This window comes from Miscanthus floridulus, chromosome 2 (assembly GCF_019320115.1).
Source record: "Miscanthus floridulus cultivar M001 chromosome 2, ASM1932011v1, whole genome shotgun sequence".
NCBI classification, from domain to species: Eukaryota; Viridiplantae; Streptophyta; class Magnoliopsida; order Poales; family Poaceae; genus Miscanthus; species Miscanthus floridulus.
Window position 1 is genome coordinate 71485338 of NC_089581.1, and position 72089 is coordinate 71557426.

General features: G+C 48.5%; 2 protein-coding genes across 2 annotated transcripts; both read right to left on the bottom strand.

Annotated features, from left to right (window-relative positions):
- Positions 1-39217: 39217 nt before the first annotated feature.
- LOC136536700 (uncharacterized) lies at positions 39218-40688 on the bottom strand. The gene is made up of 3 exons (XM_066528905.1): positions 40491-40688; positions 39606-39768; positions 39218-39309 (listed from the first exon to the last, which is right to left on the bottom strand). The coding sequence occupies exons 1-3, from the start codon at positions 40686-40688 to the stop codon at positions 39218-39220; spliced, it is 453 nt and encodes a 150-aa protein (XP_066385002.1).
- Positions 40689-54348: 13660 nt separating this feature from the next.
- Positions 54349-59341, bottom strand: LOC136539102 (ATP-dependent 6-phosphofructokinase 5, chloroplastic-like). The gene is made up of 14 exons (XM_066531040.1): positions 58937-59341; positions 58045-58365; positions 57833-57914; positions 57325-57398; positions 57134-57245; positions 56925-57020; positions 56742-56843; positions 56573-56647; positions 56131-56271; positions 55917-56033; positions 55438-55542; positions 55179-55259; positions 54931-55059; positions 54349-54835 (listed from the first exon to the last, which is right to left on the bottom strand). Exons 2-14 carry the CDS (start codon positions 58335-58337, stop codon positions 54668-54670), a joined length of 1575 nt encoding a protein of 524 aa, XP_066387137.1. The 5' UTR covers positions 58338-58365; positions 58937-59341; the 3' UTR covers positions 54349-54667.
- Positions 59342-72089: the final 12748 nt, after the last annotated feature.

The window sequence follows — 72089 nt, forward strand, 5'->3', positions numbered from 1 at the left end:
TCTTGAATAGTTATGTTTTTGTTTATCTGAACCTTCACTCGAGGACAAGCGAAGAACAAGTGTGGGAGAACTTGTTGATGGTCATTAAACTCCAAATCTAACAATCAACTATTGCATAATTTGACATGAAATGAATCACAAACCATAGTTATAGGGTTTGATTCTAACAAGTTCCATGAGTTTTGGTGCTCTCACTTGTTTTGCAGGATATTTAATTTTTCATCAAATAAAACTATCTCAAATGATGAATTGAAGTGCACCTTTGCAAAGAGCTTGTCGAGATGATCAAAACAGATATATAACTTGCTATTTTTGGAGCTCAAAATAAAAAGATATGAAATTTGCAAATTAAAGGAGTGCTAACGTCATCGCAGACGCCAGCACCCACCATGCAGGCGGGCTCACATCAACAGCGCCATGTAGGCGCTGCCCACAAACGCATAGGGCACAGTGGTGGCAACATGGGCCCCACACGGTAGGAGCTATCGGCACAATAGGGGGACAGCCGTTGGACTGGCGGGCCCCACCCGTAGGCGCTACCGGATGGCAGGGAGGCAGGCGACCGCACCAGCCTACTAGGCCACGACGCTTGGCAAGCTGCGGGGGCGCGTGTGAGTTCGGATGCTGATAGGCGAGCGCGGGAGTGGGCGGCCGCTCGGTCGAGCAGGGGCACATGCCGGTGGAGCGGTTCACTCGTCCAGGGCATGGTTGGACCGCCCAGACCTACCGGTTCAGCTGGCCGAGAGCCCGTTTTTCTCACCAGAAACACAGACAGCGCCTGGTTTCTTCAGTTTAGCTCTGGTACATGTCCCTAGTGGCCAGTTCTTCTTTGGTTTTCTTCACAGGTCGATTGGGCGGTTCCTTAGCGACAAAGTAAAGTCATCCACCGTCCATACAAGGTTGGTTTTATCCGACAGTTGCTAATAAATGGAGACGCGGATCGATGATGTGGCATTTCCTTGCCCCCTACTCCACCTCGGCCTATATAAGGATGCCCAGACACCCTCCAGGAGACACACATCTACATACCCTATGCTCCATAGCTTCATAATTTCATACCCCTTGTAGTAGTGTCCCTCTAGATGATTTCCATCTAGTTGTAAAATACAAATTAAGGAGATAGAAGAGGAGAGAGCTAAGGAGGAGCCAGATCTGTTGGATCTTCCTCGATTTTGTACTAATATAGATTTGATTCATCCTTGAGTAATCTTTAGGTTCTTCAAATACTATTCCTAAGTTCTCTATTTACTTAATTTTAGTATTTACTTTAAGTTATTTATTTGATTCCTATTTGCATCAAGTGCTCTAGTCTTTGCAAAACTAGAGTAGTAATCAATAGATTAGGTGTGGTGCTTAGTCTTGCGATTACCTGGAATTGCACCCATCCCTACGGATAGTTGTGGTAGCCCTAGGTGGTGATAGCCCTGATGGCCGATGTAGTCCACCACATTCGGGTTGGTGTTTGCAAGACCGTAGTCTGAACTTCCTTGCCTTTTTCTCATCTCAGTCTGAGGCTAGTGTTTTGATGTCCCGAACTAAGTAAACTTATAGTAACCTTGATTCCTAGATCAACTAGAGAAACCTTAGGAAATTCCTCTCTCCCCACAAAAACACTTATCTTTCTTTATTCTTGGACGACCTTGATCCTTGATTTGAACACTTTGCGTTCTCCATGGAAATCGATACCTTGGAATACTCTCGGGTGAAAGCTATAGCGGTATCTGTGCACTTGCGGATTTATCTGTTTGCATTAAAAAAATACCAACAAGCATTGATTTGATGATTGGGAGCAAGACTCTACCTACTACATTCTTTGTCATCGATGGCAAGGGAACATACAGTCTGCTTCTTGGTCGTGACTAGATCCACGCTAATTGTTGCACCCGTTCGATAATGCACCAATGCCTTATCCAATGGCAAGGAGATAATGTCGAAATGGTTCTAGCTGACTTGTCTGTGAGTGTGGCAACAACTGATCCAGCATATTGGGAATTTGAAGATTGTGAATGCTTCTTTGGAAGAATCTAGGAAGGAGGCATCATCAGGATCAACGATGAACGTCAACAGCCGATCCAAGCAATCGGCTCTGAGAGTTTATTTTGATAGCTCCTCTAGTTGGTTGTTATGGAATGGCTAAATATTGCTCTCATGGATTAGTTCATCAGAATATGGCCTTGATTTTTAAGAAGTTGCATTCGGATTTAGTTGCACAACATTTTTAAGAAGCTTGACAGCCAGTGATTTTTGGTTTAATACTTGAATCATCATCAACTATCTTCAGAAACATTGCTCAATATAGGACTTTGACCCTAGTGATTAAGGTTATTATTCAAGTTTAATCGATTTTGAATCATCGCCAGGATTGACAGCCGGTACTAATGGAGTATCGCCTTTAGAACAAAAAATGAAACCCTAATTCAGCCTAAGAGAGCAAAAGCCGATGCCATACACATCGCCTATAGTGCAAAAAGAACAGGAAAAATACAAGTCATGGAAAAAGCATCAGTGGCATTCATAGAGTCAACATAGGGGAATCAACTATTTTATTCATAGTAGGGACCCTAAATACAAACTACGAGCCAAAGAAAATGTTGTTCACAATTCCTTTGGCCGAAGAAGTATCTACCACAGCATCTGCATGCCTAGCAATGGCCTCCACCAACTCATGATGATCATCGGCAAAGCTGGGCTGAAGCCCCCGAAGTTCATGCCCAGAGTTCACCTAGGAGATCATCAAGGCAACAACGACCCCTTTGTGAACGCCATGGACGGCGATCTCCCCAGCGCGCATGGGGACATCCTGGAGGCAGTTCTCCAGCAGATCGCCCTAGGCATTCAGAGCCCTAACAACATTATTCATCGCCAATTGGAGGACTTCCAATTGCACCGTCAGGACTAAAAACAAAGGAATGTAGGAAACTGTTAGAAGATCAGCAAGATGGAAGCATTGAAGGAAACTAGAATGTTGAAGATCTTAATGGTGACCCTGGCATTCGACTCCACCAATTGCACCCAGACCACATTTGCTTCTACCTCCACAATGGAGAGGGTGGCCTAGGAAGCGTTCAAGGCAAACTCCAGTTGCTGTTATGTTGGGTGGCCTCAGAATAGCGGTCGATTGTAGCATCCCACTCACGGCAAAAGCGCCACACATCGTCTTCATCGTAGGAGTCGGTAGAATCAGAGGAGGAGGACGCTTCCACCTCCGAATGAGCATCACCGGTGGCACCAGAGTGATCACCACTGCAAGAACAAATGGATTAGTAAAGGGAGAGGAAATACCAAGATGGATTCAATCTTACCCCTAGAAATGGAGATGCCAGCAAGGATGGAGATTTTCCTCTAGAAGGTCACCAGCAATGCGCTTATCGTGTTCCATACCTTCCCTAGATGTGGTTTTTGGATCTAAGAACGAGGGAGAGGGAAGTTGCACAGTGGTGAGAGCAGAAGCAAAAGTAGATGTGATCCCTCAACTATCCTCTAGAGGTATATTTATAATCAGAATGGAGTGTTGATAGGTCTTTTACAATAAATTTGATTTATGGAATATAAAAGGCCATCCCAGGTATCAAGTAAGCCACATGTAGCCCAATAGGAGGGCAGCAGTTATAGGAGTGGTGGATGTGAAGGTTTTATTCATCATGATTATTTGCAGCCTCATTCAAATTCAGAATGCAGACGTGAAATGTTATCCGCTATAGTTTTGCATTTTCACACACAATCCAAAAGTTGGTCACTGATGCAACAATCGACGAAGGTGGAAGAACTTGTGCATAGTAGGGTACAATATCAACCAGGCTAAGAAAGTGATGAGAGGTCGGTTGTGGAACACAGGTTTAAGAAAGAAGGGAGGTTCAAAAGGTCAAAAGGATAGTCTCCATCGAGTGACAAAAGGTCATAATCTTTGATATGTCCCTAATCAAGAAAGGCCAATGAGATAAATCTACAAGGAGACCGAAGAAGTTAGCATGAGATTGGAGCAGATGGTTGGAAGTACGGCACATGAGATGGTCATGAGAAGTAATTTTGGAATAAAATCATTATCCCAAAATTAGGGCATGTGTTGACACCAAAATTTGGTTCAAGAAGAAAGGAGCTCGAGGTCTAAATTTACCAAAGGAAGGCCGAGATATTCAGCAAAGATCGGTTAACCAGGTCACTGTCAAATAAATAAAATGATGTCATCATTCCAAAGGAATGGGCCCTATCGGCAGGATCAACAAGATGTGAAGCAAGAAGACATGTTGGGCTCCATAGAAAGGAAAGATTGGAGTCCAAGTTATCTTAAATTAGGAAGTTTTGTTTTCTTTTCTAAGTGTTTATAACCGGTCTTGTTCGACCAAGACTCATAGTCAAGCCTCGGGTATAAATAGTAAACCCCAGCTATTGTAATAGACATCTCTCATCGATCAACCAAACAAGTATCTTTACTTTTCGACTCAGGCCACCCCTTAGGAGTAGGAGTAGCGTAGATTTCGATGAGTTCTTTGGGCAAGCAGAGCTACATTGGATGACCTGACCTCCAGCTTGTTTGTGAGTATCCATCATGACTTATATTGTTACTTGCAAGGCTGCAATAGACAACTGATCTCTTGCAAGTCATGGTATAAGTTAGTTATCGATCTATATTGTTATTTGTAAGGCTACAATAGATGATTGATCTCTTACAAATCATAGTATAGATTAGTTATTGATTCGTATCAACCTTTACAAGGCTGCAATAGATGACTGATCTCTTGTAAATGTTAGATCCTGTTTGATGACTAATCCATCTCGATCTTGATCGTACATGGAGGGCGCTTGAAGTTGTGTTCTGTTAAGAGAAAGATTCTTTGATCGCTAGTATCTGGTATGACTCAGCTATCAATGCTACATCAGCTGACTCGATCTATTAATAGCATGCTAGAATGGATATTGTCGGTTAATAGGTCTCTCTATTAAGAAGAGCATGGCGCCAGCCACTCACCATGCCCCCATCGGCTATTTAGCCGATGGCTTGAGCTTCCACGCATATGAAATGCTTTCATGATTTCTTTGCGATATAAGTAGATCTATCGACCGCTAGTCTCTGATATAGGGTCCTACTATTAATGCTACATCAGACGACTCAACCTATTGATGGTATAATAGATTGGGTCTAGTTGTTTGTAGATTTATTTGTATCTAATGGATCATTGATCGTATACTGTACGACACAACCACTGAAATCGGCTATCTTAGCCGATACCCTTTTTGCTGAGGATGTAATGGTTGTTTACATGCTTTTACTTATTTTTGTCTTGGCTAAAAGCTAGTATGTCTATCACATGTATGCTTACACACCTATCCTTACATCTTTTGCATGTTTTCATGATCATTGGCTAAGTTAGGTCCATGCAACTAGTAAATTATAATTGATGATATGCTTATTTTGCTTATCATGCATCATGAACATGTTGGATATCTACTCTCTAGTTGATAGCCTTATTTCATGGACTACTTAGCTGCATATTTGGAACTGTCTGGATAAACACCGGCATGTTCCACCTTAAATTACTGATCAATTTTCTCTCCTTGTCAATTGTAGGGTCAAATTGACTGGCATGCCCTCGGTCACAACCATCTAGTCCAGTGTCCACCTTAAGCCCGGAGAGAGCTCGGGATCTACTCTATGCGGTTTCTCTCGGCTTGCTGCGTGTCGACGGCTCCCCATCGCTTTTTGCCGTTGACAATATCCACTTCTATGACAAAAAACTTATTGATGAATCCGAAACTGTCATAGAAGATCGCTTTTTATGAAGAATATTTCTATTTTGTCATAGACCAGTGGTGACAATCCTACAACCCTCCCTTTCTATGATGAAATCAGGCATCATCACAAAAAACATCATAGAAGAGTGCAGGGTTTCGTCACTGATCACTCGCGCGGCACATCTGTGATGATCTCCTTTAAACCTATGACGAATAGGGCTTCATCATTGAACTAATTACATATCTATGATGAACAATATTCGATCTGTAATGAATGGCTTCGTCATAGATCTTCACACTATACTTTCTCCATCCAACGTGTACCTATGGGACCTACAGTTACTCATTCGTGATGCTTGCAATTCATCATAAAAGTCTCTGCTCGATCCTTTCTCCATGTGACATGTACCTATGGGACCCTTCTCTATCCGACGTGTACCTATGAGACCTACAGTTACTCATCAGTGATGCTTGCAATTCATCATAAAAGTCTCTGCTCGGTCCTTTCTCCGTCCGACGTGTACCTATGGGACCCTTTAGCATCCGACCTATGGGACCCGATGACTTACATGTCATGTGTACCTATGGGACCGTACTCCATCTCCATCCGACCAGTGGGATTCAACGGCTTGCATGTCACGTGTACCTATGGGACCTTTCTCCATCTCCATCCGACTTGTGGGACCCGACGTCTTGTGTGTCACTTGTTGCCGCCTAGGTTTAATAAATTAAAACTCAAAAAAACCATGAGACCTAGGAGTTGAACCTAGTACCCAGATCAAGGAATAGACTGTCTTCACCATTGTGCTAGACGTCTCATTGTGTTAACATGTCTTAGGAATCCTAATAGTAGTATATGTTCTCTGTGTGGACAAGTTGACTTATATATTGGATGTATCCCCTGCAAGTGGAAACAAATATGTGCCCATTGGACTTGCGGTAGATCCCTGGTGTGTTGTGGTGGCTCAGGCATCCTTTTGGAGGCTAGGCAGCGGGTCTTCCCAGTGGAGCACGTGGCATTGGTGTCCATGTCCGTCGTGTGCCATGGCAAAGGTGACAGATCCGATCCATAGGTCGCCTTTCTCGCCTTTTCCTGTTCGCTTGACTATTTTGGTCCTTTCTTGAACATGAGATATACAAGAAACATTATAGCATTACAGATCTGGTTAGGCCAATGCTAATGAAAAGAACTAGGAGGTGGCACTAGTAAGGTTTCTACCACTAATAGTGGGTACCAACACCACTATAGAAGCCCCCTCTTGTGCCACACAAACTGACCTAATGCAGCATAACTTTGAGGAAACTAATTAATTAGCCAGGTCATACCATATTGACCTCATGGCTGCGCTGTTAAGTCGGGTTACTTTTCCATGAACCAGTCCTTAGAATCCAAGCAGGAACGAGCACCAACCCAAGGAACCCCATCATGTTCAAAACCAAATAATCATCATACCAATCCGTCCATCCTACTCAGATTCCCTATCACCATGTTACTACCAGAAGATTACCATCCCATGTTGCATAAGCCATTAATCAATATTAAATTATATCATTCTCATCCCATCCATGACAGCAAGGCTAAGCAAGACTTCTACCCATCCCAACCAGGTTACAAGGATAATGTGACAAAAGCTAGTAAACTCTATCATATGATTCAATTTAAGACAATGCATGCAACTAATGGTCTAACTAAAGTAACTCAAAATAAAATAAATATAGGAGCAACTATGGTCAAGGACACTTGCCTTTAAAATGGTTCGGATCAGAGGTGTCGAACTTCTGGTCGTGAAAGGTCATGGTGTCAACACCTTTTGCGCATAAACATCAAACATGGCCCACAAAAATAATTAAAAACAGTACACCATAGCACATTAAATTTTATAAAACATGTACTAAACGGTAGTACTCGTTGCTATGATCGCGTGAGTGTAAAAATCGCTTATAACGGAGTTAAAACGAATAAGTTATAGCCTTCGGAAGGCTAGGGACTAATCTACGATTTCTAAAAACTTTTATTCGTGAAACAGTCCTTTTCTTCTTCTTCCTTGGATGAACGACCCTGGCGGGGCCACGAGGCCTCGAGGGACCCACAATGTTAGGGCTAGGCTGGGGCCCGTGGCACGGCAGCTATGGCTGCTCGCAGCAGCACATGTGCACTGCACAGGCGGTGGTTGGCTCAGCCAACCGACGCAACAGGCATGAAAGGGCGCGGGGTGCGGGGCACAACGCATGCTGGGGCATGGGTGGCACGGCTCCATGGCTAGGGCTGATGGGAGGAGGGGTGGGGATGACTGGAAACAAGGTGACCGGCCATGGGTTTTCCTCACCGGACATAAGGAAGATGAGATGGGAAACAGGTCAAATGGTGATGGATTCGCGCAAACGAGTATACTACGGCAAATCGAACGACGAGGGCTACCTCTTGGTGGTGGTGGTCGATGCCGAAACGTGACGGTTTCACCAAAAAGCTCACCGAAGAGTTCATCAGAAGTCTCTGGTTGTAGATGTTAGGATCTATGTCTCTACGAATCCTTTACACTGATGGCGCTATTTTTTGAGCCGACGGCGGTATCTGGCCTGATGTGCCAAAATTGACCATTTGATTCTAAATTTGCCCTGTCGGCTATTGCACATGCTGTTCTAACGATCTAGGATTATACTGTATCTGATTAGTAGTGGCACCCTAAACTTGCTCAGATGAGCTCTGAACTGCCTAGACATCATCATTGCCAGTTGGTGCTGCTTCTTGATGGCTAGTGTTGGCTTGATTAGTCCCCTGAGTCAATGAATGTGGAATGTTGTAATAAGCTGGTCCAACCTGATCAATTGGATACCCATGAAACACCTCTTTTATGGTGTTGTGGATTGTTCAAGAAAACTCCATTATGATTTGACATGGCATCATGAACAGACTTGTTTATAGCCTCTACGAAGAAATGCCTGTCTTCAGCTTCATCTGCATCTGTCTACCCATGCAACAGAACTCTTGGTAGTGGATATTTCTGAACAATTTTATTGTCCCATGTCTTGGTGTAGGACAACAAACACTTGTTCTAGAATTCTTCTTTACCTTTGTTGATGACATCTTTATCTTCATTAGGTAGGTCTTCATAAGGCACCATAAGGATGTCATTGTTATTTTAAGCCACCATGATGATTGTGGTGTCCCACCAGGCGTGCCAAAACATGTGTCGGCACAAAAATGTGTCGACACACAGCAAGCCGAAAGGATCTGCTTAGGATGAGCCCAGAGATCCGCTTGGCTTCCTCCTGAGGTGTGCCAATCAATTTGACTTGTAATTTACAAGGAGAGAAAGTTTATCAGTAATTTAAGGTGGAACATGCCGATCTTTGCCCAGATAGTTCCAAGTGTGACGCTTCGGGAGCAGCCAAACGGGAAAATCGACTAAATAGCCGATACGCACAGAAATCGGCTATTACGGACAGTAAAGCTTATGGATCACGATTGATTTCATGTTGATAAGTACAATGCCCGTAGATGTAAATGAGATCATCAGCTGGGTGGATATTACCAGTGTGAATTGTTGAGCTGATGAATCTAATTAAGAAAGGATATAACATGCAAACAAATCGACTGTCTAATACAAATGGACCTACAAACGCTCTAAATCTAATCTGTTACCATCAACAGTGAGGTTCGACTGGATCAATGGCAGCTATGATGATAATAACAAACTAAAACCAAAGAATCCATAAAACCATCTATACTTCGATAGGCTTTCCGAAAGTCATGCTATACGTGAAGGCTCGGGCGAATCGGCTGAAATAGCCGATTCGGGTGAAAAGGGACTATAGCGTGTGAACAATTGACTATTTCACATGGACAAACCTATGGACTCATCAGACTTAACCTACTATCTCTAATAGTGGGGTTTGATCGGATCGATGCAGCCATGATAAAGACAACAAATCAAACCCTTAAAGTACACAGATCTATTCACATTTAACAGAATCATGGACGCACACTATAGGCATTAAAGTACACAAATTTTGGTGTAAACACTTCGCATATGCTTGGCACCCTTGGGACTTAGTGTCCATGCTTAGGGAGTGCTAGGAGAGCCTCTAACTCACTTGTACTTGCAAGAGTACGAATCGATTGCGAGTGGGTGATTCTAGTGCGATTACATTGTGAGATTGCATCGAGTGGCACTAGGCGTTCGAGTTGCAAGCCGGTGGTGCTTGTTACTCTTGGAGGTTGCCACCTCCTAGATGGCTTGATGGTGAGTTCTCTATCATGAAGCATGCAAAAAGATTGTGTGGTGCTCTAGAGAAGGATTTGTGAGGGGTACCATGCTTACCCCATGGGAGCCACGAAAAGCGACCCTGGTAGAGCGTGACATTGAGCTACCCTCACTTGTGGGTAGATTCTTATGGTGCCCAACATGTGGGCTTGGTGGGTGATGCCAATTAGCCACCGAGTCACTAAGTGAGCGGTCGACACAACGAGGACTAGCTTAGTGGCAACCAAGTGAACCTTTAGGATAAAAATTACTATGTCAACCTTGTTCATCCCATTGGTTTGTAATCCCCCAACACAAGCTTGAATTTATTCATTCATATATTGTGTTTGTGTTGTTGTAGTTGCTCTTGTAACTAGTTGTGCTTGTGTAGCTTGCTAGTTACCTTCTTGCTTGTGTCGCATAGAAGTAGCTCCCTTGTGTAACTACTTTACTTTTGTAGTAAATTAGTTGCCTTGCTTCTTTGTGTAGCTAAGTAAATTGAGCTCTCTAATTTGGCTTGTGTAGCCATGTTATTGAGCATTACTAGTGAGCTTAGGAGCTTTGTGCTTTTTCTTACTAGTATGTGTAGGAGCTCCCCCGGTGCTTAAAGTACTAGTTGCACAGGTTTGTGTGACCTTGCTCCTAGAATTGGTTAGGTGAGCTCTAGCCAGCCCGGCACCTTTGTTGCCTAATTAGGATCTTTTTAAAGTGCTTGTGAACTTAGATAGAGGGGTGTAGTCTTGGCTAGACCGATAGCTTTAATTCCGCATTTGTTTTGGTTAGCCAACGCATTTATTTTTTAGAAATGACTATTCACCCCCCTCTAGTCCACTGATGAGGACATGACACCCATGCATATGTCCATGTTTGGTGCATGGCATGGAGGGGTAGGAGGCCAGCAAGGGTGTCCAAGTCAAAAAGGAGGTCTGAGGCTAATTCGGTTCGAGTCCCCGAGGTGGAGGCCCAAAGCAACTCAAGTTCGAGTCTGTCTCGGGTTCTAGGACCAGTCTACCTTAAACTGGTCACCCAAGACGCATCCAGACTCCGTTTTCGACAATCCATATATGGTTGGAAAGCTAATTTGATAAGGAAGCCAATCCAAGTGGTTTAACATCAAAATACCTTCAGAATCAACAGGAATCGTTGAAACAAGTCAACGTCTAGAATCTACCAGGGTGCTGCGACACCATCTTTTGGTCCGTTGGACTGTGTATCGTGTTTGGGCCCATTAAGGGGCGCATCCAGGGGGTGATGTCCAAGACTCTATAAATAGCAGCCGTCGCTCTCCTTAGGGTTTGGGTTTTGTTTAGTTCTTGATTTCCTTGTGAAATAGACATCATTTTGCTGCAACTGTGCTGCCAAGGCTGCTTGCTGTGAACCAGGGCCCTAGTTCTTGATCTTGTTCGCCTATGGCGATTAGTCCTTTCGAATAAAGACTTGAACTCCTTCTTGTTATCATAATCCTTATATTTATTTGCAATTTCAGATTGTGTTCATCTCATTCTTGCTTGTGTTCTCAATTCGCTTGTAGGAAAGCCTTCTCGGCGAGGTCAATCGCGTTCGCGTCGTTGATAACCAACGGAGCAGTGGTGTAACGGTTGCGGGGGTCCAAATTAGTCTTGGTTCGAAGCCTAGATCGTGAACGTCGAGTCTCCATCAATCAATGCTATCATACCTTTTGGAAGATCGGGCCTAGTCTACATCATCCACCATCTCGACCCTACAACAAGGTTCCTATATACTTCTCTATTACTATAGTTCTATTCTAGTACAAACTAGAGGGGATAACTAAAGTATAAGTAAGCTATAGCAGTCACACACAACAACACTTTAGAGCAGCAGTATCTTTTCCAACCCTCGAGGGAGGTGAGAAAACATGGTTGGAGGAAGGCTGCCAAAACCAATCTGAACATGGTGGATTACAAAGGCCTGACAGAGCTATCACCTCTAGGGATACCACAACTATCCATGGGATTGGGCACAAACTTAGGTAACCTATAGTCTAGACACCATGTCTATATTGTCGATTACTACTCTAGTCTCACGCGATAACTAGAGCACTCGATGTGAGCGGAGATCCCATGCCTTAGGTGTGATTCCACTATACTAATCATACTTAGCTAAACAACTAAGACATGAACTAGATAACCATGAAAGATATTCAAGTAAATAGAGAAGATAAATAAATATATGAAACACTTGTGTCTTATAAAGGAATGATACAAGAATATACCATACCTTTGAGGACTCCTCCAGAACCTAAGCATAGCTCAACTCTCCCTAACTCCCAACTAGCTATTCTACTTCTACATCTTGGAAATGGAGTGGGGATTTCTCCCTTGTGGTGTGTGTGAGAGTGGGAGGCTTCTCCCTCTACTTATACTACTCCAAGGTCGGTTTATGGAGGAATATTCTGGGAATCCACCATGCAACCGCCTTAGAGGGATCGCCAGGGGGCACCACATGTTGGATGGGGGAAAGAGGCAGGGGTCAGCCAACCCTAGGTAGAACCTCCCCTCAACTGCCTTTGTTGTGGTGGCTGGCAAGTGGGTCCCTAGTGTGATCCTCGGGGATTGGCCTTTAATACTATCGATAGCCTAGGTTTGTGGGCATTTCCCCTTAGTGCTCACATGAAAGATGTTTCGCTGCGTATCTTGTATACATCAAGCATGTTTTCTATGTTATTCTGATATGTATCCTGCGAAACACATAATTGCCAAAACTTGTGGAATTTGTTAGTTATAATCCCTAATACTATGTTTGGTGTTTATATAAGAGGATTTTATGAGAGATTTGGTAGTTGATTTTAGGAGTTAAGGACTGCCAACACCCTACACCACGCGAGCAATGAGAAACCCATCATTAACTCGACTTCTATAATCTAAGCATTCTAAGCAAGAATTACTAAAAGTAAATAATCAATGTTTGAGTGGTGTGGTAGCATCAAGGTTTGATAGCTCATTTAGGAAACTTAGGGTTTAAACTAGTCATAGTGTAACATGTCAATGCGATAGATAACCATAGTTCATTATGCATTTAGCAAAGCATAGGGATGCATAAGGGTCTACCTTGACTGACTTCTAGTGGCTCATCAATGACTTTGACTTCTTGAGGCTCCTCTATAGTGACATCTTCATGAACCTCGTCACCTATATATGCATGATGCTTGATGAGTACAATGCATAAAGTAAATGGCATGATATGATATGCATTGGTGTTAATTGATTATGCTTTGATCATATGTATTAAGTGTTCAAGGTATAGTGTACATAGGCTGTCTGTTTAGGTTAACGAACACTCTGCTAGAAGTCTTGGACCGCATATGGGTATAGGTACTTAGTGAGTTCAAGATTGCTAGACCTGATGGACCCTCCATCATAGGGCTCGAACACTCTGCTAAGTATGGATAGAAACTTGCTAGCCTCAGGTTGTTGCTTTATAACTCAACGAACACTCTGTGGTGCATCACAGACACTCTATCAAAGGAAGTATGTAGCCCCTATAAGATTGTGCTCTCTGGTAGCGGGAACAGAACATTCCACCATGGTGATGGACCCACTGTCTAGCCAGGTCTATAGGGTACTTAGTTTCTCTAACTATTTAGGTTCTAACAGAACATTCCACCAAACTGATGGAACCTCCACCATGAACTAACTGCTCTCGGGTTTGGAAATATTCCAAAGAATATTCATGATGGACCCTACGTGGGTTATGATGGAAACTCTGCCAAGATAGGTCTATAACCTTTACTCTCTGTCTCAGGGAAAATAATCTCATGGACTCTCAGCCAAGGACGACAGACTCTTCGCGGGATTATAATGTACTCATCTTAAGTGTAAATCAGTCAGGCTATGACAATGATGGACACTCCATCAACCGACTAAAAGTGTTGTGTTCTTCCATCTTGAAATCTAAAACTCAACCTAGAGTGCTTGCATGTGTAAATCATCTTCAAGGTTCCTAGCATACTCTAGAGTATATATCACTAGGTGGTTGAAGCTACATTGTGTGCAAACGTGATATAGGTCATAAATCGATAGTTTCTAGGTTTAGGCTCATGTGTGAAAGAACTTGTGTTTGGCTTAATTGGATGATCCTTACTAAGGGCAGCAAAGAAAGCTTGTGAGCTCCCCAAGATGATGGAAAAGCTATATCTCCCCTTGGTGACTTGAGTTCTTGGCTTCTTGGGTGTCTCCTTCTAATCTTAGCTCCAAATGGTGAGGGTGAGAGGGCTCTTCCCCCTTCCAACTCCTACCTCTTGTGGAGTTTAGCCTCTGGGTCTCCTCCATGGCCATCTCTAGCTGGTAGTGGCTCCAATCTCCCCTCCTTCCCTTCTCCTTCCTCCTCCTCCCTTTGCTTGAGTGTGAGAGAGTGTAGAGAGAGAGATGAACTTAGAGAGAGAGGAAGAGTGAAAGTGAAAGAGTGAGTTGGCTGTGGCCTCTGGTTTGTGTTCCTACAAGTTGGACAACTGGTGTGGCATGTGGGGTCCAAAGGACTAACAAAGTGACACCTCAAGTTCACAGCATGGGATGGGCTAGCGGACCATCTGATGGTTCTGGCAGACTATCAACCACTAGCGAACTAACACTGACAGAGGCTAAATTCTATCAGGTCATGCAGATGGCATGGCAGACCCTCCATCACTAGTGACGGACTCTCCATCAAATCAACAGTGAGTAGTCTGAAGCTAGTTTCTTACACAAGTTGAATTTTAAGTTGGAATTAAGATGCATATGATGATCATGATGAGCATGATAAGCAACATGTCAAGATTGGGTCATAACAGCGAGTGCACCAACCCTACATCCTACCACCGCTACCACCATCCTATCGGCTCCCATCCACCAATTCTAGTTTCCCCACTTGCCATCAACACTCCCCAATGTGTTGTCACCTCTTTTGGGCCACCTTTTCCTTCAGGGGCAGAAATAGGACCTAGTGCTTCCACAAGCTTGAGTTCTCCACCTATGATGACAAGGAGAGCCCTCTCAATTAGCTCAACCGGTGCGAGCAATTCTTCCGTGGCAAGCACACCATGTGGCTCGCCTTGTACAACCTCATGAGCACTGCCCAGACGTGGTACTAAGCCTTGGAATAGGATGAGGGAATGCCCTCTTGGGAGTGCATCAAGGAGTTGTGCCACCTCCTCATTGGGCCATTGATATGCGCTAAGCATTTTGTGGAATTCACCCAACTTTCATTCCTCTCCATCATCTAGGACTACTAGGAGTCTTTCAACATGCTTCTCCCACACGATGCATTTGTCGCTGACCTAGAAGTTGGAATTGTTCACCAACACCTTTCGAAGCACATCAAGATCGATGTCAAACATTGCGAACCATGGGATACATAGACTGTGATAAACCCTGGTGTAGGTGTTTTAGCACCTTGCTAAGACTACGCCAGTCGCACTGCTGTAGTGCTCACCCCAGCCCCCTAGTTGTCGCTGCTAGTTGTCGGGTACCATAAAAAGGGGTCCCCTAAGCAAGAACCAAAAAATCGCTTAGACCATGTAAAAATCGAAGCCAAGAGACAACTACTTGCTAACCCCCACCTTGTGCGAGGCTCGGCTAGACCACCCGGCCCACCTCGAACAGATTCTCCACCTCGCTCGAGGCCCCGCACGTAAGGCCTCGGGCGTAGTACTAATTCTCCGCCTCGCTTGAGACCCCACATGTAAGGCCTCGGACGGGGTACCGATTCTCTGTCTCGCTCGAGGCCCTGCACGTAAGGCCTCGGACGGGGTACTGATTCTCTGCCTCGCTCGAGGCTGGCTTGGCGACAACCCCATCGCCTCCGCCTTGACCAATTTCCCTGACAGAACGTCATGTCCAACTAACGTGACCAACCACTCCCACGACATCAGTCGAACGACGGCTCGACACAGCGGAGTGACCGACGAGATGGGAGTCACATCAACACCATGCCGTCAGGGACAGGATGGGGCAGGGGTTACCGGCTGCTATGCTCGGCACTGTGCCCACGACTGACACCCGTACTGCATTGTGCTACCTAACCCCTGCTCCGAGGACAGCGTGGCATGGGGAGTCAAGTCTGGGTACCTGTAGCGTCGGAATTAGTGTACAGGACCAACTGCTCAATCCAAGCCTCGGCCATCTGCTTCGGGGTCTCAGTAGCCTCGGGATTCACGCCCGCCGAGCCCCCCACGATCGTTCGGCCTCTGCACCGACTAGGCCTTGGCTCTCTATGCTGTTGACATACAGCGACCGGCACATCATCCATAGCATGTGCCCTGCCCTACGTCAAGCTATCATTGGAGCTCCCACGTCGCACAGGATCGGGCATGACCGGCGCGTCACTCCAGTGCATCAAGGACAAGACCGCTCCACCGACCATGCTGCCACAGTGACAAGCTATAGGGCTCAACATACCGCCTCCGCTCACAAACCACCATGTAGCAAATGCATGTGACGCCCCTATGCCTCCCTTCGATTATAAAAGGGAGTGACCAGGGCCGCTTCTAGACATGGGCTCATGAACTCAGGCATAGACATGAACACGTAGACGAACACACACACACTTAGACGCACGCATAGATGGAGACGTCGCTCAGACACACACACGCGCAAGCAACGCTCAACACTCTGTAATACGCACGCTCCCTCGCTGCCTGAGATCAACATCTCAAGAAACCCACACCGCTCCACACAGAGACCTAGGACTAGCTCCCTCTCTTGCCCTGCTTGTAAACCCCTACTACAAGCACCTCGGTGCAAGGAATACAAGATCGATCTCTCAGATTGGACATAGGGCACCTATTGCCTGAACCAGTATAAACCTTGTGTCTCTTTGCATCATCATCTGGGATTAGGGGCATGCAATACATTTTCACTAGTTGGTTGAAGGCCCGCCGGTCCAAAACACCGACAGTTGGCACACCAGGTAGGGGCCTTCCTGCGTGTCAGCTCAGTCATCCCAACAAGTTCTAGATGGCAGACCCTGTGCGACCACTTCGTCTCAGCACGGTGATCTGGTTTAGGAGCCTAGAGTTCATGTCTCTAGGATCTGAGTACGATATGGTACTGCTCACACCCAGAGCCCCACCGACCAACGACGACACCACGTACCAGCAGCCCAGGCGCAGACGGCGCCCGGGCTGCCGCTCTCATCACGCTCGATAGGCACGACATGGGTGGGACCACCCTAACATCACGCAAGCTCAGGGCGACGCACTACGCTCCGCTAGTACCCCATGCCCAGCTATTGGTATAGAGTCCCTGGTTGGGGACCTATCCAGCCTAAGCCTAGGCAAGGGAAAGATACCGGTGGCGCGTAGCGATGCCCCGTCATCAAGCTTTGCCCCACCACCTCCTAAGGAGTTGACTCCGACGGAGAAAAGCCTAGCGATGGCACCATCCCCGTACCCCTTCGGGTTGAGAAATGCCGCCACCGCCTATGCTTCCGCCTATGCTTCCGCTCATGCGGAGCCCTCAGGACACCACCAACGCTTCACCCTCAACCTCGATGCCACTACTTTGACCTACACCCATGCTGACTCCTCGGAGGAGGATGAGGCATGGGCTAGAGCGGACTTCTCCAGGCTTCGTGACCCTGAAGCCATGCGCCGCTTCATGGCCACAAGCGACTACTACTTCAGCTACTCTGACTCCGACGATGAAGGCACTTACGACCCCACTCGTGAGTGCTTCCACGTCGAGCTCGGGATGTTGAGCATGGTCAATGAGGATGAAGGGGCAGGATCTCGCTCCCCGCCCCCCGAGGGGGCAGGCGGCGCTACACCTCCACGCATCGAGCCCCAGGCAGCGTGGAACGAGAGCCTTGCCCCTGAGGAACTTCGACGCCTAGACCTAGAGCAGCTCCATGAGCTTCAAGCCAAGATCAAACAAGACTGACTCCTTCTACAGTAGCTCTGAGACACTCTCGAGCAAGAGCAGCAGGGTCATAGTGATGGTGGAGCAGCCTGGCGAAGGGCTCGTGACGTCAACCACCGCATCAACAATGATGTAGGGGGTGAACAACCCCCTATCTTCAATCGCGCTAGCCAGAACATCACGGCAGCAGCGATGCTACTCTAGACAATGCTTGAGCCCTCTACCATGGAGGGGCAATGGGCCCACGGTGAGCTCCAAGACCTCCTCGAGACCACCGCGGTACAGCAAGCCGAAAGTTCTGCCTCTTGATGGCACGGAGGTGCCTCGGAGCTTCCCACGGCACTGCCTCGGTAGGATAGGGAGGCCTCGGTTCGTCCCAAGCCCGCTCGGGCACCGACGGCCAATAGGGCCCCCTCAGTGCACAACCGCCTCAGTGACCATCGCGAGGCACAAGGTGACCACGATGTGGTCAGCAGGCGACGGCGCCACGACAACGAGGGGCCCGCCCGAGGCTACCATCCGCACCAAGGCGGTCGCTACGATAGTGGGGAGGACCACAGTCCTTCTCCTGGGCCACCTGGCCCTCGAGTCTTTAGCAGGGCCATCCGTGGCGCTCACTTCCCGGCCCGATTTCGACAACCGGCCAACCTCACAAAGTACAGCGATGAGACCAACCCCGAGCTTTGGCTGGCCGATTACCACCTGGCTTGTTAGCTAGGCGGCGCGGACGACGACCTGCTCATCATCCGTAACCTCCTATTGTTCCTGTCAGACTCGGTGCGAGCCTGGATCAAACACCTCCCTCCCTCGTAGATCCACAACTGGCGTGACTTGGTAAAGGTCTTCGTCGGGAATTTCCAGGGCACATACGTGCGCCCTGGGAACTCCTGGGACCTCAAGAGTTGTCACCAGAAGCTAGGCGAATCTCTCCGAGACTTCATCTAACGCTTCTCCAGGCAATGCACCGAGTTGCCCAGCATCGGCGACATGAAAATTGTCCAGACTTTCCTCTCCGACACCACCTGCTGAGACCTAGTCCAAGAGTTAGGCCAGAACGTGCCGACCTCGATGGACACGCTCCTCGACATCGCCACCAACTTCGCCTTGGGCAAAGAGGCTATTGGGGCCATCTTCCCCGACAGCAATGCCAAGGGGAAGCAGAGGGACGAGGCCCCCAAGGCCTCGGCTCCCCACCTCCCCAAGAAAAAGAAAAAGGGTCGCTATGGGAAGCAGGAGGTCCTCGAGGCCGGTCTAGTCACGACCGCAGAGCGCAAGAATCCCCGAGGCCCCAGGCTCTTCGATGATATGCTTAAGAAGCCCTGCCCTTACCACTAGGGCCCGGTGAAGCACACCCTCGAAGAGTGCACCATGCTCCAGCATTACTACACCAAGCTCGGACTCCCCAACAATGATGCCAAAAAGAGGGACATCGGCGATAGGGACGACGACAAGGACGACGGGTTCCCTAAGGTGCACAATGTCTTCATGATCTTTGGCGGGCCTTCGGCGTGCCTTACGGCATGCCAGCAGAAGAGGGAGCACCGAGAGGTCTTCTCGATGAAGGTGGCCACTCCCTGGTACCTCGACTGGTCTTGGGAGGCGATCACCTTTGATCGGGATGACCACCCTGATTATGTCCCAAACCCCGGGCAGTACCCACTCGTTGTTGACCCGATCATTGGCAACACTTGGCTCACCAAGGTGTTGATGGACGGAGGCAGCGGCCTCAACATCCTCTATGCCAACACCCTGGAGCTCCTGGACCTCAACCAGTCGTAGCTCTAGGGTGATGCCGCACCTTTCCACGGCATCATGCCGGGGAAACGCACGCGACCCCTCGGGCACATCGACTTGCCCGTCTGCTTTGGCACTCCCTCCAACTACCACAAGGAGGTCCTCACCTTCGAGGTGGTTGGGTTCAAGGGAACCTATCATGCCATCCTAGGGCGGCCATGCTATGCTAAGTTCATGGCGGTCCCCAACTACACCTACCTCAAGCTCAAGATGTCGAGCCCCAATGGCATCATCACTGTCGAGTCCACGTACGAGCAAGCATACGACTACGACGTCGAATGCATCGAGTATGCCGAGGCTCTCGTGGAGGCCAAGACCCTCATCGTCAACCTCGACTGACTTGGTAGTGAGGCGCCTGATTCCAAGCGTCGTGCCGGGACTTTCGAGCCCGTGGAGGCCATAAAGCTCGTCCTGGTCGACCCCACTTGCTCCAATGACCGGGTGCTAAGGATCAGCGCCACCCTCGATAGCAAATAGGAAGCCATGCTCATCGGCTTTCTCCATGCGAATGCCGACATATTCGTGTGGAGTCCCTCGGACATGCCAGGCATACCGAGGGAAGTCATTGAGCATGCCTTGGACATCCGGGCCGGCTCTAGATCGGTGAAGCAGTGCCTGCGCTAATTCGACGAGGAAAAGCACAGGGCCATTGGCGAGGAGGTGTAGAAGCTTTTGGTGGTTGGATTCATCAAGGAAGTGTCCCATCTAGAGTGGTTAGCTAATCCCATGTTAGTTAAGAAGAAAAATGGGAAGTGGAGGATGTGTGTAGACTACACCGGTTTGAATAAAGCCTATCCAAAAGTTCCATTCCCATTGCCTCGAATTGACCAAATCATCGACTCCACTGCGGGATGCGAAACCCTATCTTTCCTTGATGCGTATTCCAGTTACCATCAAATCAAGATGAAAGAGTCCGACCAGCTCGTGACTTCTTTCATCACACCATTCGGCATGTACTACTATGTGACTATGCCGTTTGGCCTCAGAAACACAGGGGCCACATACCAGCGGTGCATGACCCAGGTCTTTGGTGAGCACATTGGGCGAACCGTTGAGGCCTACGTGGATGACATCGTGGTCAAGTCCAGGAAGGCCAATGATCTCGTCAGTGACTTGGAAATAGCCTTCAGATGCCTTAGAGAGAAGGGCATCAAACTCAACCCCGAGAAGTGTGTCTTCGGGGTCCCCCGAGGCATGCTCTTGGGATTCATAGTCTCAGAACGCGGCATCAAGGCCAACCTAGAGAAGGTCTCGGCCATAACCAACATGGGACCAATCTGAGACCTCAAGGGAGTGCATAGGGTTACGGGATGCCTTATGGCCCTGAGCCGCTTCATCTCGCGCCTTGGTGAAAAAGGCTTGCCTCTGTATCGCCTCTTGAGAAAATCCGAACACTTTTCTTGGACCCCCGAGGCCAAAGAAGCCCTCGCCAAGCTCAAGGCACTGCTCACTAATCCTCCTGTCTTGGTACCGCCAGCCAAAGGTGAGGCCCTCTTACTCTACGTCACCGCAACGACCCAAGTGGTCAGTGTGGCCGTAGTAGTCGAGAGGTAGGAAGAAGGACATGCTCTACCCATCCAACAACCTATTTACTTCATCAGTGAAGTGCTCTCCGAGACCAAGACATGCTACCCCCACATCCAAAAACTGATCTACGCCGTAGTCTTGGCTCGGCGCAAGCTGCGTCACTACTTCGAGTCCCACCCGGTGACCGTGGTGTCATCCTTCCCTCTAGGAGAGATATTCCATAACTGGGAGGCCTCAGGTAGGATAGCCAAGTGGGCCGTCAAACTCATGGGGGAAGCCCTGTCTTTTGCGCCTCGGAAAGCAATTAAATCTCAGGTCTTGGCCAATTTTGTGGCTGAGTGGACCGACACCCAACTGCCACCTTCTCAAGTCCAGGCGGAATGCTAGACCATGTACTTCGATGGGAACCTAATGAAGACCGGGGCAGGCATGGGTCTGCTCTTCATCTCACCCCTCGGAGTGCACATGCGCTACATGATTTGGCTCCACTTCGTCGCCTCCAACAACATAGCCGAGTACGAAGCCCTCATCAATGGCTTGCAGATCGCCATCGAACTTGGAGTATGGTGTCTCAATGTACGGGGCGATTCATAGCTCATCGTCGATCAAGTGATGAAGGAGTCGAACTGCCATGACCCCAAAATGGAGGCGTACTACAAGTTGGTACATCGCCTAGAAAACAAGTTTGATGGTCTCGAACTCAACCACATCGCGCAAAAATTCAACGAGGCCATGGATGAACTGGCAAATATGGCATCGGCACGGGCCCTGGTCCCCCCCTGAATGTCTTCGCCAGAGACCTCCACAAGCCTTCCATCGACTATGTCTCAGTGGTGGAAGAGGGCCCACCGGTCGAGCCCACCGTAGGGACCAAGGCCCCCTCTGTCACCAAGACCTTTTTGGCCGAGCCCGAGGTCATGGAAGCCAACACGGAGCCTCCCGAGGCCAACCAGGGCATGGACTGGTGAGTCCCATTCCTTGCTTGCCTTGTTTGAGGAGAGCTTCCTGCAGACAGGACCAAAGCCTGACGACTTGCGTGACGAGCCAAAGCTTACTTCCTCAGCAATGGCGAGTTGTACAGGCGAAGCCCATCTAGCGTCCTCCAACAATGCATCACCACCAAGGCAGGCCAAGCCCTACTTTGGGACTTGCACGCGGGAGCCTGCGGGCACCATGCCGCGCCTCGGACGCTTGTCGGAAATGCCTTCCGCCAAGGGTTCTACTAGCCAACGGCGGTTGCTGACGCCACCAAGTTGGTATGCTCCTACGAGGGATGCCAGTACTATGTGTGGCAGACGCACCTCTCGGCCCAAGCCCTCCAAACCATCCCCATTACATGGCCATTTGCCATGTGGGGGCTTGACATGGTAGGGCCTCTGTAGAAGGCCCTCGAGGGCTATACCCATTTGCTGGTAGCGATCGATAAGTTCTCCAAGTGGATCGAGGCTTGTCCGATCAATCGAATCAAATCCAAGCAAGCAGTGCTGTTCTTCACTAATACCATCCATAGGTTCGGGGTTCCAAACACCATCATCACTGACAATGGGACACAATTCACCGGCCACAAGTTCCTGACGTTCTACGATGACCACCACATCCATGTGGCCTGGTCGGCCATAGGACACCCTAGGACAAACGGCCAAGTAGAACGTGCCAACGGCATGATCCTACAAGGCCTCAAGCCAAGAATATACAACCGGTTGAAGAAATTTGGCAAGAAATGGCTTGCCGAACTCCCGTCGGTCATCTAGAGCCTGAGGAACACTCCGAGCCAAGCCACGGGGTTCACACCATTCTTCCTGGTCTATGGGGCCGAGGCCATCCTCCCCACTAACTTGGAGTATGGTTCCTTGAGGCTACAGGCCTACAACGAGCAAAGCAACCGCACTACCCGCGAAGACGCCCTTGACCAACTAGAGGAAGCCTGAGATGTTGCGCTACTACATTCGGCCAAGTACCAGCAAGCCCTACGATGCTATCAAGTCCGGCGCATTCGAAGCCAAGACCTGAAGGTGGGCGACCTGGTGCTGAGACTGAGGCAGAACAACAAGGACCGCCAAAATCTGACCCCGCCATGGGAAGGGCCATACATCGTCGCCCAAGTGCTAAAGCCCGGGACCTACAAGCTAGCCAACGAGAAGGGCGAAATCCTCACCAACGCTTGGAACATAGAACAGCTACGTCGCTTCTACCCTTAAATTTCCAAGCATTGTATACATTGTTTCTCGAAATACAATAAAGAAGCATTCTTTAGTTATTCTAATTTTTTGAGAAACCCCCCCGAACCTATCGATGGGGGATCAGCGTTACGATAACGCTACAAGGGAAACTTGGCTCTACCTCTATAGAGGTGCCCACTGCGGGGCCCGAACAAGACTCAGCTCTGCCTCTGCAGAACCGAGCCTCCCTCGGGGGCTAGAAAGGGGGGACCCCCCTAAGTCCTAGGCACCATTTTTAATCGTTTTTCGAAAAAATTTCTACGCCAAACTCTCTAGCGTGCTCTGACAAATCGATTGTAAAAAACCTAAGGACCGAAAGTCTGTCTCAGGGCCAAAAGGCCAGCCGAGCCGCGAGACAGCCTACGCCTTCGAGCTATGGCATCTCCCTCACCACCTTTTGCCCGAGGGGCAGCTTAGGCTCCGAGGAAGTTTTTTGCAAGTGATATGTTTAGAGACGAGATAGAGGGCAGAGGCTCGGAAATACAATAAAAAACGATTAAAAAGCGTATACGCATAAGTACTTTAAAAAGGCCTCGACGGCCACAAGCGTTATGGTACAATAATAATCCTAATCTGTTTGCATGACCCCTTTGGCCCAGGTCAAAACTAAGGGTCGCCAGCGTCAGCGGGCGGCATGGGAGGAACCACCTCCTCTTCGAACAGCTTGGCCAGCGCCGTGCCGGGGCCCTCAGCTAAAACGACCCTGATTTCCATGAAGGGAAATCCACAGCGTCGAAGTGTAATAAGACCATTGTAGATCATATTACCCAAATTCTAGTCGAATATCACATCCATACAATGATAATATCAGAGTACAAATAGTGTGGGATTACATAAATTATTACATCACCGCATTGGCGGAATTAAAAGTAGCATTCAATCAGAACAGCTTGGAGATAAGATCGCCAAACTCGAGCGTAGGCACGAACCCCTCAACCGTCAAACTCCTCGGAGCTATACTCCTCAGCAGAACCTGTATGCCAAAATTTATCAGTATGATTTGTACTGGCCACTCCCGACCCTATGAGCATTGCTTTGTGGAAATTGGATGCAAGTTGGATATATGCAAAAGGAACCTATAAGGCTGGGGTTTCCAAGGTATTTTAGCATATCAAGTGTATAACAGTATAGTCAAGTTTTAACACCATTCCCACACCTATTCCACCCATTCCCATTCCAGAGCCAGGTTTCGATCCTGGGATCGATATACCACCATCTCCACACCATCACCATACCATCGCTCAGTCGACAGGCCAACTCCCTCTCAGCACTATCTCAAGGCCCGTAGCCCCTGGCTACGACTGAACACTCACTTCCAGGGAAGAGGAGAAGGACTCATCTCCCTATCTAGTTTAAGTGAAACCCAGGAAAGGTCCATAGCCGACAAGTCGGCACATGTATCGATCGATCAACCATACACTCTGCAGAGGTTTTACATAACCACAAGATCTGCCTTCCTTGCTGACCGTCGTCAACTGGGCTAATTCCGGCCGCTTGCTAGCCTATGATAATGCCACTCTACCATTCAGCCCTGGTACACCCCAAGTCTAGTCTGAGGTGGCTGAAACTGTGAGTCATGAGCCAGGTCCACAAGGTCTCCATGAAGTCTCGGAAGGGTGTGTGGGAATCCTCCGTGCCCCGTACCTCCCTCGCGCTGTCCACTATCAACCTAGCAGTAGTGGCAATATCCTACCAAGTAGTCCGGCCGTCCTGCACCATATAGGGCGAGTGGTACGTAAGGCTTCCCGGTGAATCTGAGTACTAGTAAGTCCTTAGGGGTGACCAAGCTAGAATGTCTTCATCAGGGTTTCCATTTATCGTGCCACCACAGCACCTCCATCCCGGGCTCCTCCCATCACAGGTTCACACCCAGGACCACCTCATATACCATTTACCCACCACAGGTATCCATTCCAAGGGTGCCTAGGTAGCACCACACAGCATGACTTGCCCCAAGCTCATCGTATACTTCAACTTGGTCGACACAACCCTCACCCTCCACACACCCAAGTCACACACGCAGCACTCTCCCCGTAGTCTAGAATACACCACGCATTAATGTAGTATAAGCATAGTAGAAGTACAAGCAAATAAAATATAGCAGTAAGAGTGTGTCTAACCTAATAGCAGGGTATGCAGGGGTAAGGTTGCATCAAGGTAAAGGCCATCAGGAAAGCATACTACCATGCAAGTCCTACCATAGTGTGATCATAACTACAAAGTAAAGCACTAGCATTTCTATTTTTGCCAAGCGTAATAGGTACTACGAGATTGGGTGGGATGTGGCACCTTCAGTGTAGTTGTCTCCATACTCCTCACGGTACTCACGGTCCTCGTCCATCAGGTTCTCCTCCGAGTCTGCAAACGATCACATTATAGTCGCGTTAGCGACGTCTATAGAATAGCACAAAGGAGCAATGAAAATTCAAAAGAGCCAAATGCACTCAAACATGGGTTCACTGCGTAGGGCTCGATTTTAGATGAATTTTGGTCCTGGTTTCATATTTTTCTGAGGTCATATGAATTAGTTGTGAATTTCTGAAGTTTAGATCTATTTCTGAAAATGGAAAAGGCTGAATTAATCCTGAGCTGACACGTGTCATACTATGGTTGGTCCACATGGCTTGCTGACGTCAACATGACATCAGCATTATGATTCCGAGCTGACAGGTGGGGCCCAGCTGACGTCAGCATGACATCAGCGTGACGTCATCAACGTTGTCCATACCGACAGGTGGGGCCAAAGGCTATTGGGTCACTGACAGGTGGCTCCGGTCAAAGTCAACGTTGACTAGTCAACAGTCAACACGGCCGGGTCTCAAATGGGCTTCGGGTTGGGCCGGTCTGGGCCGGGCCGGGCCAAACACGTGGCACGCTGTGGAGCTGCCACGTCACGGTCATGGGCTCTTACTGGGCCTCGTGTTCAGGCTGTGGGCGTGGGCTCAACTCATGGTGGACCCAAGTTCACGGTCCATGGACTACAGACTGGTCTATGGTGGACTGAGTCCATTGTCTATTCCTCTCGGCTCGGCTCATATGCACCGAGTTCACGCGCAGGTGGCCGGCGAGGGGGTGTTCCCCTGTTTCTCCCGCGGTGGTGCTCCTGCTGGCGGCGAGCTCGCTGTGAGCCTCTATGGTGGTGCTAGTGTCTGAATTGGGGAGGGGAAAAGCTTCCCCAGGCCACGGCGACTACGTTGGTGGGGTCAAAGTGGCGGCCAGAGCTTCCCAAGGTGCTGGCCACGGCGAGCGGCGGCTCAAGAACCACCGGCGTGCGGGAATGGCGCGGGTGCTGCGGCATAGGCCGATCTGTGGTGCGTGTGGGTGACACAGGGCTCTAGTGGGCATGTTGGGTAGGTCGAGGGGTCCTCCAGTGCCTCCGGTGGCGTTGGCCATGGCGGCGGCCTTCCGAGCACAACGGCGGCGTCGAGGATGTGGCTACGGTCACCGTGAAACTTCTTGGTGGGGGCGTGTATGTTTCTATGGATGCATGGGGACGCGGCGAGGACGTCCAGGCTCAAGGCGAGGCTCGGTTCTCCTATGGCCGGTAGGGGCTTCCTGGCGGCCACGGCGATCATGAAGACGACGGCGAGGCGCACGGGTGAACCACGGGGCTCTAGCGGGGTGGTCACGGCATGGTCACAGACGTGTGCGTGGGTGCGGGTGTTCCCAGTGGCTGGAGATGGCCCTGGCCTATGCGCTCTCAGTGTGGTGCGCCATGGCCGGCATGGTATGGTCCAGCGGCGAGCAGAGAGACCAGGAGGGGGGGCTCACCGTGGGTGGTGTGGAAGTATGGATGGTGATGCCATGTCGATTCGAGGCCGCGTAGCTCCTGTAGCCATGCAGTGCCGTGCTGAACCGCGTCGGTGATGTAGACGATGGCATCGCTCTCGGCCCTGGTGGTCTCGGTGAGCTTTTCCCCTTCACAGCGGCGTCAGCGTTTCCCCCCTTTCTCCCCCACTCTTCTCTCTTGGCTCAGGTGTGCTATGGTCAGCCACCACGGTGGTGGCGGGGCATTGGAAGAACCCTAGGGCTCTAGGCGTGGCTTTATAGCCGGAGCTCTGAGCTCCATCTTCGGCGGATGGGCGGACGGTTGGTGATGCACCGTGGGCATCGAATGGCATTGCGGCGTGGGGTGGTTGGCGCGGAGGTCGCATGGGCGATGCGCCAAGGGGGAGACAGGACCATGCCCCGAGCATGACCCCTGGCCTGCCCCTGCCACCGCTATTGGCTCTTGGTCGCGCGGCGGTTGAGCGTGGCGTGGATAAGAAGAACAGGAGGGCTAACATGCGGGGTCCAGCGGCAGCGGCTGCAAGTGAGATAGGGAAACGCGCGGGTGTGGGCGACATGTGGCTGACGCGTGGGGCCAAGTGGTAGCGGCAGCTGGCGAAGGCAGCAGGGCGCGCGGGTGTGGACGACGCGCTGGGCCGCGAGCTGGGCTGTTGCGCGTGAGTTGGGGCCGGCCTGCTACTGCGCGCGCGGGCCAGCGGAGGGGGAGAAGTGGAGGGCTGGGCCGGTAGTTGGTCGCACGGGTTGGGCCGAGCAGCTGGCTGGGAGGCCTTCTTCTCCTTTTCTTTTTTTTCTATTTTTCATTTCTTTTCCATTGTTTGAATTCAAATTTGGTTTAGAATTTGAATTTAAAACTGCGGTAACTTGTTCATTGTAGTTTAGAGGATTTTGTTTAATAATAACTTTATGGTTTATTACTTTAATGGAATTGTTAAGCATAACATAAAGCAAATGAAGATCCAACTCACAATTTGAGTTAACAATGTATGCAACCCTTTATTTGTTAGAAATTGAATAACATAATCAGCAAATGTCATGCTATGCTTATGTGATGACTTGGGTTGGGGTTATGCCTAATGCATTTCTTAGGTTGGGTTTCTATACATGACACTCATCATCACATGGGAGTTCCAAAAAAATTTTGTAGTTGGTATTTTTTGGTGTATGGATTTTTTTTGGTTGTTACAGTCCTACCCCCTTAACAGAATCTCGTCCTCGAGATTAAAGTGTAACGTACTCTTCAAAGAGGTAAGGATATCGTAGCCGGAGGTCCAACTCTTTCTCCCATGTTGCTTCTCCCTCAGTATGATTACTCCATTGGATCTTGCACATAGGAATAGTCTTGCTTCGGGTCTCTTTGGTATCTCTGTCCAGAATTCTGATAGGATGTTCTCTATACTCAAGTGTATCTTGAATATCAAGTGTATCAGTTGGGACTACATCATCGGGCACCCTCAAACACTTATGTAGCTGTGAGACATGAAATACGGGATGTACACCCACCAATTCCTCAGGTAGCTCGAGTTTGTAGGCGAGCTTTCCAATCTTTTTGCAAATCTTGTATGGGCCAACAAATCTAGGGGCAAGCTTCCCTTTCACATGGAATCTGATAGTCCCATGTAGCGAGGATACCTTAAGATAGACAAAGTCCCCCACATTGAACTCAAGTTCTCTTCTCCTTTTGTCAGCATAGCTCTTGTATCGACTTTGAGCAATTCTCAAATTCTCCTTCACTTGAGCAACTCCTTCTTCAGCATCTTGAATCTTGGCGGAGTCAAAGAACGATCTTTCTCTTGGTTGGGACCACATCAAAGGTGTCTTACAAGGTCTACCATACAGAGCTTCAAACGGCGACATCTTGATACTGGCTTGGTAGCTATTGTTGTAAGAGAACTCTGCATAGGGTAAGCATTTCTCCCAATCAGAGCCATAATTCAGTACACTATCGTGAAGCATGTCTTCTAAGATCTGATTTACTCATTCAGTCTGTCCATCTGTCTGTGGATGATAAGCGGTACTGAAGTCAAGTTTGGTTCCAATGGACTTGTGTAGGGCTTCCCAGAATCGAGACACAAACTGAGGGCCATGATCAGATACAATACTAGAGGGAGCTCCATGCAGTCTGAGAATATGTTCAATGTATAGATCTGCTAGTTTTTCGGCATTGGTCTTAGTCTTTACTGGTACAAAGTGAGCAATTTTGGTCAAGCGATCAACGATCACCCAGATGGAATCATTGCCTTTCTATGAACGGGGCAATCCAACTATGAAATCCATGGATATGCTCTCCCACTTCCACTCGGGGACGTCAAGAGGCTTTAGCAAACCTGTAGGCCTTTGATCTTCAGCCTTGACTCTATTACAGGTGTCACATCGTGCCACATGTCCTGCAATGTCTGTCTTCATGCCTTTCCACCAAAAGTGTTTCTTCAAATCTTGATACATTTTTGAACCTCCAGGGTGGATACAGTACTTAGAATCGTGAGCTTCTGACAAAATTTCCTCTCGTAGCACTGGGTCAGATGGAACATAGATTCTGTTCTTGAACCAGATGGTTCCTTGTTCATCTTCATGGCGGTTGGTCTTATAGCCTAGTTTCATCAGACCACGAAGATATTCGATTTCTTCACAATCTTTCTGAGCTTAATGGATGCGTTCTGTGAGATCATACTGTATGCGGAGCTCATTCAATAAGCCGTGCGGTAGTATCTCAAGTTGGAAATCATCAATCTCTTCCTTGAGCTTAGGTGGTACGGATTCAGTGATCAAAGTGTGATAGTAACTCTTACGGCTGAGGGCATCTGCGACTACATTAGCTTTTCCCGGATGATAGTGAATTTCCAGGTCGTAGTCCTTGATCAACTCTAGCCATCGGCGTTGCCTCATATTCAAATCTTCTTGAGTGAAAAAGTACTTCAAGCTCTTGTGATCCGTGTAGATATCACACTTGTTGCCTATCAAGTAGTGCCTCCAAATCTTTAGGGCATGCACAACTACTGCTAACTCAAGATCATGAGTAGGGTAACAGTTCTTGTGTTCTTTCAACTATCGAGATGCGTATGCTATCACTCTTCCATCTTGCATCAATACACAACCAAGTCCTTGACGGGATGCATCACAATAGACTATGAAATTTTTGCCGACATCAGGCAATGCTAGCACAGGAGTTGTGGTAAGCTTCTGTTTCAATTCCTGGAAGCTTTGTTCGCACTCGGGCGTCCATTCAAACTCCTTGGTCTTCTTTAGAAGATTGGTCATTGGACGGGCTATCTTGGAGAAGTTTTCAATGAATCGGCGATAATATCCAGCCAATCCCAAGAAACTTCTGACTTCTGTCACATTACGGGGTTGATCCCACTCTTTCACAGCTTCAATCTTGGCTGGGTCAACTACGACACCTTCAGCCAATAGTACATGGCCTAGGAAGGCAACTTCCTGTAGCCAAAACTCACATTTGCTGAACTTTGTGTAGAGCTGATGTTGGGCTAATTTCTCAAGCACAGTTCTCATATGATGTTCATGTTCTTCAGCGGTGGGTGAATAGACAAGGATGTCATCAATGAATACCACCACGAACTTATCTAGTTCATCCATGAAAACCTTATTCATCATGTTCATGAAGTATGCGGGCGCATTTGTGAGTCCGAAGGATACCACAGTGAACTCAAACTGTCCATACCTCATCACGAAATCTGTCTTCGGGATGTCACTCTCTCAAATCTTCATCTGATGATAGCTAGATCTGAGATCAATCTTGGAGAAATACTTGGCACCTCAAAGCTGATCAAGCAGATCATCAATCCTTGGTAGGGGGTACTTGTTCTTGATGGTGACTGCGTTCAAGTTCTGGTAATCAATGCACATTCTTATTGAGCCATCCTTCTTCTTGACAAACAGAACAGGGGATCCCCAGGGTGAAGCACTGGGTCTGATATATCCCTTTGAGATGAGCTCATCAAGCTATTTCTTGAGCTCAGCCAGTTCATCAACTGACATGCGATAGGGTCTCTTGGTAATGGGTCCCGTTCCTAGCAACAGATCAATGATGAACTCTACATCACGGTCTGGTGGCATACCCGGTAATTCTTCAGGGAATACATCAGGATAGTCTCTGACTACTGGCACATCATGAACTGTCTTCTCCTCTTTTTGTGATTCTGAACTTGCTTTAAGGGCACATAGGATAGAGGTGGACTTTCCAGACTGGGGTTCACATCTAATGACTTGGCCTGATGGGTGGGTCACTTGGACGTATCTAGGTGAACATGATATGATACCTTGGTGAATGGTTAACCAGTCCATACCTAGGATGATATCTAGGCTAGTGGAAGGTAAAAGGGTTAAGGTCGGCTTTAAAGACAAGACCCTCAATGGTAAGACTCACTCCCTTACAGATGTGGGTGCATTTTAGGTCTCCTAACGGTGAACTGGTGATGATAGGCTTTTCACATGGGGTTACAGGCAGGTCATGCTCTCATGCAAACTTGGATGATATGTATGAACAAGTTGCTCCAGAGTCGAATAGAACTGATGCAGTGTTGCCATTAACTAAAAACATACCATACACCACGTCAGGGGCAGCTTGTGCTTCCTCGGCGTCCAGATGGTTGAGACATCCACGAGTAGCAGATCCCTTGAGTTGAGACTTCTGAGCAGCTGAGTTCTGAGGGCACTCAGCGGCTTTGTGACCTGGTTGGCCACAAGCAAAGCAGGTGAAAGGCGTACCGCCTATAGGGGTTGGCACGGGTGCCTTCCAGTTTCCAGTGCTTGGTGCGGAGCGGTTCTGTGCTGGGCGTTCATTCGCTGAGCAGGGATGGTTGAAATGGTCCTGAGTGTTGCGGTCCTAAGCATAACAGTCCTGGGTGTAACGATCCTGAGCAGGGCGGGAGTATTTGGCGTTGTAGCCTCCACTACCCCTACTCGATCTAGGGTTGTCATCCCTATTGTGGCAAGAGCGTTCCCTGGATGGTGCATCTCTGCAGAACCTCTTGCGATCACATCCATGGAAGGACTCCTCAGGCTTACGCTTCCTCTCCCTATACTCTTCTCTAGCTTCAGCATGGTCCTTCTCAATCTGGATGCAGCGATCCACCAAAGCACGCAATGTGTTACTCTCAATACCGCCAAACTTCAGCTTGATGTGCGGGTTAAGTCCCTTGCAGTAATAGTATAGCTTCTCTTTCCCCGAGTTCACAATGTAGGGAGGCGCATAGCGCAGAAGGTTAGTGAAACGGGTAGTGTACTCAGTCACCCTGTCCTTTCCCATCTTGATGTTGCGGAACTCCTCAGCTTTGGCCTCCATGATACCCTTAGGAATATGGTACTTAGTGAATGCTTCAGCGAACTCATCACACGAGATGTGGGCAGGGTCCTCATGGGAATCACTGAAACTATCCCACCAGGCATGTGCTGCACCCGTGAGCTAGTGTGTGGCTGCTCCAACACACTCATCATCAGTGAAAGTAGTGAGATCAAGCTTCTTCTCCATCTCCTTGAGCTAGTCATCGGCTACAAGCGGGTCAGGGTTGGTGCCATCATAGGTAGGTGGCCTTAGCTTCAGAAATCCTTCTAGCTTCCTTTGGAAGTCATTCTGCTGACCTCCCTGGCGACGGTTCACTCCTTCAACAAGAGCTACAAGAAGCTGGGTCTATTGTGCCATCACTTCTATCAGGTTCGGTGGTGGTGGTGGAATGTTCTCCTCTAGCGGTGGAGTATTCTCCAGGTGGAAGGGTATCCCTCCACGTCCACGGCCACGGCCACGGTTGTTGCCACCATGTCCCCCATTTGGTTCAACTGGTTCAGGGGTAGGCGCACGTCCACGGTTCATTAGGCGATTAGATCGACGGTTCAGCATCTGCAACACGGATCATAGAGATTTTAGTGCTTGTGCCAAAAGTGCTTATAATTCAATATGATTACATGATTTTTGACGATTTAAAGAAAAACATTTACACTATCCAACACTCATTACAAAGAAGCAAAAAGATCCATAAGATGCAATAAGATCCAAAACATTCATTACATGGGTTTTATTACATAGCATCATCTCCAGTAGCTACACTTAAAGACGTGCGAGAATCATACTACGCATAATGTCTCATAATACATCTCATAAGGGGTACATCATGGGGTATAACTTACGGAAGCTACTGACATGACTCATGACCACGCAGGGTCATTCTACTCTAACTCATATACCGTAGCTGGGATACGACTGTTCTCGATCTCAATCTCCTCGTCAGACTTGTGAAGTCGGGACACGTACTTCAAGTCCTCGGTGAGCTCCTCAGTAGGCTTGGCTCCAGGTAGGGTAGGGTAGGCATCTAGGTTGAGGCGACTTGGGGCTAACTCAAACTCCTTTACCCTAGGCTTCGTCTTGCTGCGAATCTCCTTGGGTAGCTGATCCCACATACCCTTCACCTCCCTGAGGCGCTTCCTATTGGACTTCTGCCAGGCCTGTCGAGTCCTCTCACACTTGTCCTATAGGTACTCATTCTGCCTGAGTGCCTCGATCAGGTGACCCTGGTTGCGAATGGCCTTCTTTCTGAACTCTTCTAGATCTTGAGTCATGGTCTTGTTTTGAGACTGTATCTTCAGCATGTCAATCCCCTTGGATCTCTCTCTGTCTCCTCTACGGTTGAACTCTGCCTTCTTGTCGTCCAACTCTCTCTGCAACTCCAAGACCTTGCTATCAAGGTAGCAGTTCCTGTTGCCTAGGTCGGCTGCTTTGTCCTATAAGTCAGCGATCTTGGCTCTGTGGACTTCCTCACAACGGATGAGCTCATCCTGCAACTTGGCAACTGTCTCAAGTAGACTAGCTCGCTCCTATGCTCCCTGCGAGTCTCGCTCCTAGTACTCCCACTGAAGGGCTTGGTCCTGACATCTCCTCTGCTCTAGCTGGGTCACGTACCTATCCTGCTCCTGTAGGTGGATAGCTGAGATGCGAAGGCATCTATCCTCCTCGGCAAGGATAACTCTGCCAGCTACGAAACTCTGCTCACTAGGGGTAAGGCTAAGGTCGAGGGCCTGGGGAAGTAGATGGAACTCTATCATCTTCAGGTGCTCATAGTGGTCCCTCATCACTCTGTGAAGTGCCTTGTGGGAGACAGCTCATAGTCCCTCCTCAACTGTGTCCTCTATGGTCATCTCGGTGGAAGCTGGAACAGAAGGTAGGGTAGTGCTAGCTAGGAACTCGACTGAAGTGACAATTGGTCCTTCGATTCCTCCTTCCTGAGCTGGCTTCCTAGTGTAAGTGACCTTGACAAGCTCGTCGGGGACTCCTAACATGACGAGAACATGGTAGAGGGTCTGTGCAAAACCCCCGAGCTCACGTAGGTCAAAGGTAAGCTTGGCGTGGTCCAGAGGTAGCGGTCCCAGAGGCGGCCAGTCGACGTTTGTTGCCATCTGCATGTTTCGAGGGGACAGGTGTTAGTAGGTCAATAAATAGATAAGCCTTGCATAAAAGTAAATGCAGGGTTGGTATATAACCGAAAGAAGGATTGTCCACGTCCTATTCTATCGCCCATTTCTGAGGGTTTCGTCCTATGGTCAAGTATGGCTCTGATACCAACTAAAACGACCCCGATTTCCACAAAGGGAAATCCACAGCGTCAAAGTGTAATAAGACCGTTGTAGATCATATTACCCAAATTCCAGTCGAATATCACATCCATACAACGATAATATCATAGTACAAATAGTGTGGGATTACATAAATTATTACATCGCCGCATTGGCAGAATCAAAAGTAGCATTCAATCGGAACAGCTTGGAGATAAGATCGCCAAACTCGAGCGTAGGCACGAACCCCTCAACCGTTAAACTCCTCAGAGCTATACTCCTCAGTAGAACCTGTATGCCAAAATTTATCAGTACGATTTGTACTGGCCACTCCCGACCCTATGAGCATTGCTTTGTGGAAATTGGATGCAAGTTGGATATATGCAAAAGGAACCTATAAGGCTGGGGTTTCCTAGGTATTTTAGCATATCAAGTGTATAACAGTATAGTCAAGTTTTAACACCATTCCCACACCTATTCCACCCATTCCCATTCTAGAGCCAGGTTTCGATCCTGGGATCGATATACCACCATCTCCACACCATCACCATACCATTGCTCAGTCGATAGGCCAACTCCCTCTCGGCACTGTCTTAAGGCCCGTAGCCCCTGGCTACGACCGAACACTCACTTCTAGGGAGGAGGAGAAGGACTCATCTCTCTATCTAGTTTAAGCGAAACCTAGGAAAGGTCCATAGCCGACAAGTCGGCACATGTATCGATCGATCAACCATACACTCTGCAGAGGTTTTACATAACCACAAGATCCGCCTTCCTCGCTGACCGTCGTCAATTGGGCTGATTCCGGCCGCTTGCTAGCCTAGGATAATGCCACTCTACCATTCAGCCCTAGTACACCCTAAGTCTAGTCTAAGGTGGCTGAAACTGTGAGTCATGAGCCGGGTCCACAAGGTCTCCATGAAGTCTCAGAAGGGTGTGGGGGAATCCTCCGTGCCCCGTACCTCCCTCGCACTGTCCACTATCAACCTAGCAGTAGTGGAAATATCCTACCAAGTAGTTCGGCCGTCCCACACCATATAGGGCGAGTGGTACGTAAGGCTTTCCGGTGAATCTGAGTACTAGTAAGTCCTTAGGGATGACCAAGCCAGAATGTCTTCATCAGGGTTTCCATTTATCGTGCCACCACAGCACCTCCATCCCGGGCTCCTCCCATCATAGGTTCACACCCAGGACCACCTCATATACCATTTACCCACCATAGGTATCCATTCCAAGGGTGCCCAGGTAGCACCACATGGCATGACTTGCCCCAGGCTCGTCGTATACTCCAACTTGGTCGACACAACCCTCACCCTCCACACACCCAAGTCACACACGCAGCACTCTCCCCGTAGTCCAGAATACACAACGCATTAATGTAGTATAAGCATAGTAGAAGTACAAGCAAATAAAATATAGCTGTAAGCATGTGTCTAACCTAATAGCAGGGTATGCAGGGGTAAGGTTGCATCAAGGTAAAGGCCATTAGGAAAGCATACTACCATGCAAGTCCTACCATAGTGTGATCATAACTACAAAGTAAAGCACTAGCATTTCTATTTTTGCCATGCGTAATAGGTACTACGAGATTGGGTGGGATGTGGCACCTTCAGTGTAGTTGTCTCCGTACTCCTCATGGTACTCATGGTCCTCGTCCATCAGGTTCTCCTCCGAGTCTACAAACGATCACATTATAGTCGCGTTAGCGACGTCTATAGAATAGCACAAAGGAGTAATGAAAATTCAAAAGAGCCAAATGCACTCAAACATGGGTTCATTGCGTAGGGCTCAACTTTAGATGAATTTTGGTCCTAGTTTTGTATTTTTCTGAGGTCATATGAATTAGTTATGAATTTCCGAAGTTTAAATCTATTTCTGAAAATGGAAAAGGCTGAATTAATCCTGGGCTGACACGTGTCATACTGTGGTTGGTCCACGTGGCTTGCTGACGTCAGCATGATGTCAGGATTATGATTCCGAGCTGACAGGTGGGGCCTAGCTGACGTCAGCATGACGTCAGCATGATGTCATCAACGTCGTCCATACCGACAGGTGGGGCCAAAGGCTATTGGGTCACTGATAGGTGGGTTCGATCAAAGTCAATGTTGACCAGTCAACGGTCAACATGGCCGGGTCTCAAACGGGCTTCGGGTTGGGCCGGTCTAGGCTGGGCTAGGCCGAACATGTGGCACACTGTGGAGCTGCCACGTCACGGTCATGGGCTCTTACTGGGCCTCATGTTTAGGCTGTGGGCGTGGGCTCGACTCATGGTGGACCCAAGTTCACGGTCCATGGACTGTAGACTGGTCTACGGTGGACCGAGTCCATTATCTGTTCCTCTCGGCTCGGCTCATATGCACCGAGTTCACGCACAGGTGGCCGGCGAGGGGGTGTTCCCCTGTTTCTCCCGTGGTGGTGCTCCTACTAGCGGCGAGCTCGCTATGAGCCTCTGTGGCAGTGCTAGTGCCTGATTAGGGAGGGGAAAAGCTTCCCCGAGCCATGGCGACTGCATTGGTGGGGTCAAAGTGGTGGCCAGAGCTTCCCAAGGTGCTGGCCACGGCGAGCGGCGGCTCGAGAACCACCGGCGTGCGGGAATGGCGCGGGTGCTACGGCATAGGCTGATCTGTGGTGCGTGTGGGCGACATAGGGCTCCAGTGGGCATGTTGGGCAGGTCAAGGGGTCCTCCAGTGCCTCCGGTGGCGTTGGCCATGGCGGCGGCCTTCCGAGCACAACGGCGGCGTCGGGGATGTGGCTACAGTCACCATGAAACGTCTTGGTGGGGGCGTGTATGTTTCTACGGATGCATGGGGACGTGGCGAGGACGTCCAGGCTCAAGGCGAGGCTCGGTTCTCCTGTGGCCGGTAGGGGCTTCCCGGCGGCCACGGCGGTCATGAAGACGACGGCGAGGCGCATGGGTGAACCACGGGGCTCTAGCGGGGTGGTCACGGCATGGTCACAGATGTGTGCGTGGGTGTAGGTGTTCCCAGTGGCCAGAGATGGCCCTGGCCTATGCGCTCCTGGTGTGGAGCGCCATGGCCAGCGTGGTATGGTCCGGCGGGGAGCAGAGAGACCAGGAGGGGGGCTCACCGTGGGTGGCGTGGAAGTATGGATGGTGATGCCGTGTCGATTTGAGGCCGCGTAGCTCCTGTAGCCGTGCAGTGCCATGCCGAACCGCGTCGGTGATGTAGACAATGGCGTCACTCTCAGCCCAGGTGGTCTCGGCGAGCTTTTCCCCTTCACAGCAGCGTCAGCGTTTCCCCCCTTTCTCCCCCACTCTTCTCTCTTGGCTCAGGTGTGCTATGGTTGGCCACCACGGTGGCGGCGGGGCATTGGAAGAACCCTAGGGCTCTAGGCATGGCTTTATAGCCAGAGCTCTGAGCTCCATCTTCGGCGGACGGGCGGACGGTTGGTGATGCACCGTGGGCATCGAATGGCATTGCGGCGTGGGGTGGTTGGCGCGGAGGTCGCGTGGGCGATGCGCCAAGGGGGAGATAGGACCATGCCCCGAGCACGACCCCTGGCCCACCCCTGTCACCGCTGTCGGCTCTTGGTCGCGCGGCAGTTGAGCGCGGCGTGGAGAAGAAGAACAGGAGGGCTAACATGCGGGGTCCAGCAGCAGCGGCTGCAAGTGAGATGGGGAAACGTGTGGGCGTGGGCGATGTGTGGCTGACGCGTGGGGCCAAGTGGCAGCGGCAGCTGGCGAAGGCAGTAGGGCGCGCGGGTGTGGACGATGCGCTGGGCCGTGAGCTGGGCTGTTGCGCGCGAGTTGGGGCTGGCCTGCTACTGTGCGCGCATGGGCCAGCGGAGGGGGAGAAGTGGAGGGCTGGGCTGGTAGTTGGTCGCGCGGGTTGGGCCGAGCAGCTGGCTGGGAGGCCTTCTTCTCCTTTTCTTTTTTTCTGTTTTTCATTTCTTTTCCATTGTTTGAATTCAAATTTGGTTTAGAATTTGAATTTAAAACTGCGATAACTTGTTCATTGTAGTTTAGAGGATTTTGTTTAATAATAACTTTATGGTTTATTACTTTAATGGAATTGTTAAGCATAACATAAAGCAAATGAAGATCCAACTCACAATTTGAGTTAACAATGTATGCAACCCTTTATTTGTTAGAAATTGAATAACATAATCAGCAAATGTCATGCTATGCTTATGTGATGACTTGGGTTGGGGTTATGCCTAATGCATTTCTTAGGTTGGGTTTCTATACATGACACTCATCATCACATGGGAGTTCCAAAAAATTTTGTAGTTGGTATTTTTTGGTGTATGGATTTTTTTTTGGGTTGTTACATCAGCCGCCTCCACCAGCTTCATGACCTCCTCCTCGGCCTCCTCATCATCCTCAGCCAAGACATAGCTGTCGCTGATGGCCTCGAGGTCGATGCCGGCATAGTGCGAGGAGACGACAGCCAGGGCGCGCTTGGCTGCTCAATGCGATCAAGCGGCTCCCAAGGGAGCTGCCCGGCTCGACCCCCTCAACCTCTAGGGCCTCGTAGGTGGTGCTCTACAGCATGTTGTGATCCCCAATCTCGGCCTCAAGCACCGCCTGCACTTCAACAGAGGCCTCAGCTGCCCAGGAGACCTCCTTCTCCAACCCTGCGTCAAGACAAGCGAGATGGGGTTAAGCACCAAAGGAAATAAGCCGAATAGGGGCGAAGGCCTACGGGACTCACTCTTGGCTTTCTCTTTCTAGCTTTATACCTCAGCCCGAGAGGCCTCGGCCGCCCTGGAAGCCTCCTTCTCTAGCTCTACATCGCATCGAGGAGTTAGGGGTCGAACACAAGAAAAACAAATAAAACAAGGGGAACAGGACTCACCCTCGGCCTTTCCCTTCTAGACTAAAGCCTCGGCCCAGGAGGCCTCGGCCACCTTGAGGGCCTCCTCCAAGGTGCCTTTCGTCAGTAGGTGCGCGCCCTGCTCTGCCCCTAGCTGCCCAGCGGTGGCCTTGGCAGAGACCTCTGATTGTGCGGCCCGGGACTTGAAGGCGTCCCGCTCGCCGGCCACCCGGGTCAACTCCTCCTCCAGCTCCTTGATCCTCGCCGCCAAAGGGGTGGCCTGCTCCCGAGCCGTGGCCGCCTTGGCCTTCATATCAGCACAGCGAAGGCGGAGGTCCTCCACCTCCGTGCTCCGTGCCGACAGAAGCTCATTGGCATTGGCGAGTAGGTCCTTCTGCTACTGGAGCTGGTCCTAGATGCCCCTCTCCTACTGAAGGAACAACGACTTCCCAAGGGACTAGGCCTCGAGCTCCTGGGTAGGCAGAACAGGGGTCAAGTACTGTGAGAAAACTTGGAAAAAGACGACACAGCACCGGGAAAGAAAGCACACACCTCGGCAACCCCGGGTAGATCTTCAACCATGACGGACAGTGTTGTCCACAGCGACTGCTCTGCCAGCTGGCAAAATTGCTCGAAGGAGTCCCAGCGCCCCCCCCCCCCCCCCCCCTCGGCCGCATCCTCGAGGGCGAACAGAGGCTCCCCCTCAGGGTCGTCCCGTCTCTGCCATAAGACACGCAGGTGATCCCACCCGCGGGGCTCGGGTAGTACCCGCATGAGGGCCGAGCTTCCCTTGCCAGAGGTCAGAGCTGGCTACTCCACGGTGCTGGCCGCCTCGGCATCCGCCACCTCCTTCCCCTGGGAAGTATCATTGGAGGAGATCAAATGGACCTCCACTTCCCAGGCGCTCTCCTGCGACGGCGGTGGGCCTTGGACCGGGGGCGATACTGAAGCTTGCCCCGCCTCCGCCTCCACTTCCTAGGCTGCTAGCTCTGCCACACCCACCTCAGCCTCTGCCACCTCGGCCTCGGTGGTCCAGGGGGCTCCGGCCTCCGCCACCTCAACCTCGGTGGTCCTGGACGCCTCAGCCTCCATCGCCTCGGCCTCGAAGGTCCTAGGGGCCTTAGCCTCGCCCTCGGTGGCCTCAGCGACTGAGGGCGCCTCGACCTCATCTGACTTGTGGGCCTCGGCCTTGAGGGACATAGGCGTCTCCTCCCCCGCTCACTTCATGGCCGCCTCGGCAACCTCTCCTTGGGCAACCGGCTCCTTCGGATCGGCCCTCGCCGACGCCGTGCCACGCTGTATGGCAGCTTGCGCCTCCATCACCCATTGGACGGTGGAGCTGGTGCTCACCTTGAGCGCCTTATGTGGGGCCAAGGTGGGCACCTCCGCCTAACGCTTCCGACTAAAGACGAGATACTTACGCGGTCAGCATACGACCCAAGAACGAACAGAAGATGCTGCAAACTCCATTAACAAAACCTTACCTCGAATGGGGACACAGCACCTTCTGCACTGCGCCCCTCATCCTCTGCAATGGTAGTGGCGGTGGCAGTGGCACGGCCTCCGTGTCCGCCGATGCCGGCCGGCCCTCGCCGGACTTTGGTGCCCCTCGACCCTCTGTGGAGGTGGTTGCGTCGCCCCCGCCGCCGCCTGCTCCACCTCTTCCATCGAGCCCACCGAGCTGACGGCATGCTTCCCTAACGCTCGTGCCTCAGGCATGTCGGCCTCGGCCCCGGGGCGGGCGATCGCCGGCCCCGAGGTGTCCTCTCCTCCTCCTCCTGGAAACGCTGGGCTGCTCGCCGACGCCCCGGGCACCGACCCTCTGATGTCAGGAAGATGGTCCAAGGTACCCTGCCCCGCCTCGCTCTCATCGGCATCGCTCAAGGAATCTGACAACGACGGTGACGGAGACGGCTCCACCGGGATACCATCGTGCCTCTGCTATCGGCGACGTTTCTCCAGCTCCTCGCGCTCAAGGTTCTTCCTCTTATGCCTTGCCTCCTCGGCGTCCTTTCGCTTCTTCTGTGCCTCGGCATGCGCCCTGTTCACCACCTGCCGCTTTGCGTCCTTGGGAACGGGCGGCGGGGAGGCTTGCACATCCCTCATCCCCTGCAGGAACGGTGAACACAAATAAGGGAACAGAAAATGGTGAGGAATGAGGAGGCCTCGGGGGCTGCAGTAGCGCGTGACTTACCAGAGAGAGGTACCCCCACGATGGGCGCATTGTGAATGGGGTTAGACCACCGCTCCTTAGCTGCCCCTCCACCGTCTCTCTCACCCGACGTAGAATCTCCTCATCGGAGAGGGCGACGGTGGACATCCGGACGCCCTCGATCGGCTCATCTGGTGTCATGTCGAACAGGCGCTGCCACCGAGCCATTAGTGGTAGTACCCTCCAGCGGTGGAAGGCCGCCACGACCATAGCCGTCGTAAGGCCACGGCTACGCAGTGTCTCCAGCCCCTCCAGGAGTGACTGCAGCTTGGGCTGATCGACCACCGAGATGCTGTACCTCCACTTCTCCCGCTGGCTCTCCACGACCCACCTGGTATAGGGGGGAAGCCCACCGTCATCATTGCAAAGGTAGAACCAGCTGTTGTACCAGTGATGGTTGGACGATGCGAGCTAGGCTGGGATGTAGAGGAGCTACCGGTCTTAGCGCACTTGGAGAGTGTAGCCGCCGGCCCTCATCACCTTCCGCGTGCCCGCCATGCCTGTCGGCTTGGTGGTGAGCCCCGTCCAAAAGAGGTGGAGCCACAGCTCCTAGTGGGGGCAATGCCCAGGTACCCCTCGCAGACAGCGACGAAGATGGCCGCCTACGTGATGGAGTTGGGGTTGAAGTTGTGGAGCTCCACACCATAGTAGTGCGAGAGCGCCCGCATGAACTGGTCCACCGGCAGGCCAAGACCATGCTCGTGAAAGGACATAAAGCTCACGATGTAGCCATCATGTGGCCTCAGCTCCAGCTCACCCCCCAGAGCAATCCACTCCGGTCTGTTGGGGTCGGTAACCGGGCGGAGGAGGCCATCATCGACGAGCGACTGTAGCGTCTCCACAGACAAGTCGGATGGACCCCAAGGATCCGCCTAGAGGACAACAGCACCGCCGGCCATTGCACAGTGGAGAATGTGGCTACGGCGGTAAGGCTCGCTCTCTCTCTCTCTCTCTCTCTCTCTCTCTCTCTCTCTCTCTCTCTCTCTCTCTCTCTTCCTCCCCCTTCTCCCTTCTTCTCCCTGGCGCTCTCTGTTCTTAGCAACCGCTCAAGGGCAGAAAGGTCAAACATATGTAGGCAAGGTAAGGAGGGGAGGGGCGAGGCTCGTCACGTATTTATGAGGGAAGGGGGCAAAATGGACGGGCGATGAAATTGGGGAAGTTTCCCTCAGATCTGGCGCAGTTAATCCAGATCCGATTAAACCGCCCACGCATCCACCTTTTCCTTATTAATCGTGCGCATGGTAATGTCCCATCCGCAGACATCACGTCGCATCCAACCGCAGTGATGGCAGGTGTCGTTCCGTCTCCCTAAGAAACTACCTCAAAGGGTGCGCCCGTCGTTGTTAGCCGATGGGAGGGGAATATCACCCACCCGATTCCTTTTAGACTAAGGAACTGGGCACCGAGCCCGCTACGGTCCAGGGGTTCGAAGGCTAGGCCCCCGAGGGTCTCGACAGCCGCCCTAGGACAATAGAGTCAGGGATGACTATGGGTGAGCCTATACATGGCCGAGGCCTGAGCAAGCGATTGCTCAAGATGCCCTAAGTCATGTCCGAGACCAGTAGGGAGGTCTCTAAATGGGATCCCACCACAGGGAGGCACCGAGCCCCCGGGGCCCACTGAATGGCCCTGGGACCCACTAGAGAAGCCCTCTGGTACTTTTGGAGTGCGTCTCTAGACCACTAGCCGACCCTTATCGAATGGGGCAGGGCCTCCGCTTGGACTCACCCAATAACAGCTCACTGGAGGTGTCACTGCTCGCGCCCACCAAGGGTAGCCTGGCATACTCCACCCCTCCTTCCGAACGAAAAGGATGCACGAGGGTCGCACAAAAAAGATAGGGAAACTCCTGATCGCCCTCTCGCTCTGGGTAGAGGCTTAGGGGCTCTTCCTGCAACCAAGCCGAGACCCAGCGACCCAAACTCGCACTCGAAGGCTCGGCAAACAACCCCTCCTTCCGAACAAAAAGGATGCGCGAGGGTCACACAAAAAAGACAGGGAAACTCCTAATCGCCCTCTCGTTCCGTGCAGAGGCTCGGGGGCTCTTCCTGCAACCAAGCCGAGACCCAGCGACCCAAACTCGCACTCGAAGGCTCGGCAAACAACCCCTCCTTCCGAACAAAAAGGATGCGCGAGGGTCGCACAAAAAAAGATAGGGAAACTCCTGATTGCCCTCTCGCTCCGTGTAGAGGCTCGAGGGCTCTTCCTACAACCAAGCTGAGACCCAGTGACCCAAACTCGCACTCGAAGGCTCGGTAAACAACCCCTCCTTCTGAATGAAAAGGATGCACGAGGGTCGCACAAAAAAGATAGGGAAACTCCTAATCACCCTCTCGCTCTGTGCAGAGGCTCAGGGGCTCTTCCTGCAACCAAGCTGAGACCCAGCGACCCAAACTCGCACTCGAAGGCTCAGCAAACAACCCCTCCTTCTGAACGAAAAGGATGCGTGAGAGCTCACACTCGGGGGCTCGGCAAAACGCGATAAAGGGCATCAAGCCCGCTACGGTCCAGGGGTTTGAAGGCTAGGCCCCCGAGGGTCTCGATAGCTGCCCTAGGACAATAGAGTCAGGGATGACTATGGGCAAGCCCGTACATGGCCGAGGCCTAAGCAAGCGATCGCTCGGGATGCCCTAAGTCATGTCCGAGACCAGCAGGGAGGTCTCTGAATGGGATCCCACTAAAGGGAGGCATCGAGCCCCTAGGCCAATCGAATAGCCCTGGGACCCACTAGAGAAGCCCTCTGGTACTTTTGGAGTGCGTCTCTAGACCACCAGCTGACCCCTGTTGAATGGGGCATAGGCCTCCACTTAGACTTACCCGATAACAGCTCATTGGAGGTGTCACTGCTCGCGCCCACCGAGGGTAGCCTAGCATACTCCACCCCTCCTTCCAAACAAAAAGGATGCATGAGGGCCACACAAAAAAGACAGGGAAACTCCTGATCGCCCACTTGCTCCGCACAGAGGCTTGGTGGCTCTTCCTGCAACCAAGCCGAGACCCAGCGACCCGAACTCGCACTCGTGGGCTTGGCAAACGCGATAAAACCCCTCGCTCAACATGAAAAAAGCCCCTGGAGGAATAAATCCACTCCTCTAGGGCCTCGGGGGCTACACCCAGTGGGTGCGCTCGCGTGCACCCACCGAGGCCTCAAGTACGAAACACCATCCTACCAGGAGCTGCCGTGAGCCAAGTCTCATCAAAACCTCAGTGAGAGCACTCACACTCTCCTCGAGGCTCGGGGGCTACTGTCGGGTACCATAAAAAGGGGTCCCCTAAGCAAGAACCAAAAAATCGCTTAGACCCTGTAAAAATCAAAGCCAAGAGACAACTACTGGCTAACCCCCACCTTGTTCGAGGCTCGGCTGGACCGCACGGCCCACCTCGAACAGATTCTCCACCTCACTCGAGGCCCCACACGTAAGGCCTCGGGCGAAGTACCGATTCTCTGCCTTGCTCGAGACCCCGCACATAAGGCCTCGGATAGGGTACCGATTCTCTGTCTCGCTCGAGGCCCCGCACATAAGGCCTCGGATGGGGTACCAATTCTCTGCCTCACTCGAGGCTAGCTCGGCGACAACCCTGTTGCCTCTGCCTCGACCGATTTCCCTGACAGAACGTCACGTCCAACTAACGTGACCAACCACTCCCACGATGTTAGCCGAACGATGGCTCGACACAGCGGAGTGACCGACGAGATGGGAGTCGCATCAACACCATGCCATCCGGGATAGGATGGGGCAGGGGTTACCGACCGCTATGCTCGGCACTGTGCCCATGACTAACACCCATACTGCACTGTGCTACCTAACCCCTACTCTGAGGATAGCATGGCATGGGGAGTCAAGTCTAGGTACCTATAGCCTTGGAATCAGTGTACAGGACCAACTGCTCCCTCCGAGCCTCGGCCATCCGCTTTGGGGTCTCGGCAGCCTCGGGATTCGTGCCCGCCGAGCCCCCCACGATGGTTTGGCCTCTGCACCGACTGGGCCTCGGCTCTCTACGCTGTCAACATACAGTGACCGGCACATTGTCCACAGCATGTGCCATGCCCTAAGTCAAGCTATCACTGGAGCTCCCACGTCGCACAGGATCGGGCGTGACTGGCGCGTCGCTCCAGTGCATCAAGGACAAGACTACTCCACCAACCATGTTGCCAAAGTGACAAGCTATAGGGCTCGGCATACCACCTCTGCTCATGAACCACCATGTAGCAAATGCATGTGACGCCCCTATGCCTCCCTTCGATTATAAAAGGGAGTGACCGGGGCCGCTTCTAGACACGGGCTCACGAACTCAGGCATAGACACGAACACGCAGACGAACACACACACGCTTAGACGCACGCACAGACGGAGACATTGCTTAGACACACACACGCACAAGCAACGCTCAACACTCTGTAATACGCACGCTCCCTTGCTGCCTAAGATCAACATCTCAAGCAACCCACACCGCTCCACGTAGAGACCTGGGACTAGCTCCCTCTCTCGCCCTGCTTGTAAACCCCTACTACAAGCACCTCAGTGCAAGGAATACAAGATCGATCTCTCAGACTGGACGTAGGGCACCTATTGCCTGAACCAATATAAACCTTGTGTCTCTTTGCATCACCATCCAGGATTAGGGGCACGTAGTACATTTTCACTAGTTGGTTGAGGGCCCACCGGTCCAAAACACCGACACTAGTCTTGCCAGTGCCACCGCAAGCCCCGGCTACAACCCTAGTTGCACTAGTGCCGGCACTAGCACTGGTGCTACCAGCAATGTCTATAGTAGCAGCATTTATGGCTCCTCCCCATTGTTCCATTGTCTCTCCCCTGTTGAGTTGGCCAAATGTCACTCATAGGGGGCTCTACTACAGTTGTGATGAGCAGTACGTCAGCGGCCACAAGTGCTAGTGACTATTCTTCATCGAGGTGATGAATTATCTAGACAACAACACCACCGAGGTCTCCAGCAACACAAGGCGGACATGGCCATGTCTGAATTGCTAGTTAAAAGCATCTAGGCACCTAATTAGGTTTTGGTGATTAATGACAACACAATTATTCTGACTAACATGTGTTTTGTAGAGGCAATAAAAGTTAGGTCACAATAATGATTGGTGTTTATGCAATCAATGGTTTTCATGCCCCTATCAATCGATGTCATGACCCAAAGTCATTCCAACTAAATTTTTTTCTAGAGAACCTCCTTGATGACCTTGCATAGCCCCTCAAACTTGATGACCTCCTTGATGACCTTGCAATCAATGGTTAACATTATCACTCTCATTGAAGGATTCCTAGTGCTCTCTACAAATTTGCTACTCAACCCTATCAATCTTCTCAAGTCAACCAAAGTCAACTAGGAGTCAACCTTGGACAACTTGAAGCTAAACTCAAGAAGATACTCTGAGAAGGATGCTACTCAACATCTCTAATCTCTCTACAAGTGTTTATTAACTCCTAGAACAAGATTATTGGCCTCAATGCCAACACCCTCTTTCTCTAAATCAATTTCCCAAAATCAGAGTTTTGATGAAACATTCCGATTAAATCGACTGATCAGCCGTCAAATCATAAGTTCAAAATGATAGAGCTAGGAATGAGCTATCCTCAACTCTACCCCATTAGCCCCACATGCTAGCATGAGTTGGTAGAGAAGATCCGCAGGTTCAGCTCAGCACCACTCACTCTCCCATTTCCATTCCCCTCCCCCTCTCTACAAAGGAAGAACAAGAGGAACTAGAGAGAGAAAGTGAAGGAGAAGAAGAGAAGGAAGAGAAAGAAAAGAAGAAAAGGAAGGAAGGATCAACACCTATCTCAAGCACCAAAGCATCTCCATCTCCATCTCAATCCATGATTAGCTCAAGAGATCTCTCTTCTCATTTTCCTGAGATCCTCTCTCCAACCCTAACCCTTGATTCCTTCATGCATGGATGCAATGTGAAGCTTAGTAGTTGCTCCATCATATTAAGAGTAAGCTCAAGATCATTCCTAGCTCAATCTCTCCAATTTCTATCTAATGCATTTTATGAATTTTTGCAAGAAATCTCATGAATGGCCAAATCTACCTCTTTTGCTCGGAAGCAAGGTTAAGCAAGATCCAATCTTTGATCTTGGTGGCCTAGAGGTCACCCAATCTCAATTAAAAGTTGCCATGCCCAATTTCATGACTTAATCTCTCTTTTTCTCATGAATGATTAATTCTCAAATCACTAGATGCACATGATAAATAGGGCTTAAAACCTAACCATCACTAGCCTAACATGTTACCTAAACAACCCTAGAGAGCCATTGCACATGCATGGTAAACATCATCCATAATATAGGCTCGAATCACAAATAAACACCATGAACAATGAAGAACATAGGTTCTATTGACACATTGACGGAGCATCTGTCATTTCTACGGATCATCTATCAGCACAAACACTTAACCAAAAATCACACCAATACTTAGTCTTCAATGATAATGATTTCATGGATCATCTGTGAGAAGCACGGATCATCCGCAAAGGATAAAAATTGATTTTCCAGATAACCCAAGGGCACATAGTTCACCAGGGAGCATTCGTCAAATTCATATATCATCTGTGAGAACACGATCACCAAAATGACTAAGTTCCTACACTCACTGATCGTTCTGAGTCATGTTCCATCAAAACCACAGATCATCCAACAATTCACTATTACATTCTGTCAATTCACTCAGAGCCCAAAACAAACTTGCTAGCTTTGAGAATCCTTTCCACTGATCGTTCATCAAATGGACGAATTGTCCGATGAATATTTAAATGTTTAACCCTTAACCCTTGGACCTAATCACCCTATCACATGTCTAGATATAAATTATTAGTATAACACTAATCCACTATTAGATCAGTCATCAAAGCTCTCTATCTCGAATCACTCCCATATGCTCTTTATCTCTCATTTCAATCAAGTGAGCTCATCTCCAACTCTTCTGATGTCTCCTTGCAGGTTAACCTAGGATGTGAGGAACGTTTATGGGTGGTCATGATCGCCCTTGGTCATTAGGACTTCATGACAAGCAGGCACCACTACTATTAGCCCTATTTTGGATGCCTACATGTTACTCATTATGAGTTGCATTTCATTTAAAATGATGGACCACTTAATGATGATTCACTAAGTTAGGCCAACTCACTCAAGTTAAACATGGCCTTTTACATATACAATGGGCTGGGATCGCTTAATTGCTTAGTTGGCTAGCTTCGATAGAAGTCAAGTGCAGGGTACTCACTCTCGCCCGTGTTGGATCTACACCAGGATAAGTAACCCCTTAAAACTTGCAAGGGTGTCAACTTGACTCAATTTTCTCAATGTGACTAAGGACCAACCTCAATTTTAGATAATTAAGTGACAATCAAATGGTAATCTCTACTCAAGCGAGGGGTAAGGTCACTGTGAGTGTTGGATCTCAAGTGACGTAGCTCATGGAGTAGCTAAGGACCATTCATGGGATAGTGAGTTTGAGTAACCACCCATACAGACCACATGTCGCAAATGGGGATAGTAAGCCAGGTACTTAGTGGTGACTTGCTTATCGCATGGATTCGGCACGAGGGGTGATGCGGTGTAGATGCGATGGCATTACATATGTACCTCATCAAACCGTCGATTTGAGAGACACATTGAGGAAAGGTCGAAAACATGAGGCAACCCTTATCTGGGATGGGTATGGTGGTTCATCCTTGGTGTCCGTGTGGGTATAGTTGTACACCTCTACATAGATATTTTTGAAAGCCTGAAGTCTTCAGACGGACTTACTTGGTCGTTCTTCTAGACTTAGTGTAGTGTTGATGATGAGATGAATTATGATATTGATCACCTAACTATGTTTCTCAATTACTACTTATCAATATAATCATACTTGGTATGAATTGAATCATCAATCATGCTCATATTATTTGTCAATGAATGCCATGTCTTTTATGCAAAGTTACAAACACCTATTAAACCCTGCATCCACCAAATATATATGTTAGTATAAACCCTGCAAGTATGCAATGTACTCACGGTGTTGCCGATAAGTTGTTTGGCATGTACATTCGACTTGGTGACCATTGAGCCAAGCTCAATGAAGTCGAATTGTAGCATACATCGGGATAGACGTCCCCAAAATGAGCTACAGTTATTCTGATGATAGTAGAGAAGAGATTGAGAATAAAACTTAGTCAGATCATGGGTTATTCAATGAATTAGCTTGATAGCATATCAAATCGAGTTGTCACTTCTTTATGGTCAATGATGTAAATGGTTAAATTCTTCATCATAATATGATTGTGATATGTGAGTTGCTTGATGATTGGCCCAGTGTGGTGCAACTCAATCATAAAAGATCCTGAAGAGGAGGTACGGATGGCACTCTCCTAGGGATCCTTGATGTCAGTTTAGGCTAAAACGATTCGGCCAAGTGGATGGCAATCGGTTTAGCTAGATTGGCGCTCAGGACCCTCACAGCGGGTATCAGAGCTCAAGTTTACTTACACATGTGGTCCTCTTATCAAGCTTTTCCTAACTCAATCATCGTGTTTCTAAAACCCTAATATGAAACTTCTATGCTTTAGGAGCAAGACTATAAGTTAACTTAATCCTTCTCTTTTAGCATATTCTAGCCTATCTCTATTTGACAACTAGTTCGTAAACCTTATTAAATAATTACAAGTTTATTTTCTAAAGTTGTGACTTAGCAAATTGACTATGAGCAAACGAGGGATTTTGGGCGGGGATGACTAGGAGATCACCTACGTGAGGAGTGAAATTTAAGTGAGACGCCCTATCAAAATCACATATCTCATACAAAGGATAGCATCTCATACATCATTAAGCTATATCAAGCCATCATCACAGAAATTTTTAGCACGAGCCAAAGATATTACAATGACATGTGCAGAATCTCCAAACCCTTTGTCTTTGTGTCCTCTGGGTCCTCCATAGAAAACAGCAGGTGCTACCGCTGGTCAATGATAGTTGCTGATATTTGTGAAGAAAGGAGATAGGAGAGCCAACAAGTCTTTCCATTGATCTCTGATGAGTATATGTATGTTACAACACTGGTTACTGAATTGGCAACCGCACCTATGTGCTAGTGTACATCGTGGGTGCGGGGGTGCCTGCCTGGGTGCGTGGTCACCGCGCACTGGACTCAGTCAGCGACGGCAGTTGGCAGTTCGTGAGCTGTGCGCTATACCTCAACCCCCCCCCCCCACACTAGTATGATGGGCGAGCGGCACTACACAAAGACTGGAACAAAAACGTTCGAAGGTCACCGCCGGTAGGCCCATCGTCATCACGTCCGTGAACTGTTCGCCGGTGGGAACGTGGAGCACTCAGAGTTCACCCAGCTCGTTTGCGAATAAAATGAATGTCCAGCTCAATATGCTTCGTCCGCTTGTGATGAACCTGGATTCATCGACATGTAGACGGCGGAGACGTTGTCGCAAAAGACCACCGTGGCCTTCGAGATGTCGCTGCGCAGTTCACCTAAGCAGCTGTCGGAGCCAGATGCACTCAGCTGCTGCATTCGCCACCACCCGGTATTCAGCCTTGGGGTTGGAGCGCGTACCTTAGGTTGGCGCTTCGATGACCACGAGACTGAGGGAGTCGCTGAGGTAGACGCAAAAACTGGATGTCGAGCGCCTGGTGTCGGGGCAGCCACCCCAATCGGCATCGGAGTACGCAGTGACGGTGAAGTCAGTGGAGGTGCGGAGAAGTAGCCCATGCGATGTCGTGCCGCGGACATACCGTAGTATGCGCTTGAGGAGCGTCATGTGCGGCACGCGCGGGTCGTGCATATGGAGACACACCTACTGCACAGTGAAGGCAATGTCGGGCCGTGTCACCTTCAGGTACTGGAGTGCTCCCGCTCGGCCACGGTTGGAGTGCACATCGTCGACAACGGGTCCATCGGCGGATAGCTTGCCTTTGGCGTTGATCGGCGTGGCGGTTGGCGGGAAGAAAACATGGCCGCCGAGGCTGAACTTGCCGAGGAACGCATCAAAGAAGCAGCGCCACTCGTCGTAGTTAGGCTCGGCGAGCTCGAGGACGATGGGAACATGAGACTTGATGTTCACCGTTTGAAGTATAGCAGCGGGAGGAGGCGTAGGGGCAGGTGCATAGCCATCGATGGAGGACTCAGGCGAGGAGTGGCCGAGGATGCAGCACTGGAGAGCATGTCGAAGAGAGGATTGTCGGTCATGTCATCCATGGCGCGGGGGAAGAAAGAGAGTAGGACGGCGAGATGGCACGGAGGTGAGGAAGCTGCGACGGAGAGAGGCGAGGGATCAACCCGTGCTAGCTGATACCACGAAGAAAGGAGATAGGAGAGCCAACAGTCTTTCTATTTATCTCTGATGAGTATATGTGTTACAACACTGGTTGCTGAATTGGCAACCGCACCTATGTGTACATCGTGGGCGCGGGGGTGCCCTGCCTGGGCGCTGTGGTCACCGCGCACTGGACTCAATCAGCGACGGCAGTTGGCGTTCGTGAGCTTGTGCGCTATACCTCAACAATTTGGCGTTCGCTAGTGGTGACACGCGCGGCGGAGAGCCGCTACCGCTAGGATGACCACCACCATCGAGCTCCTCCAGCATGGCCCGGCAGTGAGCACAGAGAGGAGGCATCTCCTTGGCCAAAGACCGACGTTTTCGAACACTCCTCCTGTCGTCCACGTCGTGTTTTGTCGTCCATGTGAAGTATATCCATGTCGTATGGTTAATTGGTAAGTATGGTGTCATATATCATGCTCTTCTAATTATGCTATTTTTTTCGCCACCACATGTAAAACTAGAAATATAGTTTGTAATTAAGGAATCTTATTAATACTCCTATCATGTTGATCAATGATGTATCTTCATGAATATGACTTTTCTCTCTTGAGAGAATGAAGCCGGATACTTCTTCCATCATCTAAAAAAACCTTTTTGGATGGATTCTACCGTACACAAGCAATATTATATTTTATTATATATATATATATATATATATATATATATATATATATATATATATACTCACCTTGAAATTAGTTAAATTGTAATGATTGACACTTCTACATCAATCCAAAAGAACTATAAATCCCTTTACAAAATCCCCACAACAACGCGCGGGGTATCATCTAGTATATTCAATTGAAGATACAATTTTGTTTGATTAATGGAACAACAGAGACATTTTTCACATCGTGCATTGTAGTTTACATATATTTATTCGGTCATTTTATACTTTATATGTTGAGTTTTCTTTCTATTTGGATTCTGACCATATAACTTCTAAAAGGATTTTGGAAAGAAGCTTGACTGGTATCCTACTGGCATGTTTGTAAAGAACTTGACTGGTATTCCACTAATATCTTGACGCAGCTCAAGTTCTTACCAAAGGATGTCTGTGGCATGTTACTCATAACATATATGTGCTCCAAATGCAGGATATAAATCTCACAAATGGCTTTCAGATATCGAGGTCCCTGATAAATCTCCTCTTGGGCATGTGGGTAGGAAATAAAATGTAACCAATAAATCTTTTCATTTGTATCACTGACCAATAAATCTGTTTATAATTCTACATGATCAATTTTTTTACCACTGATCGTCGGAATTATCATTTAATTTATTCAGTCTTTTCATAATTTACATCAACAGAATCGTCCGACAAGATGCTCCTATTGAATGCCGAGAAAACAGTAGGCGCTGAGATCAATGGTGGAGAAACTAAAACTGCAGAGGTCCAGAAGACACTAGGTCAAAAGCAATTTTCAAAGCTCACGTGTCTTGTTGATTAAGGAGGAAAATGCATGAGTGGTTTGTTTGTCTTGTGATATGATAACATTTAGGCCCCTGAACTCTCAAAGCGTATCTTTATGGATCCAAGTCATCTAGGTTCAAGGCTTTCAAAACTTTATAGTTTAGTCCTCAAACTTATGCTAATGTGCCATCTAGGTTCAAACAAGCTCCAACAAGCAACCCACGTGTTGGTTTCTAGACTAGCGTTCCATCATGCTCTCCCTCTCTCTTCTCGCTGAATCTCCATGTTCTCTCCCTCTCTGTGCATTCAAATCTAGTGTGGCATCACATCACCGGCACCAACTCGCCATCCCCACCCCCATGTACGTCTTCATCATCCTCGACATCAAATGCCATGACATCATTAGTAGTGATGGCGACAAGTCTAGCTGGTGCTTCTTAGACGAAGGAGGTAGGCGAACAATTGTTTTGTCATTTTCTTCCCCAGTCAAGAATGAGGTTTGAATTCCAATTGTTGTGGCATGTGGCATCATGACAAGGAGTAGAACACGCCTATTTGGACCTAACAAATGATATAATATAGCAGGCTTAAGGACCTAAACGATACGCTGAGACAAGTCTAGGGATCTAAAATAGCATTTTGAAAGTTTAGGATCTAGATAATATACAAAGATAAGTTTGATGGCCTAGAAATGTATTTTAAGTGTTTCGGAATCTGGATGACACGATGGGGGAAGTTCGAGGACCATCATCTCTTTTTGATACTCCTGCAGAAGTCACCGAAGAGGATGAATGGGCGTGAAATACGTGCTCTTCCGGTCCAGGAGCTGATTGCAGAAACTGCAGATTGACTGATCCAAGCTCATTCACTGTATCCAAGTACAAACCACAGGTGCAAAGGTTAGGATACACAGGATGCACATTACAAACACGTCTATGGTTCCATTTACAAAGGGGTACAGGAGAATCGTGAGTGGCTGTTTCGCATGACTGGCTACATACTACAGACAAATAAAACCCGCAGCACCCAGCGTCTTGCGGGAACTGGTTAGCGTAGCGAGATGCCTATTGCATCCATCTTGCATCTCAACAAGGTGACAAAGATGTTTCTCTTTTTTCAGATGGGGTATGAAAAATCCATCAGATGATTATTTTGCCATACTGCACCTTCATTTTACAATCAGATGCTCTATTACAAGCTTCGCTAATAATTGATCAATGGAAGTCCGGCTGCCCGGTTGAGGTCAGGCACCGGTGCCACATCCGACTGTTTGGATCGACAAACCTCGTGGATTTGATGACTTCTGGTATCGGTAAGTAAACATTGTGTGTGTTGCACACCCCGGTTGTGATGCCGCTAAAACCCGCAAAGGCACCATGAACCTGCAGGATTTACACAGAACGACAAATGGTTAGGAACGAAAAATGCAGGATTTTGTCATGAGGCAGAGAGGCAGCAAGGAGAAATGATATCTTACAGCATTCTGACCAAGCACGGTGCACAGGATGGCATCAGATGCATTGGCACGCACAGCGCGGAGCATGTACGTGGGATCAATATACTTGACATCAGAATGGACTCCTATATCCTTGAAATGGGACTTGATCTGTGGCATGGCACGACTAAAGTTAATAAGGTTCATCAACCGTAAATCCAACACAGGTAAAGCCATTCCACCCAGTGCTTTATGCCCATTACAGTGGCTGAAGATTAAACTGGACTAACCTTCTGCTGAAGGTGGACACCAATGTCACTAAGAACCATGTTCCCTGATGCATCAGTTGCATTTGACTTTTGAAAATATTCCTGAAAATGCATCAGAACATTACTTCTTGAACAATTTGTATAACCCAACATATAGAAAAGAGAATTACTTAAACTGGATTTCTCATATTATACACGAGCAACCACAGTAACAAAATAAAAGACACCCAAACTGGTGCTAGAGGTAACACGATTATCTTTTAATGCAACAAGATCTAACCTGTCCTGCTCCTTCTGCAACGCAAACCAGAGCAAATCCCTTGGTCTCTATCAAGTGCTCGAGATGTCGAAGAACTCCGTTCGGTCCATCAAGAGTGAATGGTACCTTCATTTTGGTAACCAATGATTTAGATTAACCAGTGTGGTACATGGGGATGCATAAACAATAGAAGAGTTTGGGCATGTTTGGATTGCAGCCTAAGGTTGCCACAACTAAGCTTAGGCAGTCACAGTTTTCTTTGCTAGTGTTTAATCAGCCTAACTTCTTAGGGCCTGTTTGGATCCAGGGAGCTAACAGTTAGCCCTTATTTTTGGATGCCAAATAAGAGGGATAAACATGGGCTAATTGGTGGTTAGAACCCATTAGCCCATATTTAGCCAATTATCACAAGATGGGCTAATTTTTAGCCTTGGGATCAAAACAGGGCCTTAGTCATTTGGCCCACCTGTCATAGACTGAACCAAACGTGCTCTTCATACCTCAGGTATCAGACAGATATCTACTTGGCCACTTGACAGGGAGGCATGCATTGTGATGAAGCCGCTGCTTCTTCCCATCAGCTTGACCAATCCAATGCCGTGAAATGCAGAATGTGCCTAAGTCCAATAAAATGTTAACCACAGGCACTCTGTGCATACATTTCATAAGATCTATATGTGCTTGATAAGACCAAGGTGTTGCTGAAGGAATCACCTCAATGTATGCAGAGTTGATAGCTCTTTGTGCAGCTTCCACTGCAGTATCAAATCCAAAGGTCTTGTCCATCAGTAATATGTCATTGTCAATAGTTTTGGGGACGCATACAATTGATACCTGCAGTTTTCTCTTCCGGCACTGCATTAAGAATGTTGTGGCATAAGTAGTCATGGAAGTATGAGCCATTCACTCATGCTATATTTATCCAAAAAAAAAGGCGTACCCAGTGCAGAGAGCTCCCGCTCTGTGCGAGGTCTAGGGAAGGGTGTTAGTGGCAAGCCTTACCCTCGCCTGTGCAATGCGAGGAGACCGCGACTCGAACCCGGGACCTTTCGGTCACAGGCAGTAAGACTCTACCGCTTGCACCAGGCCCGCCCTATATGAGAGGAACTCAGATAAGCTACCTATTCATTACAATGAACATTGGATTCAATAATACCTCATCATGTATAGCATTAGCTCCAGCATGTGTTCCATTTCCACCAAGTACAAAGAGCATATCAAGCCTCCTAGCCTGAATGTGGCATGTCGAAATTAAGTTGATGAGTCTTTCAGTTAGTAATTATTGTAGACATATTATGCAAAGTAACAGAAGGACATATACTTGCCTGAATACTGTCAACAATGTTTGAAATGTTTGCACCACCGCGAGAGACTCCTAAGAAGCTACCACCAGCAAGATTGATATTTTGGACTACATGCCTAGAAAGCTGAATGAAGGAAAAGAGTAAGCTCCCTTCAACAGGTCTATCAATGTTTCCAGATTAAAATGAAGTAGAAAAGAATCTTACCGGCACTTCTGATAAGTGATCCTCAAAAAATCCACGGAACCCATGCTGTATCCCAACAATGTTTTTCACCCCATATTTTTCAAGTGTAAGCACAATCTACAAGAGAGAAACAATGATCAAATTCAAAGCTTAGAATGTTGTTCTCTATAATGCAATTTTAAGAAATTTTTATTCTAAACAATACAAGATCCACACAAGTTCTAACCTACCTGCCGAATGACATCATTGAGACCAGGGCAGAGCCCACCACACGATACAATCCCAGCCTTCACATATTGAGGCTCAAAATATATTTGTTTGCGTGGACCAGCACGGTGCACCCTGGAAATGATAATAAGTAGGTTAGGGAAATAAAAATAATTTCTACACTACAAAATTTGAATTCATGTAGTTGCACCACCATTGTTCAACCCAGCTACAATCAGGGTCAATGCAGTCAGCTCCAGCAGAAGTTGGTGAGGCAAACTTAATAACCTGAAGAAGCAATAAGTTTGTAAGGGTAACTTCTAATCCATCTACTGTTTTTTACCTGACTAAACAAGTGAGCTTGCACACTTGACTATTTCCTAGAAACAGAAAAAGGCACCTTTTCTGTTCAGAAGCAGTTCACACTAAGCAGTATCACAAGCATGCACTCGAATAGTAAGATTAATCCTACATGGCAAGAAAATCATCGATTTTTTGTGTGTGTTTTTGATGTAGAGATAAAGCCACTTAAAAGTTCAAGTCATAGATATATATTCACTGTATATTCAAGTCATAAATATATATTCACTGTGCATTTATCTCCCAAGTGAAACAATTATATATAAAGAATGCAGTGCTATATATAACTCAATCTAGAAAGTATTTTCTTGTGGACACAAAGCATGCCTCGGTAAATATATAACTCAATGCTAAATGCATACCTTCAAAAGTGCTCTGTCATCATCATTCACATAGCCGTTCCATGATTCTTGCATGGTACCATTCACATTCTCAAGAGGGGTCCTGTTGTAGACAGAGTAACAACATTACACACATTAAACAAAACCTAAAAAAATTCGGTCACAAATGATATAAACTAGGATTAGTATATGAGACCAATCAAATATAAAGGAAAGGAGGGGAAATATGTCACCTGCTCTTGAGAGAAAATGTAGTTGGCCTCGGTTCCACATCAATTACATCTCTCAAGTGTGGCAAGCTGAAGCGCTTATTGAAATCCTCCTGAAACTGCTGCTTCCAGTCGGGATTCGAGAAGTCTAGTTGCGGTTGATCCACGGATATGGCTCTAGCAACCAACTGATATGTCCTTGATTTCGTGTCATATCCCACCCATCGCAATCTACTGCTGGTGGCTAGTCCGAAACGGCCCAGGTACTTCTGGCCTGAACTAATCGAACCAGCGTAGTCCATGGGCGCTAGTGCCATTGTTTAGATTGCTCAGCATGAAAATATCCTGTGTGGGACAGGTTCCAGCTTGCTATCAGTATCAGATCGAGATTATGGTAAAAGCATAATAATTATTAACAAAGCTCCCCGAAGAGCACCCTCGAGTTCTTGTACATGAATTAGAAAAAAAAATCAGAAAAAATAGTAGAAAGGAGAGAAGACAGGAGTATTCCTACACTACATTGAACAAAGTGAGCTAATCGTGCTATTAAAAAGGCGGATGATACGAGCACAGTATGCTCCAACAATATTGGAGTTCCAACGAGTAAAGATGTACGATTCTCCATGTGCATACTGGATTACTATACCGAAGTGGCAAAAAAATCATAATACTGACCAAAGCAACTTCTCTTTTGCCGGGAGGAAAGGCAAGGAAAAAAAAAAAGAATCTATCCCCTTCCCACTGAACAACCAACCAACAGAACAAAATTCTAGAATCAGTGTCATTGCCTGCCGCAAGCCCACAAAGCAATCACAACAATCGCACCCAGATGGCCAGAAACGACCAAACCTGCCGGCCGCATCAGCAAATCGAACCGGACAGAAGGGGTAAGATCACCTCTGATCAGCAAACTCACCTCTCTCCGCGCCTCAAACCAGCAGATTCGCCGGAGATGCCTGCTGCGGCACACGCACGAGGTGATCGATGGACAGAGGAGACGGGGCCGAAGGGGCTTGTTGCTATACGGCGCCTCCTCGATGTCTCCGTCCTGGTTTCTTGGAAACCTATAAATTTTGTTTGTACCTGGAACAATTGTGAGGGATAAAACGCAGACTTTTTCTTTCTTTCTTCCGCCGAGCGTCAAGAACAACGACGAGGAGGGGTCGACGGGTTGGGGAGGAGAAATTAATGCCAAAATTTGACGGGCCGGTGGGAGGAAAGAGGAAAAGTCGGGGCGCTGGCTGCCATTACCCATGAGGCTCGTGTTTCCGCCAAGCGCCACGCCCACGCGCGGGGTCCTTTTCGACCACTCTTTTTCTTTGTCCGATTCATGTGTTCTTGCAGTCCGGCCAAGGGCATGGACCGAGTTTAAAATATTAGAGAGGCCAATAGTTTAGAAGACAATTTTATAACAGAAATCTTATACCATGTCTAAATTATTCTAATCACTTTCTCTCTTATATATTTGCATCAGAAACTATTTTCTACTCTTTATTCTTTCTCACGTCCTTCAAAAATAATAAAGTTTTAAATTTCATCAAACATATAAAAATATTAATATTCATAATACCAAATAAACATCATTAAATAATTCCTGTCATATATTTTTATAATACATCTATTTAGATATATAAAATGTTGATATCAGAATGTGCTTATTTTGAGATAAAGGGAATACATCAGAAGATAGCTAAAGCTCATGTCATATTGATTGAAAGATTTTAGTCCTATATCGGACTTCTACTAGCAGATGTTCTACATCCAAATTCATAAAATTGTAAAAATTAGGTGGAATCAATATTCTAAATATCGGGCTGGAGCGGCTCATACCGGTTGCCACTACAAACACTGTTGTACTAAATAGCATGATATAGTGGCGCTATATTGGCTAAGCATACCCCCTCTGCTAAATACTATAACCCGCTATTTAGAACACTAGATTATATCATGTTGGTGCAGAAAGTGACCAATTAGTAAATATTTATAGTTTTGTTGTACGTTGTGATCGGAGGTGGCCTAGCACTCAATGACACGGGATTTATACTGGTTCAGACAACGTGCCCTACGTTCAGTGAGGGTCGGTCGGTGACTTTATTCCTGAGCCTAGGTGCTCGAAGTCTGTAGTGGGGGTACAAACGAGAAGGAGAAATGAGGGAGTGTACAAGAGGTTCGGTTGGCTATGACCGGAAGGGTCGGAGTCAGAACTTGGTGGTCCTGCGGTTGGGAGTGTTGATGTCGATCTAGTGAGTCTGAGCTTCCCCTTGTTGGAGGGAGCGCATCCCTTTTATAGATGAAGGGGATGGCTTTACAGGTGAGGGGGAGAGAGTACAGATATTTCTAAGCCTTGCTGCATACGGTGATGTAAATTGGATAATAGTTGACGTCCCCCAATACTGTCGATGTCGTTGTAGGGTGTCAGATGTGTATGGGAGGTTGAGCTATCTTCTTCAGGAAGGATGACGCCGGTACCTACAAAATACTTCTTGATGCCTAGTAGCATGTGAGGAGCCATGCTATGTTCACCCGGTATGGCAAATCCTAGAGCCCATACTGCGATCGATGTCCAGAGACACGCGGGGGGCTACCATATGGGAGTTTCTAGCGGCCCCTACAATACTTTGTATCAGGGTGGCTGCAGAGCACTGTTTCGTGCAGGGTATGGTCCCTGGTACAGTGGTTTTGACTTGTGAGCCATGCCTTGTCTTTCTCCGCACGCCTTCTGGTTCTTTCCGAGTGGGCATCCCCGGTCGGATGGTCCCCAGTCGGTTCTAGCGCGCCAGTCGGAGAATAGTGATGAGCAGGGTTTTCTATGAACCTCGGTCGGAGACACGGGGTTAAGGTCGGAGGCGGTCCTCGGGTCAGGCTTTCCGAGCGGAGGCCGTGTGAAGGCGGCCGGGGCCTAAAGCCAGCGCTCTGATCGGAGAGGCCATTCGGAGTTGGCATGAGCCTGAGGTGCTCCGGATGGAAAGATGGGCCGAAGGCGGCCAGGGCCTGAAGCGAGTGCTCCGGTCTGTTGAGTTCAGACTCTTGGGCCGGTCTAGAAGAAGAAAAGTCCGTCCTTCTGGGCCGAGCCTTGGCATGGAAGCCGGTCTTCGAGGGACCCCGGGTTTATGAACCCGACAGGAGCCCCTGAGCCCCCGGGCGATTCGGACAGAATCATCTGTGGGATTTTTGTCTTGCCGGCGGGTGCGCGCGAGCGCACCCGCGAGTGTAGCCCCCGAGCCCCAGACGGTTAGGGCCGAATTGGCTGGGGTGTTGTCTCAGTAGGCGTGTATGCGTGTTTTTATTTTGAGACGGAATTTTGTTTAACCATGGCGTCGTTGTGCAGCCGAGGTGTTTTTAAGCGCAGGGATTGGATTGAGACAGAACTTATTGATCCCGGCGTTGGTGCGCGCCGGGGATCGGGCGAGGAAGTTTTTGGTTTTTTAAAACAAACCCTGGCGTCGGTGCGCGCCGTGGATGGAGATAGCTTAGTTTTGGATGCAACAGAGTTCGATCTTTGGCATCGGTGCGCGCCATGGGATCGGGTAAGGTGGAGTTGCGAGTAGTCCTAAGCGTTGGTGCTCACCGTGGATCGAGGGAGTTAGTTTTAGTTAATTCATGAAGCCGTTACGTGAGTTTAGGAGTCACGGTCCCAGGAACCATAGCCGGATGTCGCCGATCCTATCGACGCGAGTTTAGGAGTCACGGTCCCAAGAGCTGTAGCCGGATGTCGCCTATCCCGTCGACACGAGTTTAGGAGTCGTGGTCCCAAGAGCCATAGCCGGATGTCGCCTATCCCGTCGACATGAGTTTAGGAGTTGCGGTCCCAAGAACCGTAGCCGAATGTCGCCTATCCCGTCGACGCGAGTTCAGAGTCGCGGTCCCAAGAGCCATAGTCGGATGTCGCCTATCCCATCGACGCGAGTTCGGGGTTGCGGTCCCATGGCATTTAAACCCCCGAGCCTTGTCGGGCCTTCGTGGGGGTTGTGAGTCATTTTTGCGCTACCCCATCCAGTTCCTCACAACTAGAGGGGTTGAGTTTCGTTGCCTGTCCCGATCGCTCGGGCTCAAAGACTAGCTCGTAAGCTCGCTAACAGGTGTGATCGAGTAGAATCTAGGTCCGTCGTTCGTGACGGGGTCGGCATAACCCTCTTATGGCATTCCACTACTTCTTTACCTACAACCCGGCAGATGCCTAGGTCGTTCCGGAGACCGACCCGGGTGGCCTGACGGCCTCCCCTTGATGGAGATTCTATGGGTCTGGCGAGAGGTTCAGGATCGAACGAGAAGGTTGAGATGACCCGGTTTGTCAGACCGGGCGAAGGCTGCACGGTGCTCATCTACGGTTTTCTCCCTTGGCTCTGTTTGGTTGCTCATGTCGAATGAGGCAAGCCACTGCTTCGTGGCACAACACGGAGCGTTCTAGTGCATTTCGCTGCATGTGCGATGCTTAGTTCCTAAGCCCCTGGGCGGTTCATGCCCTAACCGTCCGGGGGGGTCAGGCGTATGAGATGAATGCGCGTATGGATGTATGAATGATTTGTAATGAAATAGAGGGGCTTTGATGGTGTTTTACCTTGAAGACTAGAGCGACGGGGTTCGAGGAGCTCCAGTTGGAAACGCCCGTCTGGGACCTGCGCTCGTCAATCATGGGTTAGCTCTCGTGTGAACAGTTTTGTATTTAATGAACACATGCTCACCTTGATGACCTGAGAGACGGGGTTCGGAGAGCTTTAGTCAGAAATGTCTGACCAAGACCCGCGCTCGTCATTTGAGATGGAGTCGGCATGGCCTGCATGGGGTGCCCCTTCGCTTCCTTCCTGTATCTCAGGTGCTTATCCTGAGTGAATCGATCAACTCAGGAGGCCGGTTGGTCTCTCGGCGGAGATTTCATGTGGTGGTGCCTGCACGACTGGAGTGACGGGGTTCAAAGAGCTTCAGTCGGAAACGTCCGACCGGTTCCTGCGCTTGTCAATCGTGGGTTAGCCCTTGTGTGAACAGTTTTGTTTTAATGAACACATGCTCACCTTGGTGACCTAAGAGACAGGGTTTGAAGAGCTTCAGTCAGAAACGTCCGACCGGTACCTATATCTTAGGTGCTCATCCTGAGTGAATCGATTGATTTAGGAGGCTGACTGATTTCTCTTGGCGGAGATTTCGCTGTTGGATCTCTCTAGGTCACACCTGGGGAGATGGGGAGCCGTCCGCGTGTGGTGATGCTTCGATTTCCATGCCTAACGTGTGGTAGTGGCTGGTCGTGCGGTAGTGGTGGGCCATGTCCCGGTCGTGTCCCATCTGACTAGGAGCCGTTTCGTCGCGCTGGGAACGTCTCGTCGATCAGGGGGCATCCCATCTGCATTAAATGGAAAGAGAGAGAGAGAGAGAGAGAGTTTCTAGCCCCACCACTTCACCTTCTCGATCGGCACGCCCTTTCCTAACCACTGCCCTCCTTCCTTTAAGTAGGAGAAGAGAGAGGGTGTTCGCCTCATTCTTTTGCCTGTTCATCGTCTGCCGCCGCCGCCTTTCTTTTTCCTCCTCGTCGAGAGTGTTCCTGAGAGCTACGGAGGTTTCTAGGAAAGGAAGGGGGGAGAGCGAGGGAGAAGAGGAGAACTCACTGATCCTTTTTGCAAGCCGGAGCAAGATGTCGGACTGGAGGTCGTCCACCGTGAGGAAGTCGGTGCTGGAGTCTTTCGTCAAGAAGGGTTTTCTGCTGTCGCAGGAGGTGGCACGCTAGAGGGTCCCTGGGGAAGAGGAGTTCCCATGACCTTGTCCCAGCGAGGTAGTGTCCATCCTTACCTTTCACGAGCGCGGGCTAGGATACCCCATGCACTGGTTCCTGCGCGGGCTCCTTAATGAGTGGGATTTGGAGCTGCAACACCTCAATCCGATGGGGGTGCTGCATATAGCTGGTTTCGTCACCGCCTGCGAGGCCTTCCTCGGGATGGAGCCGCACGTGGATCTCTTCTGGCGATTCTTCTCTGGGAGGACCTTGATGGTGGGGAGCTCGGTTGAGGCCGCGCCGGTGGGGGGTTTCGCCCTTCAGAGGAAGCCGAGCGTAGGAGGTTCGTACCCCGCGTACACCCCCTACAGTTCCAACCAGGGGTGGCACGGGGAGTGGTTCTACATCAGGAACCCAGAGGCGGTGCCATTTTCGGTGTTCACCGGCAGGAGGCCAGAGGAGCGGGAAAGCTGGTCATGGGGTTGTGGCCGTAAGGGGAGGCACAAGGTGGAGGCCATTGAAGAGGAGCTCCAAAAGCTCGTGAGGTGTGGCCTCGATGGAGTGTGGGTGTTCTACACCCTTTACCGCCGCCGGATTGCACCATTGGCGGAGAGGACATAGCCGATGTGGGAGTACGGCGGCCGGTCGGACCCAAACCATGCGTCGCCGGAGGAGTTGTCGGATGGCGAGGTCTGGAGTCGCGTCGACCGGGTGCTGCAGCTGAGACCCGAGGAAACGGTTGCGGGAAAACCCATACCACTCAATGCCTCGATCGCGTCCACATTGGCATGAGCCTGAGGTGCTCCGATCGGAAAGATGGGCCGAAGGCGGCCAGGGCCTGAAGTGAGTGCTCTGGTCTATTGAGTTCAGACTCTTGGGCCGGTCTAGAAGAAGAAAAGTTTGTCCTTCTGGGCCGAGCCTTGGCGTGGAAGCCAGTCCCCGAGGGACCCCGGGTTTATAAACCCGACACATCCATTCCATATAACTATTACACCAAAATAATAATTGTAAATCTAGTACAAGTCGTGTGTAAATCAAGTATAAATTGTTAGTGGCTAAATTTGTGAGAGAGAAGGTTTTCACCTTGATATTAGTTAATATTTCTTTCCATATATGCTATTTAGAATAAAAAAGGAAGAAAAGAAATGTAAAAAAATTAATCGTGGGAAAAGAAGATTTTCACCTGGGCATAGAGTAATTAATCTCCAAGGGCAATCTGAAAAGATCTAACAATGCCTAGCGGGGGGTGAATAGGCGTATCTAAAAATTAACTACAAATGCTAAGTTCAAATTTGTCAGTCAATGTTGAAAGTCCCGGCGTTTGGGTCGGAACTCCTGACGTCGTCAGAAGTTCCGGCACCAACATCAGCAGTCCCGATGCCTACGTGAACTACAAAAGTAGTGCCAAATTTAACTTTATGGATAAATAATCTTACAATCCCACTTTCTAGTGGTTTGGTGAAGATGTAGGGTCACCCCCTTGAAACCGTAATGCCTCCAAACCGTAGATCGAGTCCAAACCTTAAAATGCAGTTTGGGAGAGAAAGAGACAAACAAATACAAGCAATCTCTAGCAATCACAACAACAAGCACATGGGACACAAAGATTTCTTTCGAGGTTCGGTAACCCCACAAAAGGAGCTTCTACGTCCTTGTTGTTGAAGTGACCACCAAGGTCAGAGTCTCTTCCACCTCCTTGCCTCTCTCAAAGCGACCACAAAGGTCACTTGAGCTTTCCACTAAGAAATCAAAGGGCAATACAAACTTCCAAGAGCTCTTATGCGGTTGACCAATGTCATGAGCCTATCAAACATAGATTGTGTTGTTTCATTTTGCAAGAATACAAATCTTTCCAATTCACCATGAAGTAACTCAATGTTGCCTTTTCTCACATTTTTATCTCCTTCAAATGACACTTTCAAAGTATCCCAAATTTATTTTGCACTTTCCATTCCATTCACTTTTCTAAACTCATCCAGAGCTAGGCTTGACACAAGCAATACTACGGCTTGTGCATTTTGATGGAGGTTGTGCACTTCTTCCGGAGTTATCTCTCTATCTTCATCGATAGGAATCATCACACCAACATCCACAACTTCCCAAAGTCTTACGGCAATAAGATGCATCTTCATCTTGTAAGACCAATTGGTGTATCTTGTTCCATCAAAGTGAGGTGGCTTGCCAATGTTGACGGATAGAGTATGTAGTGTTGAGCCTTTTATGAGTTGTTGAAAGGTCCTAATGGCTAGAGGGGGGGGGGGTGAATAGCCTAATAAAAATTTCTACAACAACACTTAACCAAATGGTTAGACAATTATGAGGCGAAGCGAGTGTTACGCTAGCCTACTCAAAATGCAAGCCACCTACCACAATTCTAGTTTAGATAGTGTCAATTCACACAAGAGCAATGACACTACCCTATGTTAGTGTGCTCTCAAAGGCTAACTAAAGATCCACACCAACCAAGCATGCAAGCTCTCACAAGCTACACTAAAGAGCTTGTCAACTAGTTTGCGGTAAAGTAAAGAGAGTGGTCAAGAGGGTTATACCGCCGTGTAGATGAATGAACCAATCAATCACGAAGATGAATAACAATGATGACCAATCACCTCGGAATCAATGATGAACACAATAATTTTTTACCGAGGTTCACTTGCTTGCCGGCAAGCTAGTCCTCGTTGTGGCGATTCACTTACTTGGAGGTTCACGCGCTAATTGGCTTCACACGCCAAACCCTTAATAGGGTGCCGCACAACCAACACAAGATGAGGATCACACAAGCCACGAGCAATCCACTAGAGTACCTTTTGGCGCTCCGCTAGGGAAAGGTCAAGAACCCCTCACAATCACCACGATCGGAGCCGGAGACAATCACCACCTCCGCTCAACGATCCTCGCTGCTCCAAGCCGTCTAGGTGGTGGCAACCACCAAGAGTAACAAGTGAAATCCGCAGTGAAACACGATCACTAAGTGCCTCTAGATGCAATCACTCAAGCAATGCACTTGGATCACTCCCAATCTCACTATGATGATGAATCAATGATGTAGATGAGTGGGGGTTCTTTGGCTAGGCTCACAAGGTTGCTATGACAATGAAAATGTGCAAGAGATATGAGCCACAGCCGGCCATGGGGCTTAAATAGAAGCCCCAACGAAATAGAGCCGTTATACCCCTTCACTGGGCAAAATGTGCTCTGACCGGACGCTCCGGTCATATTGATCGGACCCTGGGCCCAGCGTCCGGTCCACAGATGGACGCCACGTGTCATCGCCTTCAAACGCTGTTCGTCAGATTCCAACGGCTATGACGCTGACCGAACGCAGCAGCTTCAACTGACCAAACGCTGAACCCCTAGCGTCCGGTCGTTTCCAGTAAGGTACCGACCTCGACCGGACGTGTCCGGTTAAAACTGACCGGACGCTGGAACCTCAGCGTCCGGTCGAGTACAGTAAGGGTCGAAACCTGTTTTTCCTCGACCGGACGTGTCCGGTCCACCTCGATCGGACACAGCCAGCGTCCGGTGGTAAACCCTAGCCACTGTACCGACAGTCAACGCGACCGGACGCAGGCAGTCAGCGTCCGATGCTTCTGGATCCAGCGTTCGGTCACTAGACCGACGCTGGCATCAGCTCTATTCTCACTTCTATCTTCTCCACCCTTGCTCCAATGTGCCAACCACCAAGAATTTGTATCCGGCGCAATAGAAAATGGGCATTTCATTTTCCCAAAAGCGCTGAATCCCGAGAGAGGGACCCAAACCCATCTCAACCCTGCAAACACCTTGTGCACATGTGTTAGCATATTTTCACAAATATTATCAAGGGTGTTAGCACTCCACTAGATCCTAAATGCATATGCAATGAGTTAGAGCATCTAGTGGCACTTTGATAACTGCATTCCGATACGAGTTTCACCCCTCTTAATAGTACGGCTATCAAACCTAAATGTGATCACACTCTCTAAGTGTCTTGATCACCAAAACAAAATAACTCCTACAAGTTATACCTTTGCCTTGAGCTTTTTGTTTTTCTCTTTCTTCTCTTCAAGTTTAAGCCCTTGATCATCTCCATGCTATCACCATTATCATGTTATGATCTTCATTTGCTTCTCTACTTGAAGTGTGCTACCTATCTCATGATCACTTGATGAACTAGGTTAGCACTTAGGGTTTTATCAATTCACCAAAACCAAACTAGAGCTTTTAGTTGTCCATAGTCAAAGCTCATGTTTGAATATATTCTCTTTCCATGAGTATGCTCACCGGCTCCAATATCACTAGTGACGTCTTTGTTTGCTTCATTCTTGTCACTTTGTATCATTCTTGCCACTTATTGCATCATCAACCTTCTCGTTCAATTCTTCTTTCATCTTGCTCATCTCATCTTGCATCTTTTTTATTTCTTCTTGAAAGAGCTTGACTTGAGCAGCCATCAACTCTTCAGCTATTTTCTTGGCCATCTCGGTGGCAACGGCTTACATCTTGTCGGACTCTAACATTGTTTCCTCTCATGCGGTGAAGCACAAAGAGAAGACCTTGCTCTGATACCAATTGAAAGGATCTAACAATGCCTAGAGGAGGGTGAATAGGTGTATCTAAAAATTAACTGCAAATGCTAAGTTTAAATTTGTCAATCAATGTCGGAAGTCCTGGCGTTTGGGTCAGAACTCCTGACGTCGTCAGAAGTTCCGGTCCAAATATGTCCATATGAAGCAACTCCAATGGCCTTTCGGTGGTTACAACATTCTTGACGGGATGTTTAGCTCCAACTTGTTTTCCCGCTTGGCATGCACTACAAATCCTATCTTTCTCAAAAGAAATATTTGTTAGTCCAAGGATGTGTTCGCCCTTTTGAAGTTTGGCCAAGTTCCTCATCCCAACATGGGCAAGTCGGTGATGCTATAACCAATCCATGCTAGATTTTGCCATTAGACAAGTCTCGGGATTTACTCTATTTGATGTGAAATCAACTAGATAGAGTTTCCCTTTTAAATGACCCATAAATGCAATAGAGGAATCCTCCCTTCTATAGACTTCCACACCCTTATCTGTAAAGAGATAATTGTAATCCATCTCACAAAGTTGTGAGATGGACAACAAATTATAGCTCAACGAATTCACAAGTAAAACATTTAAAATGGAATTATCATTTGATATAGCAATTTTACCCAAACTGAGGACTTCTCATTTTCCATTGTCACCAAACACAATATTTCCACTTTGATCATGACTTGGTTGGAATGATGTGAACATGTCCTTCTCTCTGGTTATATGATTGGTGCATCCACTATCTAACACCCAACTTGTTCCACTGGAGGAATATTCCTATAAAGACAAATTAAGCTTTTGTTTTAGATACCCAAAAAGATTTGGGTCCTAGGGGTTAGTCACATAAAGCTTGGGCACCCAAACACTCCTCATAATTTCCTTTCTCTTTTGAGCACCAACATACTTAACCACAATCTTGTCATCCTTGCCCAACAACACATATAGTCACTAGCATAGCACCGTGGAAGTGGTGCTTGTGGCTTGGGGACATCGGATTGCTTTGTCTTGATTGTCTTGGCACTTGTAGATTGGATCTTTGGAATGTAGACCTTGTTGTTGGCCTTGCATATAAGCTCATCAAGAGCAACGCCCTTGTTGAACTTTACACAAGGCACACCATTTATCATGTTCCTTCTATTAGCCTTTCTATCATACCTATTGTAGCCAATGCCTTTCTTGATTGATGGGTGTCTTGATGACTTGTATATAGTCTTGTTGGATTGCTCTTGAGACTTGCACCCATTCTTCAATATCATCTTCAACCTATGAATCTCCTTATCTTTCTTCTCTAACTCAACAAGGTTAGATGCATATGCATTCACATCAATTTTATAGCATCTTCTACAACCATCACTAGTGGAGACATTAGAGTCTTCGGTTGCCTTAGGAGAAGTTGAAGCGCTAGCCCAAAGAGTACTATAGTTTAGCTCAAGATTTCAATATTTTTCTTCCAAGCTTGTGAGGCTTTCTTGAGCTATACTCTTCTCATTCTTGAGGCTAGCTACTTGATCATTAACCAAGGAATGTTACTTAGTCAATTTCCTAGTTGAGTCATTGGCTAAAGATAATTCAACGGTTAACTTCTCAACCTTCATCTTTTCCTCGGCGATTGATGCTTCAAGAGCAAGGTTTTTCTCTCTTGAGTGATTATATCTCCTTGCATCTCTAAGCATCTATCCCTCTTCTCTAATTTCTTCATTAGTGTTTTTATTTTAGTGAAGGCCTTTTTACCAAATTTTTTATCATGGTTGCTTCAATTTCTTCTATGCTATCATCACAACTATCATACTCATCACTAGAGGAAACAGGTGTAGTATATACCTTCTCCTCTTTTGCCATGAGACAAGTTGGGGTGCAGTAGTCATTGTCGATGAGGTTGGAGGAGAGCTTTGGTGGTGAAGATAGGTTGGGGAAGAGTTTTGGTGGTGAAGTTGAGTCGGAGAAGATCATGGTCGATGAAGAAGAGTGGTGGATGGTGATGTTTGCGGCTCCCTTCTTCTTCTTCTCATCATCACTTGAGTCACTATCACTTGACTCCCATTCTTCCTCAAGATGAGCTTCACCTCTCTTCTTGCCTTTGTTCTTCTTGTCTTCATCCTTGTCGTGCTTATGCTTCTTTTTCTTATTAGGACAATCGGCTATGAAGTGACCGGTTTGACCACATCCATAGCAAAATCTCTTTTTGAACCTTCTCTTTCCATCACCATAGGTCTTGCGGTTGCTTTTCTCCTTCATAAACTTTCTAAGATTTCTAATCACAAATGCAACCTCAGCATTGGAATCTTCTTCTCCACTTGAGGAATCATCCTTCACTTTCTTCTTCTTTTTTTGACTTAAACCTTGACCTTCATGTTGTTGAGTTGCTTTAAGGGCTGCACTCTTATTGAATCCCATTGCATTAGGATTTTGATTGTGAGCATTGATTGCATCTTCATCTAGACACTCATGATGCTTGAGTTTTGAAAAAACTTCTTGAGGTGTCATCTCATCATAACCAGGCCTTTCTATGATTACAGATGCTAGCATGTTGTTCTTGGCTCTATAGGTTCTCAACATCTTTCTAGCAATCTTGTTGTCATCCAATTCGGTGCTTCCAAGAGCTCTTATGCGGTTGACCAGTGCCATGAGCCTATCAAACATGGATTGTGTTGTTTCATTTTGCAAGAATACAAATCTTTCCAATTTACCATGAAGTAACTCAATATTGCCTTTTCTCACACTTTTATCTCCTTCAAATGACACTTTCAAAGTATCCTAAATTTATTTTGCACTTTCTATTCCATTCACTTTTCTAAACTCATCCGGAGCTAGGCTTGACACAAGCAATGCTACGGCTTATGCATTTTGATGGAGGTTGTGCACTTCTTCCGAAGTTATCTCTCTATCTTCATCGGTAGGAATCATCACACCAACATCCACAACTTCCCAAAGTCTTGCAGCAATGAGATGCATCTTCATCTTGTAAGACCAATCGGTGTATCTTGTTCCATCAAAGTGAGGTGGCTTGCCAATGTTAATGGATGAAGTATGTAGTGTTGAGCCTTTTTTGAGTTATCCATAGTCAAAGCTCATGTTTGAAAATAATCCCTTTCCATGAGTATGCTCACCGGCTCCAATATCACTAGCGGTATCTTTGTTTGCTTCATTCTTGTCACTTATATCATTCTTGCCACTTATTGCATCATCAACCTTCTCGCTCAATTCTTCCTTCATCTTGCTCATCTCATCTTGCATCTTTTTCATTTCTTCTTGAAAGAGCTTGACTTGAGCAGCCATCAACGCTTTAGCTATTTTCTTGGCCATCTCGGCGGTAACAGCTTGCATCTTGTCGAACTCTGACATTGTTTCTTCTCACACGGTGAAGCGCAAAGAGAAGATTTTGCTCTGATACCAACTGAAAGGATCTAACAATGCCTAGAGGGGCTGAATAGGCATATCTAAAAATTAACTGCAAATGGTAAGTTCAAATTTGTCAGTCAATGTTGGAAGTCCTAGCGTTTGGGTCAGAACTCCCGACGTCGTCAGAAGTTTTGGAGCAAACGTCAGCAGTCCCGACGCCTACGTGAACTACACAAGCAGTGCCAAATTTAACTTTGTGGATAAATAATCTTACAACCCCACTTCCTAGAGGTTTGGTGAAGATGTAGGGTCACTCCCTTGACGTCGTAATGCCTCCAAACCGTAGATCGAGTCCAAACCCTAAAATAAAGTTTGGGAGAGAAAGAGACAAACAAATATAAGTAATCTCTAGCAATCACAACAACAAGCACATATGACACATGGATTTATCCCGAGGTTCGGCAACCCCATAAAAGAGCTC

What these genes read in the sequence shown, in the direction of transcription:
- LOC136536700 (XM_066528905.1), bottom strand. Translation starts at nt 40,688, where the DNA reads ATGTCCCTCAAGGCCGAGGCCCACAAGTCAGATGAGGTCGAGGCGCCC. An exon ending in CCGAGGTGGCAGAGGCTGAG is followed by an intron (nt 39,769 to 40,490) that starts GTGGGTGTGGCA and finishes GCTCGGGAGCAG; the next exon opens with GCCACCCCTTTGGCGGCGAG. An exon ending in CGCGCACCTACTGACGAAAG is followed by an intron (nt 39,310 to 39,605) that starts GCACCTTGGAGG and finishes GTCTTGACGCAG; the next exon opens with GGTTGGAGAAGGAGGTCTCC.
- LOC136539102 (XM_066531040.1), bottom strand. Translation starts at nt 58,337, where the DNA reads ATGGCACTAGCGCCCATGGACTACGCTGGTTCGATTAGTTCAGGCCAG. An exon ending in ACATTTTCTCTCAAGAGCAG is followed by an intron (nt 57,915 to 58,044) that starts GTGACATATTTC and finishes TGTCTACAACAG; the next exon opens with GACCCCTCTTGAGAATGTGA. An exon ending in CTAATGCTATACATGATGAG is followed by an intron (nt 56,272 to 56,572) that starts GTATTATTGAAT and finishes TTCTTAATGCAG; the next exon opens with TGCCGGAAGAGAAAACTGCA.